Below are 57,486 nucleotides of genomic sequence, written 5' to 3' on the forward strand. Positions count from 1 at the left end.
AACGTAACACATATCCTGGTTTCCATTCTGAGGTTAGCACATCTTTATACAGGCTACTGTAAATCCATAGTTTTTTCCTATTATCCAATGTCTCTCTGCAGCTGCTGTTCCTTTCTCATTAGCACTGAGAAAATTCAAAGTTAATAGAGCATTATGTAACCTATTTCTGGAGGTTTTGTTACCCCTTTCTGTTTATTTAGCATATCCTTTAGAGTTCGATTTGATCTTTCTATGATTGCTTGGTCTGTAGGATTATGTGGTATATCTGTAATGTGCTTTGTATTGTAATAAGCAAAAAACTATTTCATTTTACCAGAGACATATGCTGGAGCATTGTTGGTTTTAATTTGTATAGGAATACCCATAATGGCCATAACTTCTAGCAAATGCATGATTACAGAATCAGCTTTTTCAGAACTCAAAGCGGTTGCCCATTGAAATACTGAATAAGTATCAATAGTGTGGTGCACATATTTCAATTTTCCAAATTCTGCAAAGTGAAACACATCCTTCTGGTAATGGAGTTTGAGTGTATAAAGAAAAAGTAGGATATTTCCTTATAATTTCCTTGGCTTGTTGCCAGGTTATGGAAAAATCCTTTTTTAAACCCTTACTATTGACATGATGTTTTTTATGGGCCCCCAGAACATTTCCTATCAATAACTGATCAATCTCATCATTACCTTGTGCTAGAGGGCCTTGCAGAGCCGTATGGGATCGGATGTGTGTTATATATAAGGGATGATTCTATTCTTGATTATTTCTTGTAACTGAATAAATAATGAAGTTAATTCTCACTCATCATGGATAAATTCAGCAGTTCCAATGTGTAAGACCATTCTTTCTGCATACTGAGAGTCAGTAATTGTGTTGAGAGTTTCTGAAAAATCCATTAATACCATTAGAATGGCATATAATTCCCATTTTTGGACAGAATTATAAGGACTTTGAACCACTTTACTTAAATGTTCTGATTTGTAACCTGCCTTTCCCTTTTGGTTTGCATCAGTATAAAATATAGGGGTTCCAGATATTGGTGTTTCCTGTACATTTCAGGGCAGGATCCAGTTAGTTATCTTTATAAGTTTAATTCTATTGCTTTTGAGATATTTGTTGTTAATCTCTCCCAAAAAATTACTGCAAGCTCTTTGCCAAGTTTTACTTTCTGCCCATAATTTGTCAATTTCATCATTAGTTAAATTTCTGTTGGGTCTATTCCTGCTAATTGACAAAGTGTCAATTTTCCTTTTGAAATCAACTCAGAGATCTTTTCCACATAAGTTTTTAATTTGGTAGAAATATCCATTCCAATATAATATCTTTCCTCTGCATTAAAATTCCTGTAGGAGAATGCTTAGAGGCTAAAATAACCCAAATGTAATCAAGCTTTGGATCCAAATGATCCACATGTGCATCCTGTATTTTCTTTTCCTCCAAAGCCAGTTCTTTCTCAGCTTCAACTGATAATTCTCTTGGACTATTTAAGTCCTTGTCACCCTCTAAGGTTTTGAACAAATTTCTCAGTTCATCATTTTTTTTACCCCAATAGTACTCAGTAGATTGGAAATGTCTCCTAATAATCTTTGAAAGTCATTAAGAGTCTGTAATCGATCTCTCCTGATTTGCACTTTTGGGGATCTTATTTTTTTTGTAGACCTATTTTACATCCTACATAATTAATAGACTCTCCTCTTTGTATCTTTTCAGGAGCAATTTGTAATCAACAAGGCAAATTTTTCTTTACTTCTTCAAACATTCTTTCTAAAGTATCTACATTTGAATCAGCTAGTAAAACGTCCATATAATGGTAAACTATAGACTGAGGAAATTGTTTATGTCCAATGGCTGTCATACAAAATATTGGCACAGGGTTGGGCTATTTAACATTCCCTGTGGGAGAACCTTCCATTGATATCTCTTAACCGACTGAGAATTATTATAAGTAGGTACCGTGAAGGCAAATTATTCTCTGTCTTTTTCTTGTAAAGGTATTGAGAAGAAACAGTCTTTTAAATTGATAACTGTAAGAGGCCATCCTTTAGGCATCTGCCCTGACTCCGCCCTCTTCTCCCAGTATCTCTCTTAGATTTCCCGCCTGGCTCTTATCCTGCCTTACCATAGGTCAGAACAGCTTCTTTATTAACCAACAGTAGCAACACATATTCACAGCACACAGAAAAACCATCCCACAGCAGCAAATACCTCCCTCACCTCTCTTCTTCTCTCTCTTCACGAGGCCACATCTGCGCCTCCTCTCTTCCCCCTCTCCCGCCTCTTCATTTCTCTTCCTCTCTTATTCCTCCTCTCCTCAGCCTTATCCCCCAGAGGTGCACTCTGCGTTCCTTTCCTTCCTCCCCCAATAAATTTGCCTCTTGAGTTCTGTCACATGGCATGGCTTTCTAGGGCCCTTGGCTCCAACCCACCAAGGTTTTAGCACATTGCTTTTTCTGGTGTGGACCTTAATTAGGATTGAGCATGTAGTTGTTTAAATGTACATTCTAAGATGGCAAGATGGCTCAGTGCATAAAGGCACTTGCTGCCAAGTCTGAAGACTTGAATTTGATGCCTGGGTCCCACATGGTGGAGAGAGAAAACTGACTCCCAAAAGTTGTCCCCTAATCTACAGACACACACATACACCACAGAAAGGGAGAGAGGGAGGGATGGAGAGGGAGAGAGGAGAGAGAGAGAAAGAGAGTGAGAGCGAGAGCGAGAGCGAGAGCGAGAGCGAGAGCGAGAGCGAGAGCGAGAGAGAGAGAGAGAGAGAGAGAGAGAGAGAGAGAGAGAGAAGAGAGAGCTGGAAGTGTGGTCCTGCCTTTTACCCCAGTGCTTGGGAGATACAGGCAGGCAGGACTGAGCACCAGACCAACTTTGGCTGCATAGTGAGACTCTTTAAAAAATAGAGGGGTGATTAAAACATAGTAATTTTTTAACGTGTTGAATGATGCTCTGCTCCCTCCTAATATTTACTAAATATTCCTAAATATCTGGGCACTCATTATAGGCTACACCTATCTTGAAGGATACAGAAGTGAACAAAACCAACAACAACAACAAAATCCCCATCCTTGCAGCGGTGGTGGCACATGCCTTTAATCTGGAGGTAGAAACTCTGGGAACTCTGAGTCCTAGACTACAGATCGAGTTCAAGGACACAGAGAAACCTTGTCTTGAAACACCACTCCCCACCCCCCCCAAAAAAAAATCCTCATAAGTTAACACTGCAGTGGGAATGATAGGCACTTAGGGCCATCATGGGCTACATAGCCAGCAAGACCTCATGTCCAAAATACATAAAGGATTGGGGAGATGGCACAGCCAACGAAGTCCTTACAGTGGAAGCCTGAGGACCCAAGTGCAGAGACTCAGCACCCTAGTAAAAAGCGAGGCCAGAGCTCAGGGGCCTGTAATCCCTAGGACTGGCTGGTTTGGCTGAGAAACAAAGTGAAGGGGCTGACATAGCCCAGTGTATAAACTGCTTGCTGCCTAAGCCTGAGGACCCGAGTTGTTAGCCCCAGGGCCCACAGAAGGGAAGGGTGTTAGGGCACATGCCTGTCATCAAAAGCTCTGGGGGAGCGGAGACAAGAGGATCCATGGGGTCTTGCAGGCCCTAGCTGAAAAAAAACGGTGAGACCCGGGTTCAGGAAGAGAGACCCTATCTCAAAAACGAGGGTGGAGAGCGACTGGAGACAGCAGGCATCACGTCCGGTCACACACACACACACACACACACACACGCGCGCACACACACACACACACACGCGCACACACATACACTCACACACTCATACACGCGCACGCCCACACACGCCCACGAAGCCATCCGCCAACAGGTCTCCGGGCTCCCAGTGACGTCGCGGCGGCTCTGTGACACACCTCCTCTGTGACGGCAGCAGCGGGCAGGTCGCAGACGCCAGGGCTGAGTCGACCGCGCCGCCCGGGGCTCACGCAGGGTCGGACCCGGCCGGCGGCGGCGGCGGCGGCTGCGCGCGGCAGCTGAGGGAGGCCCGAGGGCTTTGGCTGCGGCGACTGCGGCTTCCCAGGGGGGGCGGCCCCAGGAAAGGATGCGGCGGAGCCCCCGCCCAGACTCGGCCGCCTCCTCTCACAAGCAAGCGCCCGACTTCTCCAGCGACAACAGCAGTAGTTCCCACAGCGTGACTTCGGGGGACAGCAATGGGCCCCGGTCCGCGGAGCTCGAGCAGCCCGAGGGCAGAAGGACCCGGGGCTCGAGCTGTGCCGAGCCCTCCTTAAGCCCGGAAGTGTCCGGAGGAGCCCCATGGGCAGGAAGCTCTTGGCCGAAGCCGGCGCCTCGGAGCCACAATGGGCAGACCGCCTGTGGCTCGGCAACCGTGAGGGGCGGGGCCTCGGGTGCGGGCGGGGTCCAGCCCGGGGGCGAGAGGGCGGGGCGGGCTCGCGGGGGCGGGGCCCGACGCGGACCTGGGTGCAGTTCCGGCCTCGCGCCTGAAGGGGGCGCGCTCAACCCGAGTCCCTGAGGGGCGAGGCACGGTGCCATGGCCGGTCCCGGGAGGGGGCGGAGGAGATCCTGTGACTGGGCATGGCTGAGGAGGCGCCACAGCGCCGGCGTGAGTGGGTTCCCGGACCTGGGGCCCGGCCCCACCGGGACTCCGGCTGGGGCGGGTCTGGGGGTGCGCAGGGGGCGTGGCACGGGGGTGCGGCAGACTCGAGGCGCTGTTTGGAGAGGCCGCCCAGCCGTCTGGCACCAGGCTCGGGAGCCTGCGCCCGGGCCCCGGGGGAAGTGCGAGCTTGCTGCACAAGACCTCAATGAAGCCCTGGGCTTCCCGCAGAACCGGCTGGATCTCCGGCAGGCTTGGAGGAGCAGCTCAGCTTTCTCCCCGCCCTGGATCTGAGGCAGGAGATGCCTACCCCGCGGGTGTCGAAGAGCTTCCTGAGTACGAGCCGGGCCAGCCCCATCCCTTCTGACCTGGCACTCGGAACCCCAGTTCTCCTGCCCGAACCCGGGTCCAAGAATCCAGCCCCATCCCTTCTGACCTGGCACTCGGAACCCCAGTTCTCCTGCCCGAACCCGGGTCCAAGAATCCAGCCCGATCCCCTCTGACCTGGCACTCGGAACCCCAGTTCTCCTGCCCGAACCCAGTTCTCCTGCCCGAACCCGGGTCCAAGAATCCAGCCCCATCCCTTCTGACCTGGCACTCGGAACCCCAGTTCTCCTGCCCGAACCCAGTTCTCCTGCCCGAGCCCGAATCCGAGAATCCAGCCCGATCCCTTCTGACCTGGCACTCGGAACCCCAGTTCTCCTGCCCGAACCCAGTTCTCCTGCCCGATTCCGAATCCGAGAATCCAGCCCGATCCCTTCTGACCTGGCACTCGGAACTTCAGTTCTCCTGCCCGAACCCCTCTGACCTGGCACTCGGAACCCCAGTTCTGCCCGAGCCCGGATCCGAGTGTCCAGCCTCATCTCGTTTTTCCAGCCCATTCTTGTCTCCTGAGACCCAGGACCTTGCCCGCCCCCCGGCCCCGTCCCTCCCAAGCCTTTGTGAACCTGCACCACTTGACCCCTCATGGTTCGCCCTCTCTGTCCCGGCCCCCAGGTTTCCTCTTTCAGGTGCTGAGCGTGTTGTTATCAGTGACTGGAGACGTGCTGGTCAGTGTGTACAGGTCAGAGGAAGACGGGGCAGGGACGGACGGGCAGCAGGGCTGGGACCCACCAAGCCATGAGCTGATTCCTATCTGGTCGAGTGCCCGGGAACTGGGTCTAGGACCCTGGGGTCGAGGCTAGGGTGGGTTAGGGCCTCAAGGCATCAGCTTCCATCCCGGTTCCTCAGGGAGGTCTGTTCCATCCGCTTCCTGTTCACTGCTGCGTCGCTTCTGAGTGTCTTTCTGGCAGGTGAGGAGCTTTGATTCCCTGGGGCCCCAGCTCTGCAGGTTTGCAGCCAAATCCAGCTCACCTGTCCCTGTGCCCCTCTGCCCACCCTGACCCCTGCTTGGTGGCTCACCGTCCTTCTGCGGCCCCAGCCACCACCCCAGCCCCCTTGCATTCCTCCCTGTCCCCTTATACCAGAGGATGCCCTTCTCTTTCTCCAGCACTCTGGTGGGGTCTCCTGTACCTGGTCCCCCCTTTGGAGAATGTGAGTTGGGGAGACTAAGCCCCCAGGTGGGGTGGAGGTTGCGCGGGGGGGGGGGATCCCTGGGCTACTGGGAGGGGGCAGGGCATTGAGCGTAATCCCCAGAGGCCAACTGAGAATGGGAGGGGAGGCCCCTGAGTCTGGCCATACCCTGCTGACTTGGGAGAAGGTCGCTTATTTGTCCCTCCCTCCCCAGGAACCTAAGGAGATGCTGACTCTGAGGTAAAGGGGGGCAGGCGGCTCTGGAAATGTATCTGTGGGGGGACTTCGGAAAGGAGCGCCCAGGCACAGGTAGCTAACCACGTTGCTACATCTCCATTCCAGCCAGTACCACCAGCGCGTGCACTCTCAGGGCCAGCAGCTGCAGCAGCTCCAGGCAGAACTGAATAAACTCCACAAGGAGGTGTCCAGCGTTCGTGCAGCCCACAGTGAGGTGAGTCCCTGCATGCGGGCTCAGGGCCCCAGCTGTGACGGACGCTCAAGGACGCTCTTTGGAACTGCCACATCCTGGGTCTTGAGATGAATCTTCACCCAGACACCCTCTGTGGGGACTCTTAAGGCCCTTAAGGTCCTATCTCTGGATATTGAGTTACTGAGAAGCCGGCCCAATGTAAACTAGCCCCAAACCCTCCTGGTCCACCCTCTGCCTCTTTAGAGAGTGGCCAAGCTCGTGTTCCAGAGGCTGAATGAGGACTTCGTTCGGAAACCTGACTATGCACTGAGCTCTGTGGGTAAGACACAGACAGACATGTGGAAAGAAACAGACTGGAGGTGGGTGGGTCATAGACAGCCTCATTGCTGAGAAAGCTTAGGAGCCTCTGAAAGGGACTTCTGCCCATTCTAGGAGCCTCCATCGACCTGGAGAAGACGTCCAGTGACTATGAGGACACCAACACTGCCTACTTCTGGAATCGCTTGAGCTTCTGGAACTATGCACGGCCACCCTCGGTCATACTGGAGGTGGGCCTGGAACCAGGGAGCTGGGGATGGTATCAACGGCAGAGCCAGGGTGAGGGCAAGAATCAGCTTAGTGGAGAGAGGACGGGAGCTGAGATCAGTTTGGCTTCGAGAGGTGCCCCGCCGGGGACAGGGTCTGGCATGGTGTGGGAAGGCTCCTGCCAAGCCAAGGATGGAGTGAAACTCCTGGGGACTCAGCTTTGTCTCCTGTGGTTAGACAAGGTCGGGGCAGAGGGCAGAGCTCTGGGCTGAGCAGCAGCTCTAGGGCAGTGTTGCTATGCAGCTCAGGCTGCCCCCATCCTCAGTACCGTCTGGTCTGGGGTCTGTCCTGGGTTCTGACGGTCTGCCCAAACCCCTACAGCCAGACGTGTTCCCTGGAAACTGCTGGGCTTTTGAAGGTGATAAAGGCCAGGTGGTGATCCGACTGCCAGGCCATGTGCAGTTAAGCGACATCACCCTGCAGCATCCTCCACCCACCGTGGCACACACAGGCGGAGCCAGCAGCGCACCCCGGGACTTTGCAGTCTTTGTGAGTGGGGCTGAGGCCAGGAGGTGGGGAATTTTGTTCAGAACCCCCTCGGCAGTGGTGAGAACCATTGCCAGCACTTGTCATTATTTGCTCATCTCACACACTCACAGGCTGCTACAGGTTGGAATGAGCATAGCTAGATCCAGATTCGTTTGGCTTGCCAAGCTCCAGACACATTATTTCATTGCATCTGTAAAAGCTATGAAGATATGTTGTCTGACGAGGGATAATAGAATGATTTCTTTAAAAACTTTTTAAAGGATATGAGTGTTTTTGCCAGTATGTGCATCATGTACATTCCTAGTGCCCCAGAAAAGTCAGAAGAGGGTGGTAGATTCCTCTGGAACTGGAGCTAAGAACAGTGTGAGCCACCATGTGGTTGCTGGGAACCCAACCTGGGTCCCCAGCAAGAGCCATCTTTCCAGCCCTGCTAACAACTTTATAATAGCCTGGTTTGTTTGCTTAAGACAGGGTCATTCTGTGCAGCCCAGGCTGACTTTAAACTTACAGTCTTGGCTTAGCATCCCTGGTGCTAGGACACCCCGGCTGTTGCTGGTTTCTTCAAGTCTAATTCCACACTACATACCTTGCATTAGAACACAAGCCAGAGCACATGCAGCTGTTGAACACATTGAAGATCCTGAACCAAGCTGTTTTCTCTCCCTTCCCCCTGTACCTCACTGTTCCTCCATACACTCTTCACCCAACAGGGGCTCCAAGTTGATGATGAGACTGAAGTGCTCTTGGGAAAATTCATCTTTGATGTGCAGAAATCTGAGATTCAGACTTTCCACCTACAGGTGTGTTTATCTCTGGGGTGAGAGTGCTAAATGGGGCAGTGGATACTGATGGGGAGGACAGTCTTAGAGCAGGTGTTGGCACGATTCGTTTGTCTCCCCAGAATGACCCTCCGTCAGCCTTCCCCAAGGTGAAGATTCAGATTCTAAGCAACTGGGGCCATCCACGTTTCACATGCTTATATCGAGTCCGTGCCCATGGTGTGCGGATCTCAGAGTGGGCAGAGGACAATGCCACAGGGGTCACTGGGGGGCCCCATTAAAAATGCTGATGGTTGGAGTAGAATTGAGATTTGTGCTAAAGAAAACGGCATCAGTGATGAGAGGCCACCTTTTGGGGAAAGCTCTGGCTGCCTATGGCAGGTCAGTATGGCAGAATATGGCCCTCAACACATCCTCTTTTCCTGGTATAGCAGCAGCAGCTGGTGTTTACAGTGCCTACAATATGCAAGAGACGGTGTTGTAGACATTCTATACTATACAAGATGCAGCTTGAACCTCAGTCCAGACAAAACTGCTCAGACGAGCTCTACTTGTACTAGTGAAAAGGAACACAAGAATGGGGCCTTCCTCGGGAGGCATCCCTTTTCAACTGGAGAACTACCAGGCAGTTGAAGCCATACTTGTGTTCAATCCCTACCCCCAAATCCTGGATATGTCCTCAGTTCCTCCTGTGTACAAATAGAGGGGAAACTCTCCTCTGGCAAACACTGAAAAGCTAAGATCTGGACATTTCTAGGAATCCTTCTGAGTCAAAGCTGACTTAGGCTCGGTAGCCCTCACGCAGCTAGTCATTACTAGCCTTAGGTGTAGGTCATCTGAAGTTCATCAGACTCACGAATCTTCACTGTAATGGTTAAAAGAACTGGAGGGGGGCCGTGCAAATAGGCAGCCAAATAATTAGTTCCTAAGAGTAGAAAAGAGAAACTAGCATGAGCAAAGAAAAAAAGAAAAGCATTATTTATCTTGGATGTTGGGGTCCTTCCTACTGGTATGTGAGGCAGAACACTTAGCCACCTATTTAAATTAGGGTGATAGTATTTTGTCATTGAAGACGGAAGTGCCCATACCAAGCATTCTCAAAACCTGAGGTCTGGGGGCTGGAGAGATGGTTCCAGTGGTTAAGATCATTGGCTGCTCTTCCAGAGGACATGAGTTTGATTCCCAGCACCCACAGCAGCTCACAACCACCTGTAACTCCAGTTCTAGGGGATCTGAAACCCTCTTCTAGCCTTCTCAGACACTAGGCACACATGTGGTACATTCAAGCAAGCAAAACACCCAAACCTATAAAAAGTCAACAACAAAAGCCAAGGCTAGGGCTAAAGAGATGTCTCAGCAGGGAAAGGCCACCAAGCCTGACAATTAGAACTTAATCCCGGGACCCATATGGTGGAACAAGAGAACCAACTCCACAAATCTATCCTCTGACCTCCCACATGCTGTGGCACTTTCATACAAAAAATTTAAATGTAATAAAAAAAATTAAGGGTCATTAAGATGACTCAAGTGGGTTACAGGGGCTTGCCCCCAAGTCATATGAGCTGAAGTCAAGTCTCTGGGACTCCTACAATAGAGAACCAATCCCACAGGTTGGCTTTTGACCTCCATATGTACCATGATACATACACATGCACACATACAAATTAATGTAGTAGGAACAAATTAAAACTAAGGTTAAAAATAGAACTAAGGAGCCGGGCAGTGGTGGCACACACCTTTAATCCCAGCACTCAGGAGGCAGAGCCAGGCAGATCTCTGTGAGTTTGAGGCCAGCCTGGGCTACCAAGTGAGCTCCAGGAAAGGCGCAAAGCTACACAGAGAAACCCTGTCTCGAAAAACCAAAAAAAAAAAAAAAAAAAAAAAAAGACTAAGGGCTGGGCATGGTGATATCCAGATGCCTTTAATTCCAGCATTCAGCAGGCAAAGATAAGGAATTTCTGAGTTTGAGCCCAGGAGTCAGTACTACATAGAACCTGTCTCAAGAAAACTAAAATGAAAAAAATAGGACTGAAGACTGGACATGGTAGTGCACACCTTTAATCCCAGCACTTAGAGGCAGAGGCAGTGACAGGTGGATTAATAGAGCTAGCAGAGCATCAGTTTACCTAGTCTGCAAAAGCTCATGGTCCTGGATTCAAATCTCAGTACACATACACAGAGGGCAGTTTAACCATAGGAAGCAAAATCCTTAAGACTTCATTTTTTCCCCATCTAAGGCTGGCCTAAACTCACTGTGTAGCCCAGGTTAGCATAAAGTTCAAGGCAATACTCCTGCCTCAGGCACTCCAGTGCTAGGACCATAGACATGAACTACCTCATTCAGCTTCTGTTCACACTTTCCATACACGTCTAATGAGTGTGTGTACCATTGCTAGTGTGGAGGGCAGAGGACAACTGTGTGGAGTTAATTTTCTCCTTCCACCTTTACATGGACTCTATGATAGAATTCAGGTGGTTTGGCTTCTACAAGCAAGCACGTAATCCAGTTAGCAATCTCCTAAGATCCTCTCTTTTTTGAACAGGGTCTAATATAGCCCAGGTTATCCTCAGACTGTGTAGTAGAAGATGTCTTTAAACTCTAGAGCCTCCTACATATACTCAAAGATAAACTAAGTGGTAGGGCCTGACTCTAGCATGACTTAGACCCTAGTGGGCCCAATTCCCAGCACCAAACACAAAACAAAACAAAAAAACAAATGCAGCCACTGAGGCGTATTTATTATTATTGATATATGGATACATTTTAAAAAGCAGATTAGCATATATAAAAATAAAATTTTCATATTGCATATAAAAACATGAAACATTAACAGCTGAGGGAACAGACTGAACATATTGAAAAGAACAATCGAGACTCTGACACAGAGCCCAGGAGCAGGCTGCTGAGGATGAAATAAATGTATGAACGATACCTCGTCTACATGTGGAAGGAAGTTCAAGGTGAGTATGAGCTGACAAATGGAATGAGTGGGAATATCGCGTTCACAGAAGGCTACCTGTAATACCTGCTGAAATCGTAAATATCCTGTGATCTATCGTTTCCACATCTAGGAACCAATTCCTCAAATATCTATGTAAGCAGAACAAAAGGAATCAGAATCTCAGGGGATTACTAAATTCTGGTTATTATAAGAATAGCATAGGCCTGGAAAAGGAGACAAGGCAGCTTTGATAAGGCATCCAAAATCAATGCAAACCAGATACAAACAATATATGTGATTTCTTTTTTTAAAGGTTTTTTAAAATCTGATCTGAAATTCATAGTATAATTTAAGTCTACATCAAACTCTCAGCTATCTACCTGCCCCAGACTTCCAAATGTTGGCATTACAACCATGAGCCACCAAGCTTTGTTCCCTTTATCTATTTTTCCCTTTTTTTTTTTTTTCTGTGTAACAGTTCCGGCTGTTCTGGAACTCGCTCTGTAGACCAGGTTGGCCTTGACTCAGAAAGATTCGCCTGCCTCCGCCTCCTGAGTGATTAAGGTGTATACCACCTGCCTGGCCCATTATCTATTTTTATGATACTGATATTTGAGACAATTTTTTCCTTTAGTTTTTTTGACACAGAGTTTCTCTTGCTGTCCTGGAACTCACTCTGTGGACCCAGCTGATCTCAAACTCAGAGATCCACTTGCCTCTACCTCCTGAGTGCTGGGATTAAAGGTATGTACCGCACCCAGTTTTGAAACAATGTCTGATTAGGTTAGAAAAAATTTTTTTGAAATACCTCTGCCTCCTGGGTGCTGGAATTCAAGTTGTGCATAACCATGACTAACTGGCAGATTGAGTGAAATTTTAATTCTGCATTTAAAAGTTCCCTTCTCCCTGCAAAAGAAAATCTGTTTTTTAGAGCAGGCACCAAGTGCACCATAGCTCCATCTACTCTATGCTGAGGAAGGAGGATCCCTGAGCACAAAGAATCTGAAGACAGCCTGGGCAGTGGGGTTACGATGTGTCCCTCCTATAAAGTGTTTCCACAATGAACATACATGTTAAATTTCTAATAATATAAAAAGGTATTAAGCAGGACACAGTGGGCATGCTTATAATCCTAGCACTTAGGAGCACCAGAAATACAAGTCATCCTTGGCTATACATGTAGGACCACCCTGAGCTATAAGAGACCCTTTTAAATCAAGTCAGGGGTTCTCTGTTGTAACAGCGCTGGTTGTCCTGGAACTCGCTCTGTAGACCAGGCTGGCCTCAAACTCACAGAGATCCACCTACCTATGCTTCCTAAGAACTAGGATTAAAGGCGTGCGCCACCACCCGGCTGCTACATGAGATCTTATGTCAAATAAAAAAATTAGGACTGTAAACAAGACATGGTAGTACATGTCTCTAATTCCAGGTTGAGACAGGATGGTAAAATGCAGGCAAGTCTGGGCTACACAAGTGTCCCCCAAAACATCAAGGAACGGAGCTAGCACAAGAGTCTAACAGCCCTCCCTCTGCTGTGAAGAGGATCTCTCAGCTCTGTCCCCTCTCATGAGGCGGAGCACCTTCCATCTTGTCCATGTGCCCAGTTCAGCTCAGCTCCACCCAGAGGAAGGGACAAGCATACGCTTACTTTGTATTCAAGCTTTGTGTTTTCAAAGTATGCTTCTGGAGTGAATAGACCCAATTTGCCTGGATAGGGTTATCAGACCAAAGGGACCTTTCACTGAACAAGCCCAAGGTCAACAGACTAAGACTCAAGGCCAAAGTAGGCAAGGCTATCTATACCAGTCTGTAACCCTTCAAAGTGGGTGATCTTTATACTAGTCTTTCCTGAATAAAATGGTGTCAGGGACAGGTAGGTATGTCAAGAGCAGCAATAGCAGAAGCAAGTATAAAAGTATCAACTATAAAGTGTGAAGAATGTGCAGGGTTGGTCCATGGCCCAGAGGATGGTGCAGGCTGAAGTAGACTGACCATAGCCTACTCTCCGAGTGAACCTATGCCTCTGGGGGCTGTGCAGGGCCCGCGGCTGGAGCTGGAGGTGCCTTGAATGGGGCCCAACCTTGGGCTTTGAAGTAGGAAACCAGCTGAGTGGGCACTTCTGCAAGTACAGTCTGTGCCAGTGTCTCCCGTGGAGCCTGTCAGGAGAAGAAAGGCAAAGTCAACGAGGGCCTGCAAGTCTCCCAGGGTCTACGCCTTGTCCAAAACTCAACCTTGCCAGACTTTATCTACTGGACCTCAACCCTACCCCCAAACCTTACTCACATTCTGAAACCGTCGGTAAGGCACAAACTGCACTATGTCCCGGGTAGCTGCTTCTCCACGGCGTGTACGAAGAGGGCCACCATCAGCATCCAGCTGCTCCATGATCTCAAAGTCAGCACCACCCACGCCCACAATGATCACGGACATGGGCAGCTTTGAGGCTTGGACCACAGCCTCACATGTAGCCTCCACGTCTGTCACAGCGCCGTCAGTCAAAAGCAACAGTACGTAGTATTGCTAGGGACAAGTTCATTCCTGTACTGAGGCAAATCCTCTTTCCCAACCCTCCCGACAAACCAGCCACACATCCCCACTGACGAGACACCCCTCATTATCCAGTCCTCGCCACCTCAGCGCCACAGCTATCCCCAGCTCTTACCGAGGCAGTCCTCTGCTGTGCAGCCTGGGCTGCAAACCTAGCCACGTGGTTGATGATGGGTGCAAAGTTGGTAGGGCCATAAAGACGGACTTGGGGCAGCGCTTGACGGTAGGCGTCTACGATGCCCTGGATGCCTACAAAGAACAGCAGAAAATGCTGTCAAGTTGTAGACCTTAGACCTCACGGGATGAAGTTAGACCTTACACCTGCCCATCTAGGCCCAGATGAGGAAACCTGGGAATATTTCACCCTTATCTCTCAAGACACAGCATTATCCAACAAATGAAACTAAGGGGCAAAGAAGACAGCACTTGATATAAATAATATCTTGAATTAAAACCCAGATTAAGAGTTATTTTCTGAGTTGGGAGGTGGCGATGCACACCTCTGAACCCAGCCCTCGGGAGGCAGAGGCACGTGGATCTCTGAGTAGGAGCCAGCCTGGTCTACAGGGCAAGTTCCAGGACAGCCAGGGCTACACAGAGAAACCCTGTCTCGAAAAAATAAAAACAAAATAGTTATTTTCTGAACTAGGGAGTATAGAGCCTGTTGTATTAGTACTTTGGGAACTGAGTGTCAAGAGAGCCTGGCAAACACAGGAAGACCTTCAAAAGCAAATACGGCCATCAAGGTGGTTCGGCAGCTAATGGACTTGGTGCACAAGCTCGGCAACCTGAGTTCCATCCACAGAACTACACAGAGTTAGAGGGGGAGAACTAATCCTACAAGGCAAGATCCACCTGCTTTGGCCTCCCAAATGCTGGGGTTAAAAGAGTGAATCACAACCCCTGGCCTGGGTCACCAAGTTTGAAGCTAGCTTACATAGTTCTAGGCCATCCCAGCCAGAGTACAGAGAGAGACTCTGTCTCAAGAAGGAAAAAAAAAAGTTTGGCTGACTGAGAAGACATAGAATTTAGATTTAAACATATGTATGTAATATATTCTGAGGTTATAAAAGAAGGGACTATGGGAGGGGGAGTGTTTTATAAAGGGAGGGGCCCACAAGATAAGGTAATAGAGCCAGGCAGTGGTGGCACACTCCTTTAATCCCAGCACTCAGGAGGCAAAGACAGATGGATCTCTTGAGTTTAAGGTCAGCTTGGTCTACAGAGTGAGTTCCAGGGCAGCCAGGGCTACACAGAGAAATGCTGTCTCAAAGAACAAAACAAAACAAACAAACAAAAAAAATGCAATGGAATAATAAAATATGTGACATGAAGCAGATCCGGGTGCTATATAGGAGAGGGGACCAGCAACAAGGTGGATGAGGGAGGGCTAGGGGTGTAATAAGAAGATATACATGTATGCAAACAGCATGGGCTTATAATCTCAACAGTTGAGAGATGGAAACAGAAGGATCTGTTTGAGACTAGTGTGAGCTAAACAAGAACCTGATTCCAATGCAAAAAAAAAAAAAAAAAAGTCAAAATGAAATAATCACATGCTAACAAAAATTTAATAAAAGTAATAAGGGGCTGGGATATAGCTCTCTGGTAAAGCAAATTACGTAGCATATACAAGGGCCTAGCTTCAATCTCCAGTAACATAGAATTATTAAAAAAAAAATATCCTTGACTTTAGGAACATACTTGAAGTATTTAGGGTAAAGGGCTATGTGCATTGGTGTTTTGCCTGCATGTGTATCTATGTGAGGGTTGTCAGATCCCCTGGAACTGGAGTTTCAGATGGCTATGAGCTGCCATGTGGGTGCTAAGTATTAAACCCAGGTCCTCTGGAAGAGGAGTCAGTGCTCTTAACTGCGGAGTAATCTCTCCAGCCCCAAATCTTGGGTCTTTACAAAAAAGCTCGGGAGTTCACACAAAACATCTACGTCCACTGAGCTGGGGATGTGGCCAGCGAAAGAGTGCTTCCTTGGTGTATATAAAATTCTGGATGCCATCCTTAGCACAGCGATGCTGTGGGATGTTCTGTATGTCCTGTGGGAGCCCTTCTTGGGTTCTTTGTGGCGTTACCCAGCAGGTCCGCATAGAGGATGATTAGGACCATGGGCCTGAGTGCAGGTGTTTGAGATGGTCTGCACTTGGCTGTGCTGGGGGATGGTCTGTATGTCAAGTTGTTCTGATTGGTTAATAAATAAAACCTGATCGGCCGTGGCTAGGCAGGAAAGATAGGCGGGACTAACAGAGAGGAGAAATAAAAGGACAGGAAGGCAGAAGGACTGACTGCCAGATGCCGCCATGACCAGCAGCATGTGAAGATGCCGGTAGGCCACCAGCCATGTGGCAAGGTATAGATTTATGGAAATGGACTAATTTAAGCTATAAGCACAGTTAGCAAGAAGCCTGCCACGGCCATACAGTTTGTAAGCAATATAAGTCTCTGTGTTTACTTGGTTGGGTCTGAGCGGCTGTGGGACTGGCGGGTGACAAAGATTTGTCCTGACTGTGGGCAAGGCGGAAAACTCTAGCAACACAGCGAGGTCGGGGACAGAATGCTTCCTTGGTGTATATAAAATTCTGGACTCCATCCTTAGCACAGCGAGGTCGGGGACAGCCCACGAGGTCGGAGACAGCCCACACAGCCTTTTTCCACCTTTTCATTTGAGACCAAGTTGCCCAGGCAGGCCTTGAACTTTTGATTCTCTTGCCTCACCCTCCTAAGTAGCTGGGAATATAGAGCTCTGCCACTAGGCCCAGGAAATTTGTTATTTTAAAACCAAAGCACACAGAAGTAAGCAACTTGCCCCACGTCATTTCAGTAATGAGATGAACTCAACTCCCCTGGACTAGCTCCAGCCTCTCTCATCTTCTCTCCCCATGAAAGCTCACTCCTCAGAGGTGGAACCGTTTCACACTGCAGAATTGGGAATTACCTGCACAATAGGGGTTACTGGGATTGAAGTTCAAGGCAAATTCATGTGAGACCTGGGGACAAAAATGAAAATGACTGAACAAGGTGTGGGTTACAAACCTCTAAAATTAGCACACAGGAGACTAAGACTAGAAAATTGCAAGTTTAAACCTAGTCTGAGTTATAAAGTAAGACCTATTTCAAAAAGGAAAAAAAAACAAAAAAGGCTAAGTATAGGAGTACACAGTTTTAATCCCAGAACAGAGAGGCACTGGGATCTCTGTACACTTAGGCCAGCCAGAACAAACAAACAAAAAAACCAAAAAGAGAGAAAAAATGAGACTCTTCCTTCCTACCTTCCCCTCCTTTTTAGCATCCTGAATCCCGCCCCCCTCCCCCAATACACACCATTTTTTAGCGCCCAGACAAGGTCTATGTAGACCTGGTTGTCTTGGAACTCACTACATAGACCATGCTGGCCTTGAACTCACAGAGATTGGCCTGCCTCTGCCTCCTGAGTCCTGGGATTAAAGTTCTATACCACCATGCCTGGCTAAGACTTTTTGATATTTGTTTGTGTGGTGCGTGCCCAACGCGATCAGAAAAATGCATTGGGTTCTCTTTGGAGCCAAGTGACAGGTAGCTAGCCATCTTGTGTGGGTAACGGGGAACTGAACTTTGGTCATCTGGAGGAGCAGCAAGGGTTCGACTACTGAGCCATCTCTGTAGATTAACCACCCCCACAGACTTTTCTGTGCCATGAAACAGGACACTCTTGAGGGGCTCAACTGTAGTTGGTAGAGTGCATGTTTAGCATGTTTAAGGCCCTGGGTTCAAGCCCCAAAATACAAAATCCAAACAAGGGCATTCTGATATATGGCAAGGTTCCCACAGAAGCAATCTGGCCCTGCACTTGCTGTATACCAGCCTGCAAGAACGGATCCCCATATCTCTCCTTGTAGCTGGATGCCAAGCAATAAATAAATTTACCACAGACTCTGGGATTAGGATCCTGATACTAAAAATGAGAATAGAGAGAAGAAAGAAGAGAGCTTACCTGCCAATTAGGGGGTACCTGAGCCCCAAATCCAAATGCTGGAAACAGTTTGTCTCTGTGGAGGACAGTGAATTGTAAAAGAAGCAGAGAAGGGATTGAGTCCAGAGGCTGAGAAGTGTTGGGTATAGGAGTGGCCAGAACCTAGAACTCACGAGTCATAGTCTTGAACCACGCTGCCCACACTCCACAGTGCTGTCAGGTACTCGTTGACTCCCGAAGGGCTCAGATAGTGCAGGGAGTCAGGTGAGGATGGGTCCCCATTGGAACCAGTGAAGTCCACACCCACCTGGGAAGAGACCAAGAATGGAGGTAAATAAAGGCTACCTTAGCCTTCAGGCCTGTTCACTTGCCTCTAGGACAGCAACTTACAGTAAAGTTGATCTGGCAGCCTCCCATGACATAGTCCAGGAAGGAATACTCTGTTTCAACCTACAAGGGAAACCGGGGTTAGGCTGTGGCTAATAGAGGCCTAGCATCATGGGGTCCAACGCTCAGAACTCAGCATGGGTCACCGTCTTACCCGGCAAGTCTTGACACAGACAGTTCCAGAGTTCTTGTAGCTTTTCTTTTTTTTCTGCTTCTCAGGGTGGATGCATTCAAATTCAGCCTGGTCAGCAGGAGGAAACCATCACAGCATCAGCCAAGGACCTAAGCCACACTGGCCAGACTTGCCCTGGGCAGTAGCCTTCTAGGCCCACCAAAGCACTGTAAACAGTCAATACTTACTGGGACTGCTTGAAGCTGGGCCAGGGTGGTGTGGAATGTACCAATGAGATCATGTGACCCATCACTGTCATAGTCTGAGCAGCGTACCTGAGAGAGGGTATGTTTATGTATAAAGGAGACACAGGGCAAGCAACTAAGTCCCTTCCCAGGATCTGTTCCCTTCATCAGTCTATTAAGGTAAACTCCTCACCTGGATGGGTGTGCCAGGGTCCCCACCGCAGAAATGCTGAAGGGGAACTGAGAAGCGCTTCCACGTAGGGTTCAGGTTGTTCTTGACTACCTGGGGTGGAGGAGAGTGAGCCCTGGCCTGGCCCATGAAGAGCTCCCACCCTCTCCTACCCACAGTCTTTCTCCCTCAGTTCCCAAATTGCTAATCAAAAAGCCTGGAGATACTCTCCTTCCTATGCCAGGCCAGCCAACACCAGGAGCCACACCTCAGATCTGTATGTCAGGTGCCACTTCCCATCACCTTGTCGGAAGAACTCCAAGAATGGATCAGATTTTCCGAGGAAGTCCTGCCGATGCCAGAGAGACCCCAGTTATAAGACTCAGAAAGACAGCCACCGTGTCAGCCCTCTGTCCCCTTCATTCTTGGATCCCCAGGGTCTCCTTCCAGACACACCTTCTTATCTAGGTTTCTAGCTTCCACCTCCATGGTTACTACACGACTGTCCTTTAACTCCTGGGCTGAAACCTGGGTAGAGAGGACTACATCACCTCATGAATTATTCATCACATAAATTGCTTCCCAGCCTAGGCTTTATTCCTTACGGTGATGGTTCCCCGGCCTGCAGGCTTCCCCGGCTTCAACATCAAGGGTAGAGTCAGAGTCTGGCTGGACACAATCTGGGGAAAAATGAGGTGAGAGAGGCTTCAGGACCTCAGACAGGGTTAGGTCCCACCTGATCGGCACATCCAACCTCCGAGGTTACTTCATGGTACATTCTTAATCCCTGACCCTACATACCTGACCTAGGGAACACTCAGCTCCCCCTAGGAAGTCATCATCCCCCAGGTCTGGTGTCTTGTTGTCTATGTCATAGATTCCAAAGCGTAGCTTCTGGACAGTCTCAAAGTGGTACTCAATCTGCAGAGTCTTGGAGAACATGGGGCTTGAGCAGTTCCGGACTCGCTCAGTCCGGCAAAGCTGTGGGAAGAGGCCACTAAGCATCAGTTACAAACCTGTCACCCCAAAACATAATCCTACCCTCCCTCAACGACCGTAACCTTCAAGGCCCGTCTCACCTCAGCCCAGGTGCCCCCTCCCACATCTTGTAAAAGGACGCAGAGTGGGTCAGATTTGGAGCCGATATCCTTGTCAATGAGATGGTCACAGGAAACGGACAGCTGAACCGAGGTCACACAGTGGGCCATCTGGGTGGGGGGAAAGAGCCGGGTCAAGCATCAGGGTCTCTCCTCCATCTTTCACTGACTCTAGTTCCCAGCCCAGGAAGGGAAGCCGCAGGCTTCACACAGGCAGCCTCCACACCCTGAGCCCTAAGTGAGCTCAACGGCACAGGACACAGTTGTGATCTCACCAATGCTGCCCAGACCCAGGACTTGAGTCTTAACCACTGCAGAGAATAATCAATCTCACTCTGCTCTCTTAGCACCTGCCCCAAAGTCAGAACCAGGCCATACTTCAATTCCAACAGTCTCCAGTGAAGCCACTGTCTAGATACTGCTCCCCAAAAGCCGCTGCTGATAACGATGCCCTCCAACTCCGGGGCCCTACATCTTGCAAGTTGGGATCCATCCCCCGCATTGACTCTTCTAATCTCTAATCAGCTGTCGAAGTCTACTCCTCGTCATTCCCTGTCATGATCTATCAAAGCCGCTATTTATGCTGCCTAGAAATAGCAATAGTCTTCAGCTGGTCTCTTAACCTGTGCCATCCCTACTTCTACTTCCTATCTCCACCCCAACAGGCTATTAATATAGCAACCAAATTTATCCTGGCAAAACAGTCGCGCCAGGCTTCGTGGCACTGCCTATAATCACAACACACAGGAAGCATAAGCAGGACTGCTCTAAGTCTAAGGGCTACCTTAGATAACATACAGAGTTCCAGGCTACCCATGGCTACAAACTAAAATTCTGTCTCAAAATCCAAACAGACAAAAAATGCAAAGTTGTGGCTCACACTGTAATTCTATCTCTGGGAGGCCAAACAGAAGGAACAAGAATTCCAGGCCAGCCTGAGCTACACAGTCAGTATGAAGTTAGCCTTGGTTACATGAGATCCTGACTCAAAAGCAAACAAAAGGGCTTGAGAAGTGGCTCAGCAGTTAAGAGAATATCTCCCTCTTGCAGAGACCTGAGTTTAATTCCTGCACCCTGTTGGGTGGCTCACACCTGCCAACAACTCCAGCTCCAGGGGGATCCAATGCCTCTGGCCCATACATTTAGTCCATAGACACATACACATACCTTAAAATAAATAACAAAAAAGTCCTCCGCTGTCCCACTGTGAACTATACCATTCGTAGAAAACATACAAGCTGCACAGCAGTCTGAGGCAGGATCTGGGAAATCTAAGCTCATCTGGTGGTTCTCTTAACACTCATTCTGACCTCGCTGTTCCTCAAGCCAGATTCCCAGTCCAAAGCCCTGCAGTCTTGGGCTGCTCTTTGTTTTTATCACCTACATGACTGTTCCCTCTCCTGCAAGGTTCTTACTCATCATCACATCTCTTCATGTGGAGTCTTACCTGCCACTCTAATTAACTCCAACCACCACTGACACATCACAGACTCCATTACTGCTTTCATAACAGTATCCAACTCACTATTCATATTTTCGTTATACAATTAGTCTAATAGAATGTAAACTGTGTGAAGAATTTATGTGTGCACTGCTCTATCTCAAGCACCTAGATACGCTTGTTGCATGAAATCCAAAAGGCCATCTCCAGGACCAAGTCTCAGACTGACTAGCCTTTTGTCTCCAAAGTCAAATGGCCCCAATCCTCTCCAATTCACCTTTTTCCTCAACGGAATCATCATCACCTTGCATGAATCACCATAATAACTACAACATAGTTCCTCCTACAGCCCACGACGATCTGCAGGCGTACAAGATTCTCAATGGACTTGCCTCAGCAGCCCAGCTTCCTAGCAGGACTTCCTGGGATGTCTCCAGCCTTGAAATCCCCTATTATTAACCCTCAACTCCTTCTCCTCCCAGCCACATCATTTCATGATGGTCCCTAAGCCTCGTTTGTTGTTTTATGGTATTGGGAATTGACTAGGACCTTGTGCATTCCAGGCAACCATCTGTCACTGAACAACATCCCCCAGCTCCAGTCTCCCACCCAGAATACAGTACCTACATTGATTACTTTGAGTCACCCACAGCACTTGAGCCCCTGCTCAAATGAATGATGAAAATCCCACTACTCTTCATTCCAAAGTCTGTAGCCAAACTAAGTCAAGTGTTTGTATCCTCACTCCCACCCGGTAGGCCTCCTGCTTCCCCAGGATTCATATTCCAGCTGGCTGTGAGAGATCCGAGTCTGGAAGCAGTCAATAACCCCAAGTACTCTGATTACCAGGTCCAGTGTTCTAAAGTTGCTCCTCCAAGAGGCCTGCAAACGTCCAACCTTCCAGATGACTCCCTTAGAGGTTCAACAGACCACAGTTTCTGCCACGTCATAATCTGAATTCCACGTTTGTCACCTCATGTTCTCTGAGGCAGTTCTCTACTCATCTCACTATTGTTTTAACAACAAAGAGGCCTAAAAACTCAAGGAGCTCAAAGTTGAATTAGCTAGGTGGGGCTGGGCTCACTACCAAACACACAAAAGAATGCTGAATGGCAGCTCAACCAGATAGAACCATGTGTCTGCATTATTTGAAAGCACTAGATTGTAAAATCAGCAAGAGTATATATAACCCAGCTTTAAACATGTATTTCTCAGGTAAGTGTATATCCAATAGATCTGAATACCTATACATAGTAATTAATACACAGGGAAACAGAAGTATGTGCGCGCGCGCGCGCACACACACACACACACACACACACACACACACACACACACACACTCTTTTATATTCTGAGACAGTCTCATGTAACCCACGCTGGCCTCCAATGACTTTGCAGATGAGAATGACCTCAAACTCTGGATCCTCCTACGTTTCCCATGTGAGTACTGGGATTACCGGCATGCGTCACCATGCCTGGGTTATTTATAATCTATACACGTCTGTATAGGGGTTGATATTATACATTTGAAGGCTCTCATTGGATTCCTACCTAACCCTGATCCACACTTGAAGCATCAATTATTCTAACCCCAATACTTTTATTCCAGCCAGTTCAAGAACCTTCAAGCCGTTGTATTTCTCACCCTCACGGGTTTCTGCTCCCTGGTACTACCTCACCTAGCCAACTTCCACAGTCTCAACAAAAGACCCCGTATAACTGCCCAATGACTGTTAGATTCAACACCAAACTCTCTAGCAAGCTATTTTCTTCTTCTCCTGAGGGAGAATTTCTACAGCATTGAGTAGTGGTGTGATACAGTTAACCCTGCATTCTCTAGCTCAAATGTAAGGCCTTTTTCAGTCAGCCACTTCTCTTAGCTCCTATCAGTAGAGTAGACAGAACATGAGAACCAATCAATATCCTACCTAACGAGTATCTTGTCACCCATGGCTCTGGTCCGCCGTGACTCCCCTTAGAAATTCTTGCCCAGTAGGATTCCACTGTCTTTGGATAACCATAGTGATTTTTTTTATCAATCTTTTTGCAACCACGCAGCCATTTCTGTTTATTAGCTAAATGAAAGCCAGATCATGTCGTTTCTCTGTTTCAAACTCTGGGATAGCTTCCCAATACACTCAACATAAAATCATTCAATATAAAACCCTAAGTTTGAGAGCAAGAGAGATGGCTCACTGGTTAAGAGCCCTTTGTGTTTCCAGAGGACCAGAGTTCAGTTCGCAGCACCCAAATCAGGCAGCTTACACACAGGCACCTGTGTCTCCAGCGCCAAGGAATCTAATGCCCTCTTCTGGCATCCACAGGCACTGCAATCACATGCACAAACCCACACACCGACATGCACAAGGACACAAAACAACGCAAAACACTAACACCCTGTGGCTGGCAAGATGGCGTAGTGGGGAAAGGTGCTTGCCATCACACCGGAGTTTGATCCCTGGAACCCACATAGGGATTTAACTCATGTGTAAACAGTCATCCAGCCACCCAAGTGTGTTCCCACACGGCTGTCCTTTCTAATCCTAATCCACATCCAGTGTCAATTCCAGTCTCCATCTCAGGGCCTTTATACCATATGTTCCTCCACTGGACAGCAAGCCATGTAAGAGCAGGAACCTGTCTAGTTTTCTGTATCTTTGGTACCTACTTAAAATAGACACTCAGTATATATTCAGTAACTGCATTAATGCTGAAATTACAACAGCATAATTCTTTCTCTCCCCTTCCATTTAACTGGGGGCTCCTTCAAACTACCACCAAGTCTTTTCTCTATGTGCCGAGTACTAGTATTCAATGCTTAAAGCTGCTGCTCAGCTATCTGATGAATGGGAACTCTTAACTTTAGGCCCTTTTCATTTGAATTAATGTATAGCAATAAACCTACCCTTTCCTGCTCTTTTAACAACTGAATTGTGAAACTTTAATGGGAGGCTAAGATGCAGCCTAGTGAAAAGAGTTTTGCCTAGTGTACGCACATCCCTGGGTTCAACCCCACACTAAAAATAAACTAAAACAAAAAACAAACCGTAAGACAAAATTTTAATGTACGACGACGACTGCAGTTCTGTTTTAATGAGAACCAATTTAAATAAACACGGAAGATTCGAAGGTGCTTTATAAAACACAAACAAGAAATAAGCTTGTGAAATGATCCACAGCATAAGTGTCTAGAGAAATGCAAAATACAACCACAGTGGGGCCAGGTGGTGGCGACGCCTTTAATCCCAGCATTTGGAGGCACAAACAGGTGGATCTCTGAGTTTCAGGGCAGCCTGGTCTAGAGTGAGTTTCAGGACAGCCAGGGCTACATAGAGAAACCCTGTCTTGAAATAATAATTAAAAAAAAAAAAAAAAAAAACACCCAACCAAAACCAAACCAACAGACCCTTACAATGCGGTAGTTACAAAGCCGCCAGGGCCTAAATGTAAGATCAACAAGGCCAAACGCTGGCAAAGGATATGCGATTCTTAGAGTTAGTGAAAGTATTAAATATGTCACCTTGGAAAACAGCCTGACAAATCTGTCAGAAAGCCAGACAGATACCTAGCCAAGTGCAATTCCACTGGCAGATTTTAATCTAGAAATGAAAACATTACATTCGCAAAGCATTATTAAGAATGCTCACAGCAGCCTTATTCATTATAGCCTAAAACTTGAAAAATTCCTAGTGTCCACCAATAGAATAGTTATAAAAAAAACAATCAGCAACAAAACAGATTATTAATACCTGAAATCTGGATAAATCTGAAGGGTGAAATATATTGATTTTATTAGTTTTAGAATAGGCAGAAACTGCCAAAGGTGGTAGCACACATCTTTAATGCCAGCACTCAGGAGATAGAGCAGGCAGATCTCTGAGTTCAGGGCCGGCCTGGTCTACAGAGCAAGTTCCAGGACAGTGAAAGCTACACAGAGAAACCCCTATTTTAAAAAACAGAATGGCCAGGCGGTGGTGGCACATGCCTTTAATCCCAGCACTCGGGAGGCAGAGGCAGGTGGATCTCTGTGAGTTCAAGGCCAGCCTGTTCTACCAAGTGAGTTCCAGGAAAGGCACAAAGCTAAACAAAGAAACCCTGTCTCGAAAAAACAACAAACAAACAAACAAAAAAAACAGAAGAGAAAGAATAGGGAAAAACTAATGTTTGTGGTCCTCCTCCTCCCCTAAAGGAGAAGTGGGTGTAACTGAGGAAACCCATAGAATTCCAGGAAAAGATGGGTCAGTTGAGTCACAAAGAGTCTGCACTTCATTCCAACCATATACTGTGGGCCCGCTGTGTGCAAAGTAACATAAGACTTGACTCTGACGTTATTAAGTTGGCCTGGCTTCTATTCTCAATGTCAAGGCTTCCTGTGCAACCAAGGTTTCCTATTTTTGTTTTTTTCTTCTCACAGATCTGCCCTTTTCTTTCTTGTTGGAATATTACTGTGTAGGAAAAAACCAAACACCTTGATAATTTGCAGCTTTCACTTGACACTGAGAATCACATCCACATTTCCATCATTTGGGGGTAGAGGATGGAAGAGGAGCTCACAGCCAGCTTGGCCATGGACTCTGTCTAGGAATATGGAAACAAAACTCACGAGTCTGTGCATAGACACCGGCATTCTCCCTCTGAGCAACTTCACGAGCCCTGCCCCTGACATGACTTGTGTAGCCCTTGCTGACCTCTATCTCCTTCATCTCCAGCACTGAGATTGCAGGGGGAAACCACAATACCTACCAATAGCTAGTTTTCTTTTTGAGCCAAGGTTCCTTTAAATTACCTGTAATTTATGAGATTATTAATTTCAAGTCTTCTAAGTCTATCCCTACTTGGAAATCTGTGGTTAAAAACTCCTGCTGCACTTCTGACCACTGTTTATTATTCCTAAACTACACACCACTTATTTTGAGACAGCATCTTTTCAGGTGAGTTAGGCTGGCCTCAAATTCACTATCTTCCTGCCTTCAGCTTCAGAGTGCTGGGATTACAGCTTTTGCCACAGTGCCCTATCAACAGCTACATACTCAGACTCACTTTTCATATAATGCCATTTCAATCAGATGAGGCTTTCATTTCAACCCCCTTAAATACCACTGTAAGGAAAATTTCAAGTGGTCTGACTTATGCTTATTAGATCTTTGTGTACAGAATTTCTGTTCAACCAATTATAGGATAAGCCAAGGACCTTCAGAAATTATTTAAATTTAGACTTGTCTGATGCTAAACAAATCAAGAGAGGTGAGTTTTCTGGCACATTTGACAGTTAGTTCTGGTGTCTCCTCTTTCCACTGGAACTAGTACAGAGCTGCAGATGGAAACACCTAGAAGGTAGAGCTCCAGCCTTCTCTGACTTGTTCATGGTCACTTGGGGGGTCTCATTCCTTTCTCCTCTCCTTTACTGGTTATTTTCCTCTGCTCCCACTGCCAACCTCAGAGCTTTCTAAGCCTATAGTTAAGATCCTCTGTTAGAGCAGGATCCTCCCAGCAGTGTGCACACCTGCAGCCCCAGCAAAGGCAGGACTGAAGGTCTGAGTCCACCCTGAGCTTACAGAGAATGTGTCTCTAAACATGAAAGCCCCCATCTCACCTTTATAATTTGCAATATCATAAATAAAATGGGATTGACTGTCCAGCCCACATTCTGTGACCCCAGGCAGAGGAAAGGCAGGATTTGGCTGTGGCCACGTGGTTAAGTGAAATGAGTATGAGACTAGAACACAAATACTCGTAAATGCTCCTTAGAACTGTTTTTTTTGAGACAGAATCTCACTTTGTGGCCCTGACTGGCCTATAACCCTGACATATTGATCAGACTGGCCTCAAACTTGCAGAAGCCACCTGCCTTTGCATCCCAAGGGTTTCGATGAAAGGTGTGCACTTTCATGCCTGGCCCAGAACTTTCTAGATTATAGTTAAACTCCCTTCTCTTCTGGAAAAGTTTTTATATTCACTACCAATCTGATGAAGGAGACAAAAGTATAGACTTCCCATAGTGAGTAGACTCTAAATACTGCTCTCACTTCTTCCTACCCATCAGATGCTACTGCACCAGATGGTGTCCTGCCTATACAGTTTGGGAAAAATCATTAAGCCTCAGGTTCCTCAGCTGTAAGGCGGAATATGATTTAGCCCTGAAGATTAATGTAAATAATGTGTGCAAGGCTCTTGATACACAGTAGCTAGGTCCTGTGCTGGAATATCAGCATGTTAGCCACCACCTTCTTCCAAGACTAACTCGTGCATGCTGCCTTTCCCACGTTCCTCACAGCAGCACACAACTGCTCTGGAGACACTATATCTAATCTGTAACAGACAGCTGTCTTCCTTATTTCTCCACCTCCTTCCCTTCTAAGAAACTTTTTATAGCAGGATCTCATATAGCCCACAATGGCCACCAACTTGCAAAAAAGCCAAAGATGGTCCTTATCTTTCTGCCTCTACCTCCCAAATGCTTAATTATAGGTCACAAATCCCGCTAGTACATCTTGGCTAGACACCACAGACTTATATAGATAAAATGGAAACTCAAAGCACTTCAGAGAAGCAGGCATCACTGTACTTGACCAGACTTGTTAAGAATCTGAAGGATTATGTGAGCAGGTGGCCTTGGTAAGTTTAAGGAAAGACTAAATGCTGTAAGCCTCTCCTGTTTTTCCCTGGGAGATAGGTTACCTGCACACACTGTTGATAGGGACTCTCTTCACTAATATAAAAACCATGTGCTTCATTTTTTTTTTTTTAAATGATGCTCTTTTTCCTGCATTAGCAGGCTCTAACTGCTTTTTGTAAACCTAAGAACAGTTTTTTTCCTCCTGGGTTCAGTTGCATCTAACTCAACACCAGATGGCCTAAAACTCATTTATCAGTCCTTTAAGCTCAGGAGTTACATGAGCTTCTTTATACCCAAGAGCTGAACCAGGCAACCCTGCAATCCAGAGCTTCCTTTATCTCCCCAAGGTCACGCTACAGAAGTGGCAGAGGCTACAGGCAGGTCAGTCTGAGTAGCTGCATCATTCCTTCAGATAACTCAGTCATGCTCACACCTGTTGTTGCCTACCTTGGCAAGATGGAGCGGCTCACAGATGCTGGATCGAGTCTTGGAGGCCAATCAGGAAATCCTCCAGAGGCTCCCAAATGAAGCGCCTCCACCCGCTGAACAACCCTTCCCCAGGAAACAAAAGACTACGTCCACTAACACCACCATTTTTCTTCCCTTCTCACTTCCTCGAAGGATATGGGGAAGGCACTTGTTTTCTTACCCCTGTGTCTCTAATTTCAGGATTCTCCAAATTTAAATCAGCAGACATTTCTCACAGGTCACAAACTGAACCGAATAATTTCTTTTTGAGACAAATCTTTAGAGCAGGCTGGCCTATTACCCTAGTCTCCCACGTGCTGTTATTAAAGGTGTGTCCATCATGACCAAGTACAGGTTCTTACTATAAGCTGACATTCTTTATTCATACATGACTCAGGACTAATCAACTTATGCTCATAAATTAAATTTTTAAAGTGAGATTTATTTAGAAGCACTTATTTCTAAGAAGCCTATGTGCCACACAGAATCTGGCAGTACTGCAAAGCTTGAACTGTGTGCGCACTCACAGGAAACCTAAGTGGGGAAATACAGCAGTTTCCCACCTTGTACTGGGATGGCCAGGAATGTCTGAAAGCCACCCCAACATCGCTGAAGACTGCCCCAAGGCCAAACAACACCTCACCTGTTGCCAGACCATTCACAGAAAAAGACCTATCCAAAGAGAGAACTGGATATGGAGGGAAGACAGGACTGTTCTACCATGGAGTTTCTCTCCACCCAGAGAGAGACTCTGAACACATCCTATACCAAACTTTATCTGAAGACTTAAAAAATCCTGTCTGATCAGTACCCGAGGACCAGTTAGCAGGTAGTCCTTTTGTTTTCCATGTTTACTTGGAGTTGGGGAACTAAAATCATGGAGCATTGAGGGAGGCTCTTCCCGAGTAGACTGGGGGATACTGCTAGTGACTTCAGCCCTCCTTCCCTCTCCTCAGATCAGGGAGAAACAAGCAACACTTGCTCTCTATGAAGTATCTGAGCACCCATAAAAATTCCATTTATAGCTGAGGAGGTTCATAGCTCATGCCTGTAATCCCAACACTGAGGAAGACTACTGTTTCCAAGGTCAGCCTGGGCGACAAAGTGAGTTTAAAAACTTCAGTGTTAGCAGTAGGGCCTCAGGCAAGCTTCGATTTCCCTATCTATAAAATGGGAGTGGTGGTGGCAACTCTGGGGTTAAGGTAACCCGTAAGAGGGTCCTTTGTTGGGTGGATGCCTACAGCATACTGACTACTCCCCTTGAGTGCTCGCAAAGGAGTCGATGTGCCTTCGGGCCTTGGTGTGGTACCACTTTCACTACTTGTTTGCTCACAGGACACTCAGGACTCAAATGGTAGGACAGGGACAGGCTATGACAGTGACAATGTGGGGCTTCCACCACACAGAAAAGGAAGGGGTCACAAGGCAGCCAAACTGAAGTTCCATGCTTTTAGCTTCTCTTCAGAGTTCAACTCAGACAGACTTCCAAAAGAAATGGAGTAGCTGGATTCACAGAACCATAGATGCTTACCACTGGATAGGATAAGCTAGACTTTTAGAGAACACAGGCCATAGGTCACAAGAACTGATGGGACCCAAGGGGATTTCTCTGTCCCATTCCGTCACTAGTTCACATCCTGTAATTCAAGTCCAGTCTTAGATCAAGATCACCACCACAACAGTCCCTCATTGTGTCTCCAAGGCCTTTTCTCCATGGCCTATACTAACTAGCTTTATACACAGATGCAAAGGAAGTCTACACTCACCCACCACAATCTCCTTAACACTGGAACAGGAACCGAGGACTTAATGGACTCCACGTTTATAGGATTTCATTAACGGGATAAATATTAAACAGCAAATGCAAATAGTATGGTAAACATGTATGGTAAAGGTCACCTCAGGAAAGGTGACCTGCAGCAGCTACCTTCAAGGGAGTCATTTCTGTCCCCATCCCACCCTGCTACAACTTACACAGTCAGTGTCTTTTATATATGGGGTGTTGTGAGGTAATACCAGACCATCTTCCTGAGCATCACTAGGGCCAGGGCACTGTCAAAAACTATTGCCTCTCCAGTGTGCATGAAGTTGAAGAGCACAGCAAACCAACACCTGTAGAAAAGCAAACTATCTTTGTTCACAGAGCATGTTTTCCTGATTCTCACTGGAACAATTCACCTGGCTAGGATATGTGGAGGATCTTAAGGATTATTCTCTAAACATCTGTCTGGGAAACTACAGTATAACCACAAACTAGTTTCACATGTGTTAACTGTCTGACCATCTGCATCAACTGGCCAGGAAAGTCTTTACAGTTCCTGTTTTACATTCAGTTCAGTACAACTAAGCACTTACATGTAAGAATTTAAGAATCTAATCTCTTGAGAAACAGACATTTTTCTGCTTGCCTTCCCACCATTAATTCCTGTTGTGCTCAGCATACAACACTGCACAAAAATTTGTTAGGACGACATATAGTTATGTCTAGGCTATAGTTACATAAAAATATAAGTGTATGAAGATCAACAGAAGTTGAGTTCCACCAAAGAAGCAAAGTGGGATCTACTATAGTAAATAGCCACCTGAGCAAGTTTATAGCCAAGGGCATTGCCGGTCCCATAGATCACAAGACTGAAGGGGATAACAGGTGCTACATCAGCCACCTGTCCCCATTTCAACCTAACAGTGTGGAGTAGGGGACGGAGCAAGACATAAGGAAATCAGTAGCTGTATGGTTTAATATCTGAAAGAGTGTTCAAGCAACTCGATTCCTCCATCCTTTTCTTTGCCGCCTGGAGACAAGCTCTCACTGTGTAGCCCTGCCTGATCGAGTGCTGGGATTAGAAGCATGTACAATGACCAGCTTTTCTTAAGTGTGAAACATTTAACAGCACAACATGGTTATTGTTTCATATGACTCACATGTTAACTACCCTTAGTAATCAAAAGCTCCAAGTAAACCATCTCTACTGAGACTCATCACCTGTTTCCAGCTGACTTACTATGTGAGTAGGCAAAGGGAAAAAACTGGTGGCGGCAGAGACTGAAACATCAAGGAGCAGGCAGCAACTCCTGGGGGTGAATTAGGCTGCTGTTACCCCTCTGTACTTGTCCTTCCTCCTTCCAGGTTAGGAAAAGACTCAAAAATAATTGTTCCCTAGGCCAGAGTGGGGGGGGGGGGAGTAACACCACTTCTCTACTTATTTGCTGAATTTTATGTCCTAACCTTTCAATGGAGGGAGGCCCCGGCGCTCACTAGAAATAAAAGGACATGGTTAATGAGATTTTCTCCCCTAATACACAGCCTCAGTGTTTTTGATGTGTTGTCCTGTACCTGGGGCTAGACTGTTTACATCAGGGTCATTTCTCCTGGACTCTTCAGTAGCAGAGTGTGTATTTACAGTATGCTGTCTTGGTTGTTTATTGTGACTTATGTTGATCCAGAAAAGGAGCCATACTTAATTTAACAATGTTTTTGAGACCCTCAAGACATAGAATGTAGCTCAAAATATCACAAATAAGTCCAGAAGAGGACACTAAGAAATAGCATTTAATAGATGAACTTGCTTATGTTATTAAACAAAAAGCTTTTTTCATAGAACTGTGCCTACTGCAAATGTGCTACCACAGTACTCTTCAAACTACCTTACAGTTAGCCTTCATGAGTTTTCAGAGTTTATACTAAAAAGATAGAATTTTTAGCTGGAAGTGGTAGCACATGCCTTTAATCCCAGTATTTGGGGGGCAGAGGCAGGTGGATCTCTGTGAGTTCGAGGCCAGCCTGGTCTACCAGAGTTCCAGGACAGCCAGGGATACACAGTGAAACCCTGTCTTTAAAAAAAAAAAAAAAAAAGATCTAAACTTAGATCCTATCATATCCCCTAGAGTCTATTTTGGGGAGAGCAGTGATGGGTATACATAACTGATAGGCTTACTTGTATAAAATGCGAGAGAGCAGAAAACAATGTATTATAGAAGTGATCCTTTCCGGAGCCCACCCTTTTCAGATGGTAAGGCCACACTGTGTGTGTGTTTGGGGGTGGTGGTGGCTGATCCCACTTAGTCATCTTTCAAATATTTACTCAACATGAATCAGTTTTTAAAAGACTCAGACAAGGTGGCCTCTGTCTTGTTGTCCAGTACTCCAAAAGCTGATGTGGAAGAGCACTCAAACCCATCTAAATTAGCCTGGACAATCTAAATGAGACCCTGGAATTACGTATTAGTTTAAGCTCACGTGTAGCTCAGTGGTAGACTGTCTGCTCAGACTAAAACAACAGGAAATTCAAATAAAGCTAAACTCTTATGTGATAAAGAAAAAACTAAAAGCATTTCCCGAGAACTTTGGTTGTTAGGGAACAGCCCACTAATTCTTGCAACTCTAACCCATCCTTTTAAAAATTAAACCAGCAGTCTACGACAACATCTTTTACTAACTTTCCTAAGATGAACAAATGTAAAAGGGAAAAACCTAGAAGAGTGCTGTCACGAAGCAGCAATTGCTTTGGCTCCCTTTTCTTCCCCACCTTAATTAAACCCATCACATAGGAATACAAAAACCAAGCTTTAGGCAGGTGAAATGAAGAGTCTGCTCCGAGCCTTTCTTTTCCCTTTTCCACTGCAACCAGCATTTGTAAATGAGAGTTCACAGACCCCTTGGAGACTCCTGGTGAGGAGGAGTATCTGGTACTCAAGTTTTCCAAATCCACATAACGAAGCCATTAGCTAGCAAAGCACACACACAATAAAATGAAATTCTGAAAACGAAGATACCACAGATTTGCCCTAGAATCAAGTTTCCTCCATGCCGTCCCAAGGCATCCTCTTCTTTCCACACTTCAGCATTAGACAAGAATACGCAACAATTTTTACCTCTAAAATCACCAAATCCACATTTCCAAAGGCATATTTTCATGAGTTAAAAATAAAAACCCAAAAAGTGGTATTAAGCTCAAAGACATACTTTTGTGCAGTTAAAGCATTAAAAGCATCAGCCTTTATTTTGTGACAAGTTTATTGAACAGTATCCAAGACTTCTTCTTTATAAACAAAAAAATGCTAAATGGTGCCAAAGGAGTAGGTGCTGGCAATGTGGTCACACTGTCAACAGCCTTTTAGCTGCGCTGGGTTTCTAAAGTTTGGACTACAGAACTGCCAATAAAACAGCTGAAGGAAAATAATTTACACATGGCAATTGGGAGTGGGAAAAGTGATCACCGCAAGAAACTTTCCCCCAAAATGGACTAGGAGTCATTTTACACGTTCTTCACTCATTTTCCAGTGCTTTTAAACTGAGTGCATTTTATTTTCACACACTTGTACAATCACAGAATCCAGCAAAATGGATTTAGGAAGCTTTAGTGTTTCCTTATTTTTGTGCAAGGTGACCATTTCCCCGAAACTGTATATGCTTGCTTACTTCCATATATGTACATACTCCTAGAGTTTCATCAAGCGGGTCAAGACTGACCTTAACTACACTGAATATTACTATCTGTAAGTTTGATATTTCCTAATGCAGGAACTACATTTCACTTAACACTGTTGCATTAAAACAAAACCCAAAACAGCCACTAATAATTGTACATCCAAACTAGTATGATCACAGAAAACACCTCCAAATTATGCTTAAGAACTAAATCTGTCACTGAAGTTCAAGAAAATTTACAAATTTGCTTATTTATAAAATACATTTGTAGGTTTTGCTAATTCTTTAAAAGAAAAAGAAAAATAAACACCAATAAAAACTCAGGAGAAAACAAATTAAACCTAATGAAAAAGATTCTCTTCTATTAATGTCAAAGTCACCAAAAACACAATAAAATTTACACATGAAATTGGGAATACCTTGATAGTGTTTACAAACACTCTTTAAGCAATGCTTTACAAAGCCTTCATGCCATACAAATGAAAAAAATCATGTAAATTCAAATCCATACTAAACCTAGTTCTGGAGAAAATTTGTCTGTCGAGAGGTATGAATAGTTTCATTGAACACATTTTCATGGTTATTAAAACAAAAACTGAAACTTCAATGCCCAGAACAAAATGAAACAATATACTTAGCAGTTAAGTCTGTTAATAATCTCAGATATACAAAAACTGAAGTTCCAGAGGGCAGAGCATTTAATTACATTTCACAACAAGCACTGTTGTGATCCAAGGGAGCGCAAAACACAATTCTCTCTGATTTCTACACCAACACTATTTTCTTAATTTATTAAATGAACAGTGAGATTCAAGTTCTTTTTAGCATTTATCTAAGATGTAGAAATAACAAAATAGTTGTAACTGAGTGTATGAAATATTTAATAAGTGTGTAGGAATATACAATCAAAATAAATTGTGAGAAAGGATAAAAGATTTTCACCTTTCAACAACCAATTTTTCTAAAATAAAGATAGTCAGCTTTCCAATGAACAAAATAACCTGCAGTTGATATAAGATGCCCAAGAAGTTCTGAAGTGTTCACATTCTGTCTTTGGAATGAGAAATGATCACTTAACAAAAAACATCACATAGAAACATATTGCTTTTTGAGGCAGTATCTATCTGTCAAGCAAATTGTATCTGTGAGTTACTAAATGATTCACAATGCAGCCACTTCTTTTCAAAGTCTGTGCAATCCTTTCCCTAAACAAAAACTCCACACTATCAACCCTCCAAGACTATAGTAGTGAACAAGCTTTCCAAACTTTATCACACAAGCAACTGTTGCCACTCTTAACTCTAGAATTACACGACGAAACTGTATCAGTGTTCCACTGCCTTAGAACACCAAAAAGGCACTACTGTATAGACATACATGTTTGTGCGTATATACATGTATATATGCATGTATACACATATATACAAATATATAAGTATATACAAGAAATGCCTCTTTTAAAAGTAAATGCAGACTTGTAAATAATGTTGGTGTGTTTCAAACCAAAGCAAGGTCATGTGAAAGATGAAATTTATTTCCCATGATTATTCATTAATCTCCAATTCTGTATGTTATGTTAATGTAAAACAGCTTTCAAGCATTTTAAATGAGAAACAAACACTCGACAGAGACTTAAATGTCAGTGAATAAGATGTGATAAACCAAATACTTTTATGAAAAGGACATTTAGCCAACCAAAGTCTATGTGATCCCTCTCCTGTGGTGCCCTGATTGCCAAAAGGAAAGAGTATGAAAAGGCAGGAGTGATCTCGATTCTCCTCTGCTAGCTGTACTCAGACTCTGCATAGAGGATTTGTGAACAGGCTCGTGATCAACAGCTACACCGAAAAGCCTCCAACGTAACAGAATTAAACACACATCAACCTATAGTCCAACTTAGGGATCTTACAGTCTCCAACATTACTGCTAACAAAACTACCAATTTCAACTTCAGTTTTAAATTCCAAGATAGAATGCTCTTTCTTATGGATTCCTTTGTACCAAAATGTCACCTAAATTGGGGACAAAAGCAATTTGCTAGACTAGTCCATCACAGAAAGGACTTCAAAATCAAACACCTAAACACTGATTACTACAGTGGTTTCTGGTTTTCATTGCCATCCAAACAATATTAACAATTTTAAATTTACTAAACTAAAAAAACTTGGCGGTTAAACCAAAAAAGGCCAGTAGAGGACTTCATAGTTTATTTTTATGGTAAAAGTCATTCCACACAACCGTAAGTGTGACATTAGAAATTAAAGTTCAGGGTTATATAGCACAAACCAAGTGTGGAGTTTTTATATTAGAAATTAATTAAAAACCAACAAAATAGGTGTACCCATTACAAGTGAGTCAATTAAGCAAATAAAGCGGCAACATCTTAAGCAGGACTGTCTATACAGCAAGAACCCTCAAGAAGCAATAAAGGTACATACAATGAATCCAGATACAGAGACTTTATTCAATTTTAAAAGAAAAATGCAGGTTTTAGACAAAGCTTTGACCCTAAAACAAAGCAAGTATGTCCAACTTTAAATCAAATTGCAAAAGTAGCCAACTTCTAATTGTCAGCAACTGGCAAGAGCACCCTCCACGAGCTCTACCCATGTTTCTATTTTCTTCATCCCACGTGGTATAAAAGAAAGCCAATCTAGATTCCTTGATAAGCTTTATATATATGATCGAGTTTTAGAAATGGTTTCTACTGGTATGCCAAAATTATTTGTGTTCTCTCCAGATAGCTTTACTGTAACAAATTGCAAATGTTTATTCTGTGAATTGTAAACAGCCAACCAATGCTCTGTGTTATAGAAACCAATCTATCTGCAATTGAAACAATCCACAGGTTCTAACCTGGAAATACTAGGAAAACAATCTGGATGCATTAATCACAGCAACATGAAGATATACCCTATGAAGAACTGATGTGAACAGCTACCCTAAAACGAGCTTTACCTTTCTTGAACCTATAGGCCTATCATTTAAGTCAATGACAGCAGCGGTGGCTTCATCCCGAGATTCAAAGGCCACCATGGCTTCACCTGTAGGCATACCTTTTTCATTGTATTTTAAACATACTGAACCTGGGATTACCTGATAACCATAAAAGAAATCTAAAATTTCATCAATAGATACAGTAAAGGGCATGTTCTGCACCTTAATTATTGTAGGTCCTGGTTTTCCAGAGCTAGCTCCAAAGCCAGGAGGACCCCCAATATGTATTGGGCCAGGCCCGGGCCCAGGCCCAAAGGCTGGAGGCCCGCTCAAATGCCCAGGAACACTTCCAAGACCAGGGGGTCCACTTCCAAAACCAGGAGGAGCACTTAAACTACCAGGGCCATTCCCAAAATTCTGAGGGATTCCCCCAAATCCTGATGGCCCACTTAAATTATTTGGTGCACCTCCAAAACCTGGAACTTCCAGTCCTAGGCCAGGCAAACCACTGTTTCCAACTGAAGGCATAACAGGTCTAACATCACCAAAGGCACCCCCTAATCCTGGAGGGGGAAGTGGTGGCCCAAACGCATTCGGGCCACCAAAATTACCAGGGAAGTTAAATGGCGGCCCATTATTGGCCTCCTTCGATCCTACAGTCAAGAAGACATGCTCCTCTCCTCCTGCAGTGGGGATGCCAGCACCAGGTATTGCGGGACCGGGTATTGCGGGACCAGGTATTGCGGGACCGGATATTGTAGGACCAGGCATTGCAGGACCAGGCATTGCAGGACCAGGCATTGCAGGACCAGGTATTGCTGGACCAGGCATTGCTGGACCAGGCATTCCGGCACCAGGTATTCCGGCACCGGGCATTCCAGCACCGGGCATTCCGGCACCGGGTATTCCAGCACCAGGCATTCCGGCACTAGGCATTCCGGAGCTGGGCACCCCAGCACCAGGCACTCCAGCAGCAGGCATACCCGCACTATGCATTCCAGCACCTGGCATTCCGGCACCAGGCATCCCAGTACCGGGTATTCCAGCAGTGGGAATTCCAGCAGCCGGCATCCCTGCACTAGGCATCACTGGTACTGCAGGATTACCTGGAACAGGTATCTTTAAGCCCTTTTTTCCTTGGGCTGGGGGATTTTTCTCAATCTCGCGCATATCTTCTAGGGTAACTATATGAACAAAAGCTTCTCTCCCATTCAGCTTTTTACGGTGTAAGTGTTCAGATTTACGTGCATCATCTTCAGTCTTAAACTGAACCAATGCCTGCCCTAGACCTTGCCCATTGTTATCAACAAGCACATGTACAGCATTCTCATCCACTGGGATTCCTTCTAGGAACTGAAGAACGTCCATCTTGGTGATGCTGAATGGAATGTTTGTTATATGGGCACAGACTTTGGCAGAGCTGACATCCCCCTCTGGATTTAACACCATTTCTCTCTGGTCATAGCTCAAGTTCTGAAGTCGTTTTCGAATCATATCTATCTTTTCTAGCATACCTTTCTTAGTAATTGGATGAACTTGAATAAAGCGATTGCCCATGTACTGTTTGTGACGGCACAGAGCAGCCTTATAGTCAGCATCATTCCTGAATTCTACAAAGCCTTCACCAGTTGCTTTCCCATTGGGTCCATAAGCTATATAAATACTATCTTCCACAATATCCAACTTCTTAAAAAAATCAATGACATGTTTGTTTTCTGCTTCAAATGGTAGCCCTTTTAAGTAAACACAAAAACCAGCCTCATGTGGTGATCTTGACCGTGACCTTTTCTGCCCACTGGGCGATTTTGACCTTGGAAGTGTCTGAGGAGGGGGGTGGGCTTGTCCAGAAGACCCCATACTTTGTTTAAAAGTGATATGACCTCCAGCAGCTACCCACTGTCTCTCTGTGGCAGGACTGACTTCCACATAGCGTTGAATCATCAGCATTCTATTCCGTTTCAAAGCTTCAAATGTATCTTGAGGGGAGAGAAACTTAACCAATCCATTCCCATTATTTCGACCTACATGATCTTTTAACAAATGCACTGCATCAACTCGGAGCCCATGGAAAAACTCTCTGACATCATTTTCCATTGCAGAAAAGGGCATTCCATGCACACTCACATACAGATCATCAGGGTTGATGGGAAGTGACTTCACGCTGCTTTGAGAGTTCATCTGGATAGGGTTAACAGGATTTAATGGACCCAGAAACACAGGGTTCAGATTATTGTTCAGACTCATTGGTGCTCCAGAGCCATTCATTCCAGCAGGTAGAGGTGCCACAGGTGGTGGATTCAAGGGTGGCATGCCTGACATGGGTGGCAATGGGGTCATAGGTGGCACAGAAGGGACTGGGGGAATGGGGGGAACAGGAGGCACAGGAGGCAATGTTGGTACCGGAGGAGGAACTGGTATTGGGGGAATGGATGGCAGCGGTGGCAAAGATGGCATCGCTGGGATTGGAGGAATTGGTGGTGGTGGGACTGTGTTCATTGGAGAAGCTGTACTCGGAATGGTCGAGCTGAATGTTGGACTCCCAAACGAAGTCCCCATACTTGGAGGAGCAGTTCCTACGCTGGCTGTGGAAAATGTCTGTATGTTTTTGTTGCTCTCATGAACAGAAGTAGTAGCAGTAACTACACTTGGCGAAGGATTATTAAAGTTGGGTACTGTTGCCGGCAAGTTTACCCTGCTGCTCATCCCTGAGCTAGGTGGTGGTCCTGATCTACTAGCATTTGCTGGTGGTATATCTAAATTGGCAGTTTCAAAACGCCTACGACTCAGTTCAATCATATTCTGCATTTCTGTTTTACTACTCAATAATAGTGTTACTTTTGACCCTTTAATTGTACCACCTGTGCGCATCATACCAAGCCTTGCATCTTCATCAGTGGCAAAAACGATGAAAGCCTCACCCAGTTCACCCCCTACAATATGCACGCCCCCATCAGGGATGGTCAATCCAGAGAAGAAGTGGCGAATGTCCATGGTCCCCGCCACAATTGGGAGACCTTGCAAACGGATGACCACAGCCATGCTGCTCTGAAACCACACACACCTGCAGATGAGAAAAGGCAACGGCCATGTCAGACTCCTTTTTATTATACCAAGTTGTTAGTTGCAAGAATGACCAGCTACCATATTATCCCACAAGCATTCCCTCAAGCTATCACAATGTCTTTAATTTAGATCATTCAACTGTCGGAACAATTTCAACTTCCAAAGGCTTTAATTCTGGAATCAATTATAAAGAATTTCAGTCCAAGATTCAAAAGATTCAAGAAAAACTATAGGACAATAAAGTCACAATAAACATCATTCAGAGCACTAAACCTTTTGTGAGATTTAAAAGAAATGCATACAAATCTATAGGGGGAAATCATGCAAAGGATGCATCAAAATTAATATTTAAAACTGATTCAACATCTTCCTTTTAAACTTTACAATTTCATAGTTATCAGAGTGATACCTTATAAGGCTCAATCTCAAAAAAAAAAACAAAAACAAAAACAAAAACAAAAAAAAACAGAAAACTGGAATGATCCTGGACTACAAATACCTAACAATAAAATGAAAGACATATCTCAAATGTGAAAGCATTCACAAGACCCTGAGTTCAATCCTTAGTACCAAAATCTCAAATGATAACAGATTCCCTATTTCGTAGTGAAACTTTCCGTTTATTTTATAGTTTTATTAAAACAAAGGAATATCTGGGGCTGCAGAGATGATTCAGGGGGGTAAGAGCACTTGCTATACATACAACCATAAGAACATGAGTTCTCTCCCTGCATCCACATGCATGTGGATGCATACAGCTGAAACTAGCTGGAACCCCCAACTGTCAGCCTATTTCCAATGGAATGCCTGACATCCTCTCAGGCTTTGCCTGTACACACAAGCTTATATAAGTGCACATGTGTACACACACATACATGCATGCATGCACACACTCTTTCTCTTTCTGGGTTTACTATAAGCATATTGAGAACCCAAAGAAATACTAAATAGAATAGCCAAAATCTGAGTTAACCTGCAATTATCACCCTAAAGTGGAACCTGTCCCACCACTATTCACCATGGCTATTTAACCAAAACTCAGGTCTAGTGACTCTACCAAATTTTGCATTAAATCTTTTTTTTAAACAACTTTTAAATCTTAAACAAACACACAAACAAAAACCAACTTGGGCCAGACATGGTAGCACTCCCTTTAATACCAGCACTTGAGAGGTGGATTTCTGAGTTTGAAGCCATGCTGCTCTACACAGTTCCAGGCCAGTGAGGGCTTCATAGTGAGTGAGACTCAGTTTCAAAGAAATAAACAAAATACATCAGTTGGTAGAATGTCTGCCTAGCACTCATAAAGCTCTAGGAGCATGCCCAATTCCACAAAAGCTCAGTATGGTGGTGAATGTCAATTATCCTAGTACTTGAGAGGTTGAGACAGGAGGATCTTGAATTCAAGAGCAACACCACAGATTACACACTATTAGGGCCTCTGACTCAATTTAACTCCTATTGAATCTGTGGTTGCTCACTGATCTCCTTATACAGCAAAACCTATCTCAAAAAAATAAATGAGGTGGGGAGGACGGCTCAGTGAGATGGCTCAGCTTGAGTTCCATCCCTAGGATCCACACATTTAAGAGAAACAACTAAGTCGCATGCACGCACACACAAATAATTGTAAAATAATAATAATAGGGTTCAGCCGGAGAAATGGCTCAGCAGCTAAGAGTGTTCACTGCTCTTGTAGAGGTACTGAAGCCCAGCACCCTCCTAGTAGCTCACAACCACCTCTAACTCAGTTCCAGGAGATCTGATGCTTGCTTTTGTCCTCCATGAGCACCAGGCACATGCGGTACACATATATACATAGCAAAAAAACTCATATACGTAAAATAATTCTTTAATAATAGTAATAGGGCAGCACTTGAGAGACAGACAAATTTGGCTGTGTTGGCCTACACCTTTACTCCCAGCATCCAAGAGTCAGAAGCAGGCAGATATCTCCCTAGGGAGACCAGGCTGTCCTCAAACGCAGAGAGATCCATCTGCCTCTGCTCTCCCTCCTGAGTGCTGGCATTAAAAGGCATACCACCATTCCTGGCTATATGTTCTATTTTAAGACTTTTTGAGTAGCCAAAAACAAACAACGACCAAAAAAAAAAAAAAAAAAAAAAAAAACCACACCTCACTGTTTACTATACCTGAAGACATTTTTTTTAAAAAAAATCAAACATAACCAAATGGTATATTTAGAATCACATTCTATTTGCAAACAGTTAAGAGCCACTGACCTTTACATCTTACACAAACAGAACCAGCACAATGAAATGATGACAAATTCTGTACTGTTAACATTCTTACTCGTTCGTTTGGTTTCTCCTCTTTGACTCCTCAAGTATGGCTTCCTTTTTTGAGACAGTGTCTCATGGAGCCTAACCTACTCTTAAACTGGCTATATAGCCAGATGACCCTGAACTTCTGGATCCTCCTGCCTTTACCTCCCTAGTGCTGGGATGTGCTACCTAAACCCAGTGTATGTGATACTGGCAGCTGAGTCAAGCTGTGCTTGCTAAGCAAACACTCTACCAACTGACTTATATCCCCTACTCCTTCATAGTTTTTCTCACACAATTATACACAAAGACAAAAGCAATCTTCAAATTTAATCAGGAATGATGGACTAGCAAATAGAAAATATTTTATAAGACAATCATAACACACTAAAAACAGGAGGTGGAGTGGGTGAGTAAAGCTTTTCAGATATGAACTACAAGAGTCAACAAGAGGGCTGGTAAGATGGCTCAGGTAGCAAAAACCTAAGTTGGATCCCTGGGATCTGCATGCAGAAACAAACAATCAAAGGCTCTCCCCAGCTGCCCTATGACCCCCTATGACCTCCACATGTGTGTCCCTGCACCAGCACTCGCAAAGCACACATACAACTGAAAAAAAGAAATAAAGCAACAACGGACTTTCTCGGTTTTCTATTTAGCAGACAATATGAAAGTTTATCAGAATACTTCCAAATAACTGAGTCAAATTCACATCCCTTACTGAATCTGAAACGTGTTTAAGTGCAAATTGTGATGGCACCTGTTAAACTTCAAAAAACGGTTCCATCACTTTCTATGGGGGAAACATCATATAGGTAAGCCAGGTATTCAAAACCTGAGAAAAAGATACACACTTTAGTTTGAATTGAAGAATAAGATGAGAACTTGAAATGGTCCCAAGAACAGAGATTAAACACCAGCCTAAATGGCATTCACAGTAAGTCTCTAAACTCTACTGTTAAAGAGATTTACTGAAAGTTGGTACAGGGCACCCACGAAACATTCTGATTATTAATACCCTGCCTAAGATTGCCAGCTGGGCTGGGCGGTGGTGGCGCACGCCTTTAATCCCAGCACTCGGGAGGCAGAGGCAGGCGGATCTGTCTCAAAAAAAAAAGAAAAAAAAAAAAAGATTGTCAGCTGGAAAAGGGCTGGAGAATTAAACCAAGCAAGGTACAAGACTTGCTCCTAAAGCTATCTGACAAGAAACACTGTTAGGTTTTGAAAAGTATGAAATGACATCTGTCATTCTGCTATTAACCTAGCTTGAGTCTGGCTTTTCCCTTCAACAAAAGGTTCAATTCAACTGCTAAGGTTTAAAATTCACACTACACAAACTATTACCTAACATTTACACTTGTTATTTCTAGGAAATATAAATAACCATACCAAGAAAAGCTGGAATCTACAATCCATCTATAATGCTTAATACCTAACAATAAGAAATGTATCCATATAAATACAACAGACTCAGAGGAAGCAACTGTTCATCCCACCCTATCCCTCAGACATGCTTCACTCGCTCACTCGCACGCTCGCACACACGCACGCACATTACATCTACTTTCTTATTTCTTAATAAGGTATCTCATTTTATTTTGTATAAAAATAAACCTATTCAAAATCTCTTACCTTGTAAAACAAGAGATGTATTTTCTTAAGAAGTAGAGGCCAAGTCAATCCTGTGGGCAACCCAATTAAAACCAACTTTTAGACTGCAATAGAGAATAAATGGAGGCAAAAATCAATGCAGGAAACAAAACAACACGCACAGGCCACACTGAACTGTACATTACGAAGAAGAGTTTGAAACCAGCGGAGCACTTCATAAGAATGTACAGTTTTGTTGTTTTTAAGGAAAGAGATACCAAAATCCCACATATTTTTAACTGCTTTCAAGTCTGAGAACCATTCTATCAAGAATATGCCATTAGGTACTTATATAAAGAATATGCCATATAGCGAAAAAATAAATGTAAAAACAGGACTAAGGCTCAGCTTCAGATGTTAACTGCTTTTTATCACTTAATGTTTATACAATCCAGAAAATTCCATAAAAGTCTATTAACATGTCCAACCTCAACTTATTTTCCTAAATTCTCACCAAACTTGTGATGAAAAAAACAAATTTGCACAATAACAATTCCTGGACAAATTATCATCAAATCAGGGATACTCACAGAAACCACTGCAATTACTCTTTCAATATCACAGATCACAATACAACTAAAATGCAAGTTCTGTCTCGAAGTACTAATTCCATTATATTCAACATACTGAGATTTCTTTTAACATAATTCAAAAAAATTGTTTAAAAAGTCATCTAAAGAGTATCTGTAACCTCAATATCAAGAGCAGGAGCTGAAATACTACTTAAGTCTGAGACTAACCTGGGCTGCAAACTGAGTTCTAAGTCCAACCTAGTCCAACAGCAAATCCTTGTCTCAAAAGCAAAATATTTCTCCTGCAAATGTCTTAGTATATAGTAATACTTTCCAAAACACAAACAGGGTAGCAGGGTACTTATCTTTCTGAGTAATTTCTTCCAAACTAGTTTTTTTTTTTTTTTTTTTTTTTGGTTTTTCGAGACAGGGTTTCTTTGTGTAGCTTTGCGCCTTTCCTGGAGCTCACTTGGTAGCCCAGGCTGGCCTCGTACTCACAGAGATCCGCCTGTCTCTGCCTCCCGAGTGCTGGGATTAAAGGCGTGCGCCACCAACGCCCGGCTCCAAACTAGTTATTAACAATTCACAACCAAAGGACTATTTTTTATTCAATTTTTTATGTGTATGGGCGTATTTCTGTATTTATGTCTGTGCAACATGTAAATGCCCAGAGGCCAGAAGAGGGCTTCAGAGTCCCTGAGACTGGTGTTAAGACACAGCTGTAAGCCACTATTCAGGTGCTGGGAATCAAACCCAGATCCTCTAAAAGAGCAACCAGTGCTCTTAACTGCTGAGCCTTCTCTTCAGCCCCCTAATTATATTTAAAAAGTCATTTCAAAGTGTATTTTTAATTTTTAACCTTTTTTGGGGGGGAAGGGGTACAAGCAGTCCCAGACTGAATCTAAGCCTAATATATTTTAGGCAAGCCCTCTACCACTGAGCTCTATCCTCAGTTCAACATTTTTTTTGGTATGGACATGTGTGTATATGTGTGTGTGTAGAAGTGTGCATGCCACAGAATGCATGTGGAAGTTACACAACTCTGAAAGCTGGTTCTCACCTTCTACCATGTGCATCCCAGGGCTGGAACTCAGATTATCTGGTTTAGAACTAAGTTGAATCATCTTATCAGCCCTATTATTTTATTTTTTAAATCAGGCTGAAAGGGCTGGAGAGATGGCTCAGAGGTTAAGAGCACTGGCTGCTCACTTCCAGAGGTTCTGAGTTCAATTCCCAGAAACCACATGGTGGCTCACAACCATCTGTAATGGGATCTGGTGCCCTCTTCTGGCCTGTAAGCAACATGCAGACAGAACACTGTAAAATAAATAAATAAATAATCTTATTTAAAAAATCAGGCTGGAAATCCTTCTGGCTCAAATACACTAGTTGTTTTTGTTTTGGGGACAAGTCTCAGGCAGTCCAATCCAGTCTCAAATTCAGTAACTGAGACTGGCCTTAAGTACTTACTGATCATCCTGTCTCCTTTCCTCAAGTGCTAGATAGATTACAGGTACATGCCACCAAGACCCACTGAAAGTTTGTTTTGGGAGAATGTCTCACACTGTAGTCCATGCTGGCATTATAGGCACATGCCACCACTTTTTAAAACAGTGATTTAAAAAAAAAAATGTGTCAGGACTTGGGAGGCCGAGACAGGTGGATCTCTTTGAGTTTGAGGCCAGCCTGGTCTACAGAGTGAGTTCAGGACAGCCAGGGCTACACAGAGAAACCCTGTCTTAGGGGTGGTGGGGGAGATGGGGATCTGTGTTCTTGTGGAAGTCAGAAGAGGATCTTGGGTTCCAGTACTTGCCTTCCACCTTGAGAAAGGGCTTCTTTTGTTGTTGTTGTTTTTCAGCTGCAATACATCAGGCTTGAATACATGAATTTCCCAGGACTCTGTCTCTACCACCTATCTCCCCATAGGAGCACTGAGATTACAGATGTCACCACCTCTTTTTCCTTTACATGGACTCTGAGGGTACTCATGCTTCCACAGCTTTATGCACTGAACCAAAGTCCCAGACAAACTCCATCTTTAACTTTAGAGAATGAGAAAACCCTGCCACTCTCTGGTACTGAGATTACCAATAAAACTACTTATCTGAATGATACTCATTATTAAAATTCCTTGAGATCAAGTAAGCCACAGTAATACTTTTTAATCACCAAAAAATAAAACAAATTTTAAAAACCATGTTATTCTAAACTTTTCCAAGGACAAAGCAAACATTTCCTAGCAACCTAAAATATTATACACAACAGTGAGTTTTGCCCAAAAAAAAAAACAAAAAAAAAAAAACAAGCTTTTAAATTCTAGAGTATATTAATCTTCAGCATGCTGCACAAATCCATCCTAACTGAATGTAAGCCTTCGTCAAATCATTGTGTACATGTACATGATATATGTGTGTGCACAAGTACCACACATAACTGTGTGGAGGTAAGAGAACAACTCTATGGAGTTGAGTCTTTCCTTCTACCTTTAGGTGGGTTCTAGGGACCAAATTCAGGTCATCAGACTTGTGTGGCAAAAGCCTTTACCTTCTGAACAACCTGGCCAGCTGTACATTTTTTTAAACTCTTTATTTAATTACATTTATTTCCTTCCTGTATTTGTGTGTGTCAGAAAAGCCACAGCTGCCAGTCAGTGGTGGCACACACCTTTAATCCCAGCACTCAGGAGGCAGAGGCAGGTGGATCTCTCTGAGTTCTAGGCCAGTCTGGTCTACAAACCAGAGTTTCAAGATAGCCAGGACTGTTACACAAAGAAACCCTGTCTTGAAGAGAAAAAAAAAAGAAAAGCCACAGCCTATGTGTGTAGAGGTCAAAGAACAACTTTTGGAAATCAATTCTTTCCTTCTATATGGGTCCTTGAGACTAAAATGAGGTGGTCAAGCTTGACAGTAAGTACTTTTACTCACTGAGCTGTCTCACAGATCCTAATTATACTCTTCATTTAAAAGTTGTATGTAGGCCGGACGGTGGTGGCGCACGCCTTTAATCCCAGCACTCGGGAGGCAGAGGCAGGCGGATCTCTGTGAGTTCGAGGCCAGCCTGGTCTCCAAAGCGAGTTCCAGGAAAGGCGCAAAGCTACACAGAGAAACCCTGTCTCGGGGAAAAAAAATAAATAAATAATAAAAAAAAAAAGTTGTATGTAAGCCAGGTGTGGTGGCATATATCTTTGATCTCAACATTTGGGAGACTGAGGCAGGCAGATCTCTGAGTTTGAGGTCAACCTGTGAGTTCCAGGACACCCAGGGTTATACAGAGAAACCTGTCTCAAAAAAATACAAAACCAAAAGCTGTACCTAGCAGTTTCTACAACTAGGGAAAAACAAAACAGAAAGTTTGCTTCAAATAAAGGAACAAGAACAATTATGGCAATACTTATCTCTCATGGCATAAAGGCTCAACCCTAAGAGCTACAGAACCAGGGTATTTTCTAGTTTTGTTTTTTGGGTTTTTTGTTTTGTTTTGTTTTGTTTTTTTGTTTTGTTTTTTTTTTTTTTTTTTGGCTAAACATCTGACACCTACTGAGATTCTAATTCAAAATATCTGGTATAGGGGCTGGAGAGATGGCTCAGAGGTTAAGAGCACCGGCTGCTCTTCCAGAGGTCCTGAGTTCAATTCCCAGCAACCACATGGTGGCTCACAACCATCTGTAATGAGATCTGGTGCCCTCTTCTGTATACATAATAAATAAATCTTAAAATATATATATCTGGTATAGCAGGGTGTAGTAGTGTATGCCTGTAACCTCAGTGCTACAAGAGGCAAGAGGCAGGAGGATCCTGAGTTTAAAGCCAACGCTGACTACATAGGGAATTCAAGTCCAGCCAGGATATAATGAGAATCTTGTATCTAAAAACACAAAGTAGGAGGGGCTGGAGAGATGGCTCAGTGGTTAAGAGCACTGGTTGCTCTCCCAGAGGTCCTGCCTGAGTTCAATTCCCAGCATTCACATGGTGGCTCACAACTATCCATAATGAGATCTGGCGTCCTCTTCTGGCCTACAGGCAGAACACTGTATACATAATAAATACATGAGGGCCGGGTGTGGTGGCGCACGCCTTTAATCCCAGCACTCGGGAGGCAGAGGCAGGTGGATCTCTGTGAGTTCGAGGCCAGCCTGGACTATAGAGCGAGTTCCAGGAAAGGCGCAAAGCTACACAGAGAAACCCTGTCTCGAAAAACAAAATAAATAAATAAATAAATAAATAAATAAATAAATAAATAAATAAATAAATACATGAATCTTAAAAAAAAAAAAAAAAAAAAAAGGTAGGAACAAAAACTTTACCCAGGGTATGGGCCTGGAGCTTATCTCCCACATATTAGGGAACTGAGGTTCCTAATGCTTTTCTTCCCTTTCAGACACAAGACATCCCACATCCACCCTGAGAAGGATAAATTTAGGTCAGCAGTTATACCCAAAGGGAACTCCCTATATCTACAAGGTTCCAAGAAATTAACATTAGGAAAATTCTTATTACATCAAGAAATGTTGAAAGCCCAGCTGATCTCAGCAAATGTGTCGTTCAATTTCTGTTCAGCTTACAGTACAGAATCAATCCCCACACAAGAAGTGCCATCTGAAGCACCCCTATACCAAGGAGAACTGTGCACATCAGGGCTAAGTACCAGCACTTCAGACCTTTTCTAGCATAGCTCTTCTTTCACAAGGAAGGCAAATGGAAACTGAAAACTACATCACTTTTGCTTCAGCTACTCACCCTGTAAAGACCAGTCATTTTTATCAGTTCACAAAGTATTTCTATTACTTCATGTGGGTGCATGTTCTACCTACATGCCCACACCACATGCACAAAGTACTGGTAGAGGCCAGAAGAGTGTGTCACACCCCCTGGAACTCGGGGTACAGATGGATCTGGGTTGCCATGTAAGTTCTGGGAACTGAACCCTGGTCTTCTGGAAGAATATATATATTAACTGCTGAGCCATCTCTCCAGCCCCAAGACCACAAACAATGGAGGGAGCACTGTTTTCCAAGAATCTGCTTATTCCTGTGTGCTAAAATATCAGCTAGTGCCTAATTGAATACAGGATTCCAAACTAAAAAAAAAAAAATCTGTCCCACTCACCTGAAGCTCTGGTGAACTTTGGAAGGACACGAGTGAAATAATTCTATGCAAAAAAAAAAAAAAAGGTATTGAGCCATATGTGGTGGTACGTGCCTTTAATCCCAAAGTTCGGAGACAGAGCCAGGTGGATCTTTGGAGTTTGAGGCCAGCCTTGTCTACAGGAGTTCCAGGACAGCCAGGGCCACACAGTGAGACCCTGTCTCGAAAAGATAAATAAAAACAGGTATTTGTAGCTAGACAATGTGTACATGCAATGCTAGCACTTAGAAGGCAGAGGGAGAAGATTGAGAGTCTGAAGTTGGACTGGACTACAGAGACTCTTATAAACATACACATTTTATCTATATAAAGTACAGGGACAGGCAAGGAGAAAACTGACCCTGGTTTGCCACAGATCCATTGATATAGTTCAAAAGACCTAAAACAACAAGCTTGTTTAGTCTATTTTCCGTTTCATTTCCTAACAGATGTTTGCTTCAATACAACAGATAATAGATACAAACATAAATTATAAGTATTTGCATATTATGACAAGATAAACTATTTACCAGCCATTCCGATTATTTGAAACTTTAAAGTAAAAAAAGTCCATCAACAAACCTTTTCATTACGAAGAAAAGGTATAAACTAAAACTCCAGCTTTTCCACTCTTCATGGCAATAAACAGTAATCAGGGTAAAGAGAGCTACATACTTCAGATCCAAAAGAAAATCCCAGCAACCCCTTAAACGTTCACCTCAGAGACCAGTAACAAAGTTTCTATTACAACAGGCACAATGTTATCAGCAGTGTAATCGCATCAGAGTCATCATGAAACCACACTTCATCCCGAGTTTGTCCCCCATCACCAAATAAAACGCATTTCAGATCCTGGGACCATTCTTATGAATACATTCTTTTCTGACACTGATAAAAATGGATAATCCTGAATTTTCACATTAACGTTCCATTTAGTACTCAGAGGCAGTAGTAAATCAAGACATTTGAAATAAAACACCCCTCCTGCCAAGATTTTAAGTTATTACTGATACCAACAAAAATGTCCTTTTTAATTCATTTATACTTCAAAACAAAAATATTGCTTCTAGCCTAACTAACCACATCTACTTTCATGCCAACCAAAGGGTACATAGGTGGCTGGTAGTGAAACTGCTAGAACTACAAGTGAAATTATTTTTTCTGTGTAGTCTAACCTAAAACTTTTAGCAAGTATTCATTTTTATGAGTTTTATTCATTAAGAATATGTAGGCTAGAGCTGGTGAGACTGTTCAGTGGTTAAATCACTGGCTGCTCTTCCAGAGGACACAGGTCAATTCCCAGCACCCACATGGCAGCTCACAACCACCTCTAAGTCCAGCTCCAGGGGATCTGACACCCTCTTATGGCCTCTGAGGTCACCCGGCATAAACATGAAACATAAGACATACATGTAGGCAGAATACCCATACAACTGAAAAAACAAGTAGACAGGGCTTTAGGTTTTAAACTGGATCCTCCATTTTAGAGAGATTTCTAAAAGTACACATTGTGTAACCAATTACTAACAACATTTTCAGAAGAAATCATTTATTCAAACTAAATATTGCCAGCCAACTATTATCCCAGTGACTCCGGGGGCTTACTAAATATTTCAATGGCAGCCTAAGCTACCTGACAAGATCCTATCTTCAATGAAGAACAAACAAAAACAACCAAACCTTCACAAATCAAACAGTGGAGTGGCTTTCTGCAAACTGGAATAGAACTATCAATACTAGCACTGGATTCTAGTATCTTGGCCACAGTATAAAACAGAAGTATAAAATGAAGTTTTACACCCAAAAATAGTACCAAGTCCAAAACTTTCAATAGGCAGTGAATCAAAACATTCAACATGTCACAAAAGAGTAAAAGAAGCCTAAAGTGTATTGCTGTCTAGAACAATAACGACCAGTTGTTTCTAAAGCGCCACATATTCACCTGACAGATTTGAACATAAAATTGAAATAATGCATTACAACCCACAATGACCAACATTTAATCAAGCATAAGGCGATAATAAAAATGTAACATAGTTTGATAAACTATTCAATACATACTAAGCACAGCCTTGTGAACTCACCTAAACACAAACATTTCATTTCCTTCAAAAATTACTTTAGGAAAGTTATGTGAGCAGTTCTTCCAATTTTTAAAAGCCTTAGAAAAACGTCCAGACACAATCACTTTCCACCAAATCCAAGTCTCCGTCTCAACAAACGTAACAAATTTCAAAAACATCAGTTTTATATTTCTATTTTTTTTTTCCAACTGCAAATGCTCTTTAACACTTTAACAGTATACACTGGTTAACAAGGTCCCGAACAATTTTCGTTTCTAAGACTGAAGTTCGCCAAAATTTGCATTTCAAACTAACCAAGAAGCCTGAAGAAACAGTCCACGCAGTCTCTCCCTTCAGTTGCCATCCTAGTTTGTCCCACCAGGTTATGTAGACTGGCATCAACTTAAAGAACATAAGATGATTCCTGCCAACTGCACACATTCAGTCATCTGTGTGAATCTAGGAGTCAAGAAGGCTTTAGGACCCAGAATACTGCAACACAGCCTGAAATTCTCTGCATACACTATCTACCAGAATGAATGAATCTTTTGCACTGAATTAACCCTGAATAGACTACCTGGGAGTCCTTCAAACTTTTCACTGTGAAACACACACACTGGAGTCCACAGGCTTGCCCGGGCTCCAAACCGCTACATTACTCCATCGCCCACCACTAACCTGTGGGTCCTTAAAGGCCTTCCTTCCCATCTATTCCACCGCTGCCAACAGCTATCTAAGGCACCTACCCTCCTTCCTCCCTGTAGCTCCTCCCCAAAGGTGCAGTAAAGGGGCAGCAGGGAGCAGCCCCTTCCCCATTTGCAGACCAAGGACCTGCTATCCTTGCTACAATTCTCGAGACGTCACCCCCTCCCTCCTTAGCTACAGGGCGGCTCTGGCTTCCCTATACTCCCCAGTAAGCCCCTCCTCAGCGCTGGACATAGGAAGCCAGCCCTTCGCTGCAACCCGTGCACCTTCAGGCCCTGAAGGCGGCCGGTTCCTGGCCTTCCAGGAGCGCTTCCTCCTCCTAGGTGTCCCGAGGGTAGCCCCCTTTTGCAGGTCACAGGCCCCTGGGACCTCCTCACTTCGGGGCAGAGGGGGTGTTAAAAACCTCGGCCCCGTCTGCAGCCCGAGAAGCCTTCCCCACTCTGCTGCGTGCAGGCCTGTTCACCGTAACCCCCCGCCCCGGGGGCTCGCAGGCCGCGGGGCCACGCAGCGCCGGTCGATTGCCCTCAGGACCACCGGGGCGTCCCCGCCACGGCCTCGTCCCCGGTTCGGCACGCCGGCCGCACCTTCCGCATCCTCGGAGGCCGCAGAGCGGAAGCGGCACCCCAGGACCCCCTCGGCCTCGCCGCGACCCTTTTGTGTCGGGCGCTCGCGGCCGCGGGCTCCGAGGCCTGGGAAGGCCCCGCCCCGAGGCACCAAGGAGGCGGCTCGAGCCCCACACAGCCCCGCCCGTTCCGGGGCTGCGGGAGTCTTACCGGGGAGAGCTTGCGCGGCACCAGAACCCAGACCCGAGTTACCCCCCGCGCGCGAGTGCCTCAGCCCCGCGGCCGACAGCCCCAGCCCGAGCGGCTTCCCGGAGCCCACTGCAGCCAGCACCTCCGATGCCGCCTCACAAAATGGCCGCCCGCTCGCTCGCCCGCCCGCCCGGCCGCTCCGCGTTCCAGCAGGGGGCGGGGCGGGGCCGTCGACGTCACCTGGGGGGGAGACGCAGGCGCGCTGAGGTTTGGGGGCGGGCAGGGGAAACCTCGGAAGTTGCAGGTGTTTATGGTGGAGGGGGCTTTTTAATCCCTTCCTGTGGTGCGGAGTTTGTTCCCAAACCAGGCCGGAAACTAGAGTCCGAGGTTCGTTGCGGGGCTCTTTGAGCCTCTGTGAAAGGGGTGAACCACCTTGCAGAACTGTCTTGAGGATTAAACAGACCAAAACTGTGGCTTTGGTTAGAGACTCGTTGCCGAGCAAAAGCTTGATTTTTTTTTTTTCCCCTTCTTTTTTTGACTATTGAAAATATTCGGCCTTGGGGCAGGAGAGATGGCTCAGTAGTTAGGAGCTCCTACTGCTCTTCCGGAGGACTTGTTCGATGAGCTCCGATGAGCTCCGCTGGGTGGCTCACAACCACCTGTAACTCCAACCACAGGAGATCTAACGCCCTCCTCTGGCCTCCGAGGGCTCCTACAATCAATGTGCACATAACCTAACACACGGACATTAATAAAAACAAAATAAATCTAAAAAGAAGTAAAAAAGATTTCAACCGCTGTGCGCATGGTGGCACACACTCTTGATCCCAGCACTCAGGAGACAGAGGCAGGAGGATCACTGTGAGTTCGAGGCCAGTCTGATCTACAAAGAATTCCAGGGCAGCCAGGGTTATTACACAGAGAAACCCTGTTACGAAAAACAAAAACAAAATTTCAACCTACCGTGGTGGCCCACATAATCACCAGTATTTCATTATACGTTGAGTCCTGGGCTGCACCAGACCCTGTCTCAAAAATATATATAGTGATAGGTTTGGTGGGGCACTCCCTTAGTCCCAGCATATCTGAGGCAGAGGCAGGTAGACTCTGTCTTGGAACTCACTCTGTACACCAGTCTGGCCTTGAACTCACAGAGAGCCCCTTGCCTCTGCCTCCCGAGTGCTGGAATTAAAAAGGCTTGTGCCACCACCGCCTGGCCTCAATGCCCAGTTTTTAAAAAATGATACAAAGTACAAAGCTGGATAAATTCGAGGCCAGCCTAGTCTACAAAGGGAGTACCGGGGTTACATAGTGAGATTTTTCCTAGAGCTGGGGATGTAGCAAACCGTAGCATTCGCGACTAGCATGCATGAAACCCTAGGTTCACCACAGGCACCAAATAACCAGATGTAGTGGTGCTCCCCTATAATTCCGTCACATAGGAGGCGAGGCAGGAGAATTTAGAGCCCAAGCTAGAACATGTGAGAGGTTCGTGCTGCAAGGGCTGATGATCAGAATTTAATCTCTAGGACACCGTGGTGGGAGAACCAATTCCCACTAGCTACCCTCTGACTGCCACATATGTACTGTGGTGGCACACGCCTTTAATCCAAGCACTAGGGAGGCAGAGGCAGGCAGATCTCTATGAGTTCAAGGCCAGCCTAGTCTACAAAGCCAGTTCCAAGACAGGCTCCAAAGCTACACAGAGAAACCCTGTCTCGAAAAACCAATAAAACAAAACAAAACAAAACAAACAAACAAAAAACTGGTAATTGAACTCTAGGCTTTCACGTGTTAAACAAATAAGTACTCTACCAGGGGGCTATATTCTCAGCCCTGTAGCCTGCACGTCAATGAAAGTCTCTCTGTCAAAGATCGAGTCTTCTAAGTCAGAAAATGAAGCAACGGCTTACTATAAAAATTGGAGCCTAAACTGGATGGTGGTGGCACAAGCCTTTAATACCGGCACTCATGAGACAAAGGCAGGGGAATTTCTCAAGTACGGCCTGGTCTACATAGTGAGTTCCAGAATAGCCAGTGCTAAAAAGAGAAACTGTCTCCAAACAAACAAACAAACAAACAAACAAACAAAAATTGGGCCCCAAATTCTCACAACCCCAACAACCTTTAGGCAAAATGTGCCTATACTGGTAAACAAATAACAGCTGCTTTATAAAACCAAACCCACAAACCTACACATTCCATACACAAATGTATATATGCGAGCTTATACGAAACACACCACACAGGGTAGCAAGTTCCAGGCCAGCCTGACCTATATGGTGACAGCCTACATCAAAAAATAAAGAAAATGAGCCGGGCGGTGGTGGCGCACGCCTTTAATCCCAGCACTCGGGAGGCAGAGCCAGGCGGATCTCTGTGAGTTCGAGGCCAGCCTGGTCTACCAAGTGAGTCCCAGGAAAGGCGCAAAGCTACACAGAGAAACCCTGTCTCGAAAACCAAAAAAAAAAAAAAAAATAAAAATAAAAAAATAAAGAAAATGAAACAAAACCTACCCTTTACATATACACATCTCTGTGTATACACACACACACACACACACACACACACACACACACACACACACATATATATATATATATATATATATATATATATATATATATATATATATATTAAGGTAACAGGAATTCAGCCCAGCACTTCAGGCATGCTTAGGTAATCACTTTACAACTAAGGTATCCCACCACACCTTTGTGTGTGTGTGTGTGTGTGTGTGTGTGTGTGTGTGTATACATGTGCTCATGTGTGTGGAGGCCAGAAGTCAGTCAGCATCAGGTATCTTATTCTCTCTCTACTTTATTTTTTTGTTTTGTTTTGTTTTTTTGTTTTTTCCAGAGCTGAGGACCGAACCCAGGGCCTTGCACTTGCTAGGCAAGTGCTCTACCACTGAGCTAAATCCCCAACCCCACTCTACTTTATTTTTAAAGACAAGTCTCTCGGGAAAGTTCACTGAAGGAGCTTGCCAGTTTGGCTTTTTTAGCTGGCCTGCAAGCTGAGGGATCCTATTATTTCCTCCTCCCCAGCACTGGGGTGAAAGGCTTAAGCCACCACACTGGCTTTTTTACTTGGGTTCTGGGAACTAAACCCATGTCATCAAGCCTGTGGGAGAAACCCAAGAAAGAGGACTGTTGCAACTTGGAGGCCATCCTCGTCTAGAGAGTAGACGCTCCTTTTAGAAAACAGAGCTGTGGGGGACGGTCCTGTTGATAAAGGCTTGTCTTGCTAGCGTGAAGACATGAGTTGAATCTTATGCAAATAAATTCTGAAGCAACAACTCTCAAAAGGAAGGAAACCGGGGCCAGACACAGTGGTTGAGGACACTCACCCACTCGAGCATGTGGCTCTGAAAGGCCTTGCCCTCCTCCCCAATTCCCTCTGCCTTACTACAAACTGTTAGATTACATCCCAGAAGCTAGCCCCCAGGGTCCATTCCATTAGTTGGCCAACCCCTCCCCCTGAGACTAACTACCAAAGTCCAGCTTCAAAGTATTGAAATCCAACAATCAAAAGACCCCTTTAGCTCAACTAATTAACATACCGAATTAAAATTAAACACCATATCCTTGTAAGGAGGCCCAAAACAGCTGGACCACACAGCTGCCAGGACAGGCTTAGAAGCCCAGACACAGTATCTGGCAGGCAACATCTGGACCCAGGAAAAGCCATAAGTTGACCACCTCCTGGGGAGAGCCCATATCTAACAGGAAATACCTGACATTCCAAACATTCCCTATACTTCTAGACAACATGTCTGTTGCATGAATCCTAAATGGTCTTTTAATTAAAAAAAAAAAAAAAAAACAAAAAAAAAAAACAAAAAAAAAAACCAACTGGAGCCAAATATTGAGGTAAATATTAAAAAATCAGAGAGACAAAGGAACAAGCCACTGGAGAAAATTCTCACCACTACCGAATCCTCAGGCCGTCGAGATCCTATCTCCACGAATCCTCTGACTGAAAGCCTCTGAGTCCTCAGCGGAAAGAGCTTCTAGTTCCTGTCTCCTCACCCCTTATATGCCTTTCTCCACCCAGCCATTTCATTTCCTTTGTAAGGAACACATGTAAGGCCTAGGGTGAACAACCCTGGTCAGGAGTGATAAGCAATAGAATGATGTAAGTAAACCACGAATGGAGTAGCAATAAGCTATAAGCTATGTGTGGAAGTAGGGATAAGACTAGAAACCCAGCCAGGAAAGAATATAAAAGATGAAGCCTCAGACCTGACCAACAGAGCTCGTCAGGCCCTAGAGCGAGATGACTCTCCTATGCCAGAGATGTGAGATCCTGTCCCCAGTGCAGATGTGGCTGACCTGTGGAAGGCTGACCCAAGATCCAGAGGAACAGATGTGGCGAGTCCGGACCTGTACACCTGGAGAGGTACTCCTGCTTCCATTTGGAAGACAGGATGAATAGTGCTTGTAATCTTACTGTGTGAATAAATGAGTGTTATACCAAGTCTGAATCAAGAGTGATTATTCTGGGGTATGTGCTTGCTACACCTTAAAGGTGTGTGTGCTTCCCAAATACTGGTAGCAAAGGCTTGAGATCTCAAGTGCTAGGTTTAAAGGCCTGTGACTCCCAAGT

At 44.8% G+C, this 57,486-nt stretch overlaps 2 protein-coding genes across 13 annotated transcripts; one reads left to right on the forward strand and one right to left on the reverse strand.

Moving 5' to 3' along the window:
• Window positions 1–3,861: 3,861 nt before the first annotated feature.
• On the forward strand, window positions 3,862–8,673 carry Spag4 (sperm associated antigen 4). Of its 4 annotated transcripts, none has more exons than XM_028888967.2 (12): window positions 3,893–4,368; window positions 4,806–4,910; window positions 5,571–5,637; window positions 5,805–5,866; window positions 6,064–6,107; window positions 6,301–6,326; window positions 6,429–6,537; window positions 6,760–6,835; window positions 6,949–7,064; window positions 7,423–7,590; window positions 8,301–8,390; window positions 8,492–8,673. In XM_028888967.2, exons 1-12 carry the CDS (start codon window positions 4,065–4,067, stop codon window positions 8,648–8,650), a joined length of 1,326 nt encoding a protein of 441 aa, XP_028744800.1. In that variant the 5' UTR covers window positions 3,893–4,064; the 3' UTR covers window positions 8,651–8,673. The 4 variants fall into 4 exon arrangements, 2 of the variants coding, with proteins under 2 accessions (XP_028744800.1, XP_028744802.1); XM_028888969.2 differs by having other exon boundaries at window positions 4,170–4,349; XR_005091424.1 differs by lacking the exons at window positions 7,423–7,590; window positions 8,301–8,390; window positions 8,492–8,673 and adding an exon at window positions 5,049–5,184 and having other exon boundaries at window positions 3,862–4,368; window positions 4,806–4,980; window positions 5,272–5,637; window positions 6,949–6,983.
• Window positions 8,674–11,613: 2,940 nt separating this feature from the next.
• On the reverse strand, window positions 11,614–53,086 carry Cpne1 (copine 1). 9 transcript variants are annotated; one of them, XM_028888997.2, is made up of 18 exons: window positions 52,900–53,064; window positions 43,706–43,755; window positions 39,644–39,786; window positions 19,816–19,944; window positions 19,538–19,717; window positions 19,342–19,416; window positions 19,193–19,264; window positions 19,005–19,085; window positions 18,761–18,850; window positions 18,571–18,657; window positions 18,365–18,451; window positions 18,214–18,273; window positions 17,997–18,130; window positions 17,845–17,899; window positions 16,810–16,861; window positions 13,977–14,110; window positions 13,598–13,834; window positions 11,614–13,470 (listed from the first exon to the last, which is right to left on the reverse strand). In XM_028888997.2, exons 4-18 carry the CDS (start codon window positions 19,942–19,944, stop codon window positions 13,330–13,332), a joined length of 1,614 nt encoding a protein of 537 aa, XP_028744830.1. In that variant the 5' UTR covers window positions 39,644–39,786; window positions 43,706–43,755; window positions 52,900–53,064; the 3' UTR covers window positions 11,614–13,329. The 9 variants fall into 9 exon arrangements, 8 of the variants coding, with proteins under 8 accessions (XP_028744830.1, XP_028744833.1, XP_028744829.1 ...); XM_028889000.2 differs by lacking the exon at window positions 39,644–39,786; XM_028888996.2 differs by lacking the exon at window positions 39,644–39,786 and having other exon boundaries at window positions 43,706–43,788.
• Window positions 53,087–57,486: the final 4,400 nt, after the last annotated feature.

Source organism: Peromyscus leucopus, chromosome 4 (assembly GCF_004664715.2).
Source record: "Peromyscus leucopus breed LL Stock chromosome 4, UCI_PerLeu_2.1, whole genome shotgun sequence".
Lineage (NCBI taxonomy): Eukaryota > Metazoa > Chordata > Mammalia > Rodentia > Cricetidae > Peromyscus > Peromyscus leucopus.

Bases quoted from the DNA above. Each gene is read 5' to 3' on its own strand.
- Spag4 (XM_028888967.2), top strand. From the start codon at position 4,065: ATGCGGCGGAGCCCCCGCCCAGACTCGGCCGCCTCCTCTCACAAGCAA. The intron at 4,911-5,570 runs GTACGAGCCGGG...CCCGGCCCCCAG, and splicing joins GGTGTCGAAGAGCTTCCTGA to GTTTCCTCTTTCAGGTGCTG. The intron at 6,327-6,428 runs GTAAAGGGGGGC...TCTCCATTCCAG, and splicing joins AAGGAGATGCTGACTCTGAG to CCAGTACCACCAGCGCGTGC.
- Cpne1 (XM_028888995.2), bottom strand. From the start codon at position 39,764: ATGGCTGTGGTCATCCGTTTGCAAGGTCTCCCAATTGTGGCGGGGACC.